Consider the following 72,089-nt stretch of genomic DNA (forward strand, 5'->3'; position numbering starts at 1 on the left):
GAGAGTAAAATAAAATTGCCCCAGCCTAATAAAGAGCGCGAGAACTGACTGTATTTTTACCCTCATCACTTATAAAAATATGCTAAGTGATTTATGAGGCGAGAAGCTCGTTTCTGTTTATGCACATTGCCTAAGCAGGCTGTTCGCAAGCTGTGGAGAAAACCAGCCGGAAAATGCGCCAGTGAGTGAGGCGCGCTTCGCCACTAAGCCACCTCCATCGCCAGCGTTTGGCGACATGTACACGCACCAAAGCCAGAGTGGCGCGCTCCAGCTCTGTAGGAGACGACGCGAAGCGCCTCGCCTAGGTGCGTGTGCGCCTGCGCCGCTTCGCTTTGATGCGCCGCCACGCCGGACGCACTGTTGCCCCGCGGAGCGCGGCCACGGTGAGCCGTGTTCACTGGCCCTGTACATAGCTGATGTTCGAAAGAAGCTAATATAATTTCCTTTTGTGTAAGAAGGGCAGTTTCAGTAGATCGGCCTCTCGTAAATCGTAACTACATGTTTGTTATTAATTTATGCTTAGTTGCAAGGGATGTAATGCGCTAACCCTCATAAATTCCACGGAGCATGTTCAACTCTGTATTTGCTGACGAAGTGAAGGTGGGGAACAAATAGTGTAGCCTCGCATCTCTGACCGACACGATAAACTGGGCCTATATAAAGTGACCAATTGGGCTAACAAAACAGGCTTAAGATTAACCGTCAGAAAACTTGGTACGTTTTTTTTACAAGGAAGAGAGCCCTGGTCCAACAGCTCAATGTCAAGCATGACGAACTGCACTTACCTCTGAACGCGGAACACAAATTTTTATGCACCATCCTGGACTCGAAACTATCCTTCGTTACCCCTATCAAGTACCTCAAGGCTAAATGCTTGAAAACAATGCACATACTAAACCTTTTATTTCACACATGGGGCAATGTCATGAAATGCCTACGGCCTCTCTGCCTTGCACAATGCTTGTGCAATCGCGCTTTGATTACGTCTCTGTGCTGTGCCACTCTGAAACACCGAGCGCGTTAAGGGTGCCTGATTGTGTCCACCACTAATAAATCCACGTGGCCAGATATGCATTAAGGAGAAGTCTTGTACGAAGCTTCTACGTAGAATGAAACAAGTGGTCAGCCAATTTACAGAGGTATATTCTAGCTTCACATATTTTCTTGAAGCACATTGAAATCTTTAACACGCTGTTAAAGAATCGTAAATGGCAGGACGTGTGTCTCACTGTCTCTTAGTTGATCCACCGTGAGAGAGCCCTTCTCGCTTGGTGTGAGCACGCTCAGTGAAAAAAAAAACGGTATCTCTCCTCTCGAACATATTCTATTGCTCTCAGCGGAGCTCTTACTAGTGTGGCAGGAGCAGACGACGGAATGTGACATATCGTTTATGCAGGTCACTAAGCCCACGCCATACGCACATATTAGGATGAACTTTCTAGAACTACAGGCAAAATGCTTGTCGCCGCAGTATTACAGTGACATATTAAGATCACGTGCCGTTATGTGTTATAATCCGATGTTCTGCTCTGTTGTGAGTACCATCACGCACAACATCTTTAGGCCCTAAGATTTATGGCCAATTAGTGCAAAATGCAAACAACAAGGTAGAAGAAACAAGGTGAGCGCTTTTCAGGCTAGCACCTTGTCTTCTCCCCTTTTTTTTCTATTTTGTGCTAAGTGGCGATAAATCATGGAGTGTGTAGTTGTTCGGTATGAACCGAATAGCCCAGGAACACGTTATACCGGGTATTTTTACAACAGCCGGGTATCTCCCGGCTGTTGCGCTCAAGGGCTCGGCTGACGCATTAGTGCTACTTGCATAGCCTGAAATTTTCCTCGTATGGTCTATTCACAACATATGTTTTATGACCATAGTACACCTCATTTGTTATTGTGATATTATAAAAACATAGATATTTTACTCACTTATAGAGCGACTCATTTCAGGCCCCTTCTCAGTCATGTTACACCGTTGTCTCCGTGAACTAACGTCAAGTCATCAAACGATGAGTTTGGCGTTTTGGGAAAAACTGGCCCTTACGCCATTAAAATTCGTTAATCAGTCAAATCAGTCAGCTTTCATATTCCACATTTTATTCAAGCATTCGAGGACCATACGTATGCGGTGCCGCTGTGTGGTTCAATTTTACGAAGTTCTATTTTTGCATGCACCATTTTGACATGTTCCGTAGAGTTGGCAAGTTGGCAGATTGAACGACGGACTCTTGTAAGAACCTGGGCACTTCACCTAGTGTGCAAAAGAAATAAATTATGCGGTTTTATATACGTTGAGGGGAAAGCGCATTAGCAATGAACAAGTGCTTGCATAATTTCTCGAGCAGCGTAATATAAAGGCTTCTATATTACCAATCGTTTTGATGTTTCTATACAGTGCTGTTTGGTCCGCGACCAATATTCCGGATTATTTTTGGCTTAGACTCTTCAGGAGTTTCACAAGCCCACTGAAACCAATGGGCGGTGGATATTTTCACAAAGTTTCAAACCAGTGCTTGCCGATAATTTTCTTCCTTCAGTTGAACTACTACCGGTAAATTTCATCTCTCAGGAATGTATGTGATTCATCCTAATGTACTGTTTTCCAACGCAGTGTACACTGGGCGTGTGTCATGTAGCAGGCTTCAAAATTTGTACTTAGATTCGTAAAAACTCGTGGCAAGTATGGAACCTACAGACATTTGTTAATTACATAGAGTACGTAGGTCAATGATGCGATCTGTAATGGAACATTCTGTTCTGTCATACGTAAATGAAATTACGCGCCTCAGAATGTCCCTATTAGAGAGTCGATACGATTAGTTATACCGTCAAGCGTGTTTCTAGGCAGAACTTTTAAATGTATGCCCGTTACTCTGCAGGTCTTTGGTGTAGTATGATGGTGGACGATCCCACAGTTTGGGAGATGTGCGTTGGTTACCAACCAGCTCGTTCATGCCAAAGTATCTGCATGGCCGAAGGAACCATTTGATGGCCTTACGAATAGGCTTTCTTAAAATATGCAAGACGCATTCTTCGTGAAGCCGGTGGTGTCGTGCGCCAAGAACTGGGTCCTGCAATGGGCTTATGTTACGGAAGCATTTCAACGGCTATAGATGTTCACATGGGAAGCTTGCATAATGTAAAATACTTTGAGCGATCTCGATTTTAAATACTTTTTCAAATGTTCTTCAGGCCATCATATAACCTTATCTGTGTGAACTTGTCATGCAAACAATAAGGCAAAACGCCATTGCTGTCATTTTTATCTTCTTATAAAAAAGCAGTTCATTTTATTCTTTGCTGTACATGGCTGAATTTATCACGTCATGTAGTTCCGTAACCCCTGCTCACCAGCAAGCATGGGAAAGCCGTGTGTGCATAAACATTTGATGTAAATTAATGAAGCTTCTTCCATAAAATTTTATTATACGGGCACAACAATGTACAAATAGATGCACCGTGAAATAGCGATGAAAATTATAATATCGTGTATTATAATGCGCACACTATATTGACAACCGTTAAGATTCCATCTAAACAAAAGCTTAAAAAAAGTGCCTGCTTACGGCAAAACCAGCTAGCATACCTGTACGATGGAAACCGCGCTATAGATGAGTCTGTTTGCTAGTAAAACGAAATACTAATTATCAACACAACAGTGCCCTGAAATCAGTTCGATCGAGTATAAATCGAGTCTCAACGCCACTTTTCATCGTTTGCTCCATAACGCAAGACACCTAGCCAAGGCGTACTGAGCATTTTTTCTTCTATTGCTTTATTCGAAGTTCGCTACCTTACTGCGAATTAGCCGGCTTAGTCAGAAAAGAGTGTGCAATTGACCGCACAGCCGCGCAAAACTTGTGAAGCCACCTGATTATCACGCAATCTCCTCGAGCGAGTATTAGCCATTGTTCGCAAGGACACGATGAGTGTTTTGTCACTGTGAATATAAACGCCAATCTGTAAACACATATTGTGTTCCAACGCAGTGATCACGACTATTTTCATCTAATGTTGAGACGCATCACATACGGAAAAAAGTAATCACAAGAATTTCGACAGGGATGCGAGTGCGTCGGAAAGCCAGCGGAGACGATCACGGAAAACATATCGGAACAACCTTCGACACAATTAGTCTGAGTACGTTGCCTGGTGACCAGACGTTACAGCAATGGTCCAAGTAGGATACCGTTCAATAGGGTCTAAGCTGATCAAAAAATTGGTGGATCGCACGCCTGATTGGAATTGGTTTAGGCAAAGCTTTCGTTAGTGATTGCATCGATTCCTTAGCTATTGTGTTGACATAGCAGAGTATGTGCACAGGACCACTGATCAAGCAACGCAATCCAAGTTCGAGTGCACACGCAAGAAAGAATGCAATGACATAACACTAAACAAAGTGTGCGCAATATCCATTTAAAGGAACAAAACTTCTACACAAGCCCTGCTGCATCTTATAAAGGCACTGTTTCTACCGCTACAAAAGGATATCAGTCGGCGTGTGCTCTGTTCTCGTGGACTCATTTAAAGCGTTGTGAACGATATCTCTTGGCCACGAAGAGTTGAAGAGCTCGAGAACATCATGAATTTGTCGACGGCATAGTATGAACTGCAACTACAGCTAAGCGGAACTGGTAATCGTGATAGCCCGGTACAGCGATCACGTTGCCTGGCTATCTGCACCAGCTGCCCAGCTGGAGTGCAGCATGTTCATGTGCATGAGTCTGTAGCGCTCACCAACGCCGCAACGCGTCAAATGCTGAGGCTGGTGTCGACTGTGAAAACAAGGAACAGAAAGATGACCAGCGCGTGCTTGAAGCGCAAGGACGACACGAGCGGCTGTGTTCTAGAAGCCTGTTACGCTGGCGCTCTTGTTCAGCCGCTCCGCTGCGACCCCTCGGTTCCCGACAGTGGTCATTCGGGCTCAGAAGTTGACCAACCGCAGCATTCTACTGCCCTCAGGCAACCTTCCGCCTGTCGCTACCTGGCACCCATAGGACGTCGCAGCTCTCCGCCTCCAACTGCCGACGTTCTGGTTCCAGAGCCTGCAAGTTTGATTCGCCCAGGTCGAAGCCATCTTCGATGTGCACCACATCACCTCAGCGACTTGTCGGTTGCGCCACCTACTTTGCAACCTGCCTACCAAGTTCGCGGGCGTCATCGCTGTACTTTTGCCATGTACACGTTCTAGCAACCTAAGTAGAGCATTCTAGATCTCACCGCGGTGTCTCAGAGCACACGCTTCCAGCACCTGCTTACCTCCGAGGAGATTGGAGATCGCCGTCCCTCCCAGCTGCTCGACAGAATGCGGCGGCTTCTGGGCACGTGGACAAGGACTTTGCCCTGTTGAGGGAGATATTCCTGCAGCGCTTGCTGCAATCAGTCCACCTGGCCATGGCCGCGGCAGCGAACTTGACCCTCGACCACCTCCACCAGCTCGCTGATGGAGTCCACAAGGCGACTTCTCTTTCAATCGCCGCCTTCTCAACAGCAGAGTTCTCACTCAGGTCCCGCTTTGAGTTTCAGCTCGCCGTTTCCTTTTGATGCCCAATGGACGTCCTCTTATGATCGGCGCGAACCCTCCTCATATCCTAGCCGCCGTTCGTCTTCCACAAGCGGTCCCCTATCACGCAGTCCTCGAAACTCGCATATTTGCTAGTACCATCGCACTGTCCAGCACCCCGCCCTCCGGTGAAAGTCGCCATGCAACTGGTTGGGAACTGCGCCAGACATAACTGAGGATGGCATGTGTCCTCGCCTTAGAACCTGGCCATCTCTTCTTTGTCACGGATCCCATTTCCGGCCTTTCGCTTCCTCGTAGAACTGTTGCCGAGGTAAGCGCACTGCTGTCCTAAAGAGGTGACCGCTGCTCCAACGCACCTGGACCTACACTCCATGCGACCAAATCTGCCTTCATCTTCATGTATGGTCTGCGGTACATCGCTCTCGATCTTCGCCTGCAACGCACGTTCCGGTGGGTGGGTTAGCTGACGAGAATAAGTACACCTTCATCTCTGAATTCCTGACCCATTTCAACTTATACGTCGCAATACACCGCCATCTTCTAATTGAGAGCAACACACACCTCTCCATCTCTGGCGTTCTGTCGGCTTTCACTCCTACTGACATCCACACGCTGATCCAACCATGCCTGTACGCTAGAATCTTCCAAGGCTTTCCTGAATCCACCAGGCCCTGTGATTTAAATTAGCCGCCCACGCACAGCGCAACCCACTAATTTGTCACACATGATCCACCTGTCGAATCTCGTCCGCGCCGCCTTTTCGGTGAGCGTCTAGCCATTGCTACACGGGAATTCAATCACATGCTCCAGCTGAACATTATTCGTCCTAGCTCCAGCACTTTCGCCTTCCCACTCCTTGTGGTGCCTTCGAATGAACCGGATTGACTGGAGTCCACGTGGCGACTACCCGCCTCTGAACGCTCAAACGGTCCGCGATTCCTACCCCTACCACACATCCAAGATTTCACAGGCTACTTGGAAGGAAAAACAATATTTAACAAAGTGGACCTTGTCATGGCGCGTCATTGAATCCCCGTTGAGTCTGACACTATCCCAAACGTGGTCATTACTGCACCCTTCAACCTGTGTGAGTATGTGCGCATGCCGTTTGGGCACTCAACGCAGCTGAAACATTTCAGTGTTTCATTGCCGAGGTAACGCGTGGCCTCTATGCTAGATTTGCCTGCATCCACGACATCCTCATCGCGACTTTGTCTCCAAAATATCCTGAGCGTCACCTCCAGGAACTATTTGAATGCCTTCATGAATTTGCCGTCACATCAAGCCTTCAAGAAAGACTCGATGTGACGCTCCCTTGAGTTTTGTCCACGCTGACACCAGTGACACGAATTCCACAGGACGAAGCACCGCTGTTATTGTTGGCGGAGCGAAAGCGCGAGAACAAAAGCGTAGTGCTGCGGCGTGACGGGCTGTGCAACGACGATGCCAACGATATGGACTATGGTGTTGGGCTGCTGGGCACGAGGTCACGAGATCGGATCCCGGCGAAAATGCGAAAACACCCGTGTACTTAGATATCGGTGCACGTTAAAGAACCCCAGGTGGTCGAAATTTCCGGAGTCCCGCACTACGGAGTGCCTCATAATCAGAAAGTGTTTTTGGGCACGTAAAACCCCATGATTTAAAAAAAACGATATGTAGTCAATGTAGCGTGTGCCGTGTATATGGAAACAAAGGGCTGCATGAGCAGAGGTCTGTCAGCGGCGGTTGCTGTGAATCGCACCCACGCATTATCAACGCACTCCCTTTCGCGATCTTCCAATTAGCGAGGCAGACGCGCACACTTTGCTCCATTTGGAACGTGCCGCACGAGACATTGTCCGCGCAAGCCAATATATCTCGAAATAAAAACAGTTAAGCGCTTCCCTCAAGTTTCGCATTAGCGAGTATCGTAATCGTTGGTGAATTTTGTTGCGCTCAGAAATCAACGGCACAAATGCATGCTCCACGCGAATTCTACCGCCGCCATCGCCTTGAGATTCTGTGTAAAGTTCAAGGCCGATAAGTCGCAGACGCACGCCCTTAAACACGCACGCAGAGTGCAGCTCAATCTCGCGCACACCACAACAGAAACGGCGAGGAAGCGCGCAACCTTCCATGGCGCACAAGTTTTTCGGGGGGAGGGTAGGGAGCGCGGCGCGTTCTTCTCCGGGGGCCCGGGCAGCCGCGCGTGCCAGGCGCTGCCGCTACATCTTCAACGCCATCAGCTGCAAAGATAGAGTCCTCGCTGCACTGTGTTTTCGAGACTTAGTCATATGACTTGGCGTTGATGCGAGCGGTGGCACGAAGGTCAATTCGCTTGCTGCTGCTGCAACACTACCTCGCTGCAGCGTTTTGACAGAGAGTTCCCGCGGTCATGGAGAAAGATTTGTTCATGTTTGCTTCTGCGTGCGTGACACTATGCTTGTTAGTTTAATTAGTATGCCTATGCTTTCTAGTTTATACGGCCGATAAAACAACTATCCTTACTACGTATAGCTTTCCACTTATTTGCTTTGAGGAGAAACTGCGACTTTTTTTTCTATTACGAGACGCTGTAAAGACACCCTTACACCCCCCTACGATGGGCCGTACCCTGTCCTCCACAAGACCCCGAAGTCTGCCGCCATCCTATTGCCTGGTCGTGAAGAAGTCGTCTGGTTAAACCAGTTAGACTGCCTCAAACCGGCCTACCTCAAGGCGCCTTTCACGGAGCTCCAGGCGGATGACGCCGGTATACCCACCGACCTGTGGTTCACCAAGATAGCTCCATCTCTACCTCGTCGACACGTACATTTCGCTCGATCATTTGCTCGAAATGATGGATAGAACTATCATTTCTGTACTATAATGCTGCTATCTTGGCCCTCGTGTTGTGGAGCTCCACTGCGACCCCTCGGTTCCCGAAAATTCTTGGCTATGGTGGCCGTTACAGCGGCGTGCCTCACCTGGCTCCCTGGACTGGTTGCCAACCTTGATCATTATACTGATCACTATAGTGGCTTGATTGTAATACTGGCTGCCCAGCAGCTGCGGAGGCTCTTCATGGCACGAGAACAATATGACAACGCAGTATGTGGTTGTCTGGGCTGGATGCCAAGTAAGAAGGGGCTGGCTTTGAGCGCGAAGTAGCACAAATGCAGGCGCGCGCCACGCGCCACAAATGCGTGCACACTACGTCGTAATGTCCGCACGGCGAACATCAATGGAGATGAGAGCAAACATTGGCAAGTTTAGAGCTCAGGACCAAGTTGGACACATTTTCATCGCGAAACGCCTTGCTTAACATATACTTAGGCGCTTATACATGCAGATCCAATAATAATTATAAGAATCACAATAATAATAATAATAATAATAATAATAATAATAATAATAGTAATAGTGGTTTGTTGCTTGCTGTATTGAAAATGCATTACGTTCATGAAGCCTGTCACTGAGATTGTGCTTGACTGTGAAAAACTTACCGGAAGCATAAAGCTTCATACATGGAAAATACCTATAGTGATACATATTTAAAAAAAAACAAATGCACATGTATCTTCATGTAGAGAGCAAAATGAATATAATGCACCTTTAAAGAGATGTACATATTGACACGTGAATCGTTTATCTTTTACGGGTGAGTGCTTTTACTGCCTAAGAAATGTTATCGCTCAGCGCAAGACGCGCATGCATATATCGGGTGTTTCTAGAATGTTATCGATGCTTCTATCCGCTGTCTGTTGTCGCCGAAACTTGTGCAATCTGATTGCGTGTATGCGCAACACGAATGGTGTAGAACTTTCTGGAAGACACGCGGGCACCAGCGATTACTCTGGACCGTTCCATGGTTCATGTATAAACGCTGACGCACTTGACCCGCTGATCAGATTTCGACGATCGCCGACTGCGTTCGCCGCTGTCGCCATTCTTAGAGCGTAGACTGTTTTTGTTGGCACAGGTGCGCCCAATAAAAGTTAGTTTCGTCTTTCACAATATTGATACTGTGTTCTTTACGGTCACTACCACGAGACATCTGGTCGAGGTGCTTTGCGTTCGTGTACCGCACTCCCCCACAAAGCCGTGATGCAAGCCTGAACGCGGAAGACAACGCAAAAGTCGCGAAGTACTAGCGAGGTAGCCGCAGGCTGCAAGTACTGCCCCCCGAGCACAGACTTTTGCCTGAGACGACCAGGAAAATCGTCGCCAAGTCATTCCCAATGGCAGCCCCACGTCCGCCATCGTCCTATAGCAGCCCAGCGAACCTCCGACCTTCCGCGGTTCAAAATTCGAAGATCCGGAAAGCTGGCTTGAGACGTGTGAGAGGCTCGCTACGCTTAACAACTGGAACAGCGTCGACAAGCTACGCCATGTCTATTTCGCATAGGAAGATGCCGCCAGGACGTGGTTCGAGAATCGAGAAGCCACTTTAACGACGCGGGAGCTGTTCAGCAGCGGCTTCCTGCAGACATTTGCAAGCGTCGTGCGAAAAGGGCGAGCCCAAGCTCTACTAGACAACCGAGTGCAGCTACCTAATGAGAACGTTGCCATCTTTACGGAAGAAATGAGCCGTCTGTTCCTCCACGCCGATCCGGAAATGCCCGAGGAGAACAAAGTCCGCATACTCATGCGTGGTGTGAAAGAGGAACTTTACGCCGGAATGGTAAGAAGCCCGCCGAAGACCGTCGACGAGTTTCCTCGGCAGGCGACCAGCATCGAGAAGACACTGTAAATGCGGAACCGGCAATTAAACCGCCGCACGATTATAACAATCTACGCCGCAGTTCACTCACTGGCTACCGACGACCTGCGCTAGACTATCAGAGCGGTCGTGCGGGAGGAGCTTCAGAAGCTGTTCCCTTCGTCGCAGACTGAAGTGGCTTGGATTGCCGACGTCGTACGCGAGGTGCTCCAACAATCACTCGGAGTAGCCCCTCAATCGACGTACGCCGCTGTAGCCAGCCGTCACGTTCCCCATCCGCGCCCACGGCAGGGCCCAGTGACGCCACAATTCCGTCGTCCACCACCGTCCACGCCAGTATGCCAACCCATCGCGCCGAGGAGTATTCCAAGGAATATAGACGTCTGGAGCGCTCCTGACCACGGACCGCTGTGTTACCACTGCGTAGAAGCGGGTCACATCTACCGCCGATGCCCTTCCGGTAGATTGGGCTGGGAGGGTTCTCCGTAAACGCGCCGCGAACACAGCTTGGCGAACGACCTCGCGCTATCGCCGACTACTTCATCGCCACTAAGTGGAGCCCTCGACGACTGCCCCGTTCTCTGTCACCATGCCGCTACTTGTCGCCACAGCGCCGTCCTTACACTGGCCCAGCCCGGGGCCGGTCTGTGAGTCCATATCCGGAAAACAAAGCATCAACCGATGGAGGTGCAGTTGCATTTCGTCGAACGGACGAAGATCCTCCACCGCCTACGCAGACTCCGAAGAGACTGCATCGACGACATAACAGCGACACGCCACCGTGCTGACGAAGTCTGGAAGCAAAGAATACGCCGACGAAAGACCACCTGACGATGTCATGTACCAGCCACAGGTCAACGTGACGCAGCCGTGATCTGACACCAAGACCTAACTGTAACGCAAGACACCGCTTTAGTAGACACAGGAGCCAATTACTCCGTCATGAGTGGAACCATCGCCGCCCAGTTGAAGAAAGCTAAGGATGCATGGGAAGGCTCGCAAATTCGGACCGCTGGAGGCCACCTCAGAACGCCGAGTTGAATCTACACGGCAAGAATTATCATTCATGATCGGACTTACCATGCCACATTCCTTATCATTCAACAGTGTTCACGAGACGTCATTCGCGGCATGGACTTCCTGAACCAACACGGCGCAATCATCGACGTGAAATTGAAGTCAATAATGCTGTCGGAAGATCAAGCGATACCGCCGGAGAACCCTCGCAGTCACCACGCCTTGAGTGTGCTCGAAAATCAAGTGAGCATCCCGCCTCGCTCCAGCATTTTTATTTCTGTCGGCATCGAAACACCCGATTACGTAGAAGGTGTCATCGAAGGCGACCAACGTCTACTGCTCGACCGTGAAATTTGCGTCGTAAGAAATATCGCTCGACTCCACGTAGGCAAAGCCGAAATGATGCTCACCAACTTCAGCCAGGAGTTGAAGCACATCAACAAGGGCACGACAGTCACGTACATCGAGCAAATTGTGGAAACCAGTAATGTGTTTGTCCTCTTGGATTCTGGCGCATCAACCGCGATGACCATAGTTCCCGAACTACACTTCGACATCAATCCAAGTCTCCCCATGAGCAAGCAGCAACAGCTCAGAACTCTTCTCCGACGATACAGTCTGCTGTTCGACGTCATCGACTATTCGACAAACACCAGTTGCAAAGCATCGCATAATAACTGAAGAATACGATCGACCACTCCGCCAGAGCCCTTGGGGAGTTTCGCCGCGAGAACGTGAAACTATAAGGCAACAAGTCGACGAAATGCTGCGCGATGAAATCATCCAGCCGTGGAAAATCCCGTGGGCATCTCTTGTAGTCTTGGTGACGGAAAAGGACGGAACCCTACGTTTCTGCGTCGATTATTGTCGACTGAACAAGATCTCGAAGAAAGATGCATCCCACGGATAGACGACGCATTGGTTGGCACTGCAACGCTAAATACATCTCGTCGATGGACCTCAAGTCTGGCTACTAGCCAATAGAAGTCGACACAAGAGATTACGAAAAGACCGCCTTCATCCCGCCAGACGGCGTCTATGAGTTCAAGGTTATGCCAATGGGGCAGTGCTCGGCGCCTGCAGCGTTCCAGCGCGTGATGGACACGGTTTTAGCAGGATTGCAGTGGCCGACCTGCCTTGTTTACTTAGAAGACGTCGTCGTCTTCGCCGGAAATTTCGACGATCACCTTAAGCGGCTTGCGGCAGTGCTAGAGGCCATCATGTCATCAGGGATCACTCTGAAGTCGGAAAAGCACCGCTTTGCTTACGAGGAGCTTCTGTTTCTAGGCCACGTCTTCAGCAAATGTGGTTTCCTACCCGACGCGCAAAAGGACTTTTCACGTCTCGCTGAGCTGCTGACACATCTAAGTGTGATGTCGAGGTCAAGTGGGAAACGCCGCCGGCCGACGCATTAAAGAATTCAAAAGACGCAGGCAGTCGCCTCCGGTACTTTCGCACTTCGACCAGGAAGCGGCACCAAAATCCACACTGACGCCACTAGCCTAGGCATTGGTGCCGTCCTAGTCCAGAGGAAGGACGGGCTTGAACGTGTTATAGCTTACGCTAGCCGGTCGCAGTCAAAAGCGGGAGGCAATTATTCTACGGCTGAAAAGGAATGCCTTGCCTTCATTTGGGCTACAGCAAAATTCCGCTCTTATCTATATGGCAAGCCATTCAAAGTCGTCAGCGACCATCACACGTTGTGTTGGCTAGCTAATTTAAAGAACCCTTCAGGACGGCTGGCGCGGTGGAGCCTCAGACTGCAAGAATTTGACATTACTGTAATCTACAAGTCCGGACGAAAACACTCTGATGCCGATTGCCTATCACGCGTCCCCATTGACCCGCGGCCGCAAGACGACGAGGATGATGATGCCCTCTTTGGAATAATAAGCGCGGAAAACTTCGTTGAACAGCAACGAACAGACGTGGAGCTAAAAGGCCTCGCCGAGTATTTAGAAGGGAATACCGACGTTTTCCCCATGTCAATTAAGAGCGGATTGTCCTTGTTCACGATTAAAAGAAGCCTACTCATGAAGAAATTCCCACCATTCCGCGCCAGCTACCTTGTTGTTGTTTCATCGGCGCTGCGTCCAGAAGTACTGCACGCCTTACATGACCATCCGACCGCCGGGCCCCCCGGATTCTCCCGGACGCTATCGAGGATACAGGAAAGCTATTGCTGGACGCGCCTGACGCCCGACGTCGCCCGTTATGTCAAGACATGCCGAGACTGTCACCAACGCAAGCGGGATTACTACAGCCGATCAAGCCTCCTTACCGACCTATTCAGCTGAACGGGATGAATATTTTTGGGGCGGTTTCCGACCTCAACATCCGGAAATAAGTGGATCATCATGGCGACAGACTACTTCACCCGCTTCGCTGAAACTAATGCTATGCCGAAATGTAACACAGCCCAAGTGGCGAAATTTCTCGTTGAGAACACCCTGCTGCGACATGGTGCCCCAGAAGTCCTCATCACCGACCGAGGAACGGCCTTTACAGCAGAGCTAACCCAAGATATTCTGCAGTACAGCCAGACAAGCCACAGGAGGACAACTGCCTACCACCCGGAGACGAATGGTCTCACGGAGCGCCGGAATCAGACCCTCGCCGACACGCTAGCAGTGTACATCGACGTTGAGCAGAAGACCTGGGATGTCGTCTTGCTGTACCCAACCTTCGCTTACAACACGGCGGTGCAAGAAAGAACACAGATCACGTCGTTTAAGCTGGTTTACGCAGTAATCCGACGACTACTCTCGACGCCATGCTGCCGCACGTCTGCGACGAAGAGAGCCTTGACGTCGCCATCTACCTTCAGCGCGCTGAAAAATCCCGACAGCTCGCCCGCCTGCGGGTCAAGAACCAGCAGAGGACCGACAGCCGACACTACAACCTTCAACGACGCTACGTCGAGTACCAGGCTGGCGACCGTGTTTGGTTTTGGACCCCTATACGCCGACTAGGACTTAGCGAGAAGCTTTTACGCCGCTATTTTGAACCATACAAGATCATCCGACGCATTGGCGCACTGGACTATGAGGTCGTGCCAGACAGCGTTTTGCTATCACAGTGGCGCCGCTCACCACCTGAAGTTCTTCATGTTGTGCGACTGAAGCCGTTCCACCAGCGCTAATGAACTTTGGGGACATCGCATAGCTTAACCTCGGACTTATTTTTTGAATGTGTCACCTTGGACTTTATTACTTTTTTGTTTTGTTACTTTGTTTATTAAGTGTCTTTTTGTGTTTGACTAGCCTGTTGTGTTTGTAGCACCGGGATGATACCTCTTGAGAGGCTGGTAACTACACGTCAACTCGTTTGTCTTTACGGTTGAGCACTTTTACCGTCTAAGAAATGTTATCGCTCAGCGAAGGACGCGCCTACATGTATCGGAAGTTCGTAGAATCTTATCGATACTTCCATCCGCTGTTTGTTGTAGCTGAACCTTGTGTACTCTGATTGCATGTATGCACGACGCGAATGATGTAGAACTTTCTGGAAAACACGCCGACACCAGCAATTACTCTGGAAGGTTCGATGGTTCATGTATAAACATAAAGCAATAAATATAACAAGAGGGGACACTCGGCGAAAAGAGGCAACAGGAAATACGTCACGCTTTAGTATTGGCTCCAACGGTTTGCTGCGGCGAGCATCGAAAAAAGAAAAATGTGAAATGAGATTAACAGAGATTGTTTTATTTTTTTTAAATCATTCCAGGCAAAAGTAAAAGAATATCTGCGTATAGATTAAGTTAAGCATTGCGGCTTACTTCCATTGCCTAGCAACAGGCGAACCGGCGAATGACGAGCCAGATGCATGCGTCATTCGTCAGACACACCGCCGAAGCGAGAGAGACCGGCCGTGCATCTGGGCATTGGCTTGTTGGGTCTCCCGTCTGCCTGTTTTCCTATTTTTGGGTTTAGCCTGGTTTGGTGGGCTCCCGGCGAATTCTTGCGTTCCTTCTGAACTTCGACATGGCACCCGGCCTGGGAAACTCCACGGCTTCGGTGGCAGAGGTAATTGGCGCCATCTATGAGGAAGGCGGAGCTGAAAATCCGTTTCATTTGCATTACCTCGTAGATCGTCGCGCGCTCGCACGTCGATTCTGGCGGCCGAGCCCTTCCCCTCCCCAACTCCTCTTCCTTCCTTCGTCACTCCCTCACCTTGGACTGTCTCCGGGCCCGCCCGGTCGCACGCCGCCAGCTTAGCCCACTGCATGACGTTTCATGTTTTGTTATCTGCTGTTATTGGGAAGCGTGCGCTGCTGTGCGTTTACCGGCGTGGGTAGGTTCGTCAGTTTCGTGGTCCTCGATAGCTCTGTGCTTGTGCTCCGCGATGTTTCACCCGTTTCACGACTCGTACCGCTCGTGCATCATGCAGTGGTGCACAAATACCTCAAAAACAAGCCCTGCCAGGTTGTTCCGGGGGCCTAAAGACAACAGGTGAACGCGCAGACCCAAGGACTGCAGAAGGCGCATGCAAGTATGTGAACGCAGCGTTGCCCTGTGTGGGCTCCATGAGCCTCCGGACGTCGTTGCGCCTTGATTGTGCTACACTTCCCTGTTACGGGTAGAGAAAGCTGACAAATACATGCTCCTCCTGATTGTCACATGGTCTATGATTTGTGTTTTTCTGTGCGAAGTCTCATTCTGCAACTTCAGTAACTTAGCTTTTCATTCCACCATCAGTGCTTTTTCTGCGTGTCACGTTCTACAAACGTTCTAACAGCTGAAATATGACTGTTCGTGTTTGCGTATTATCTCAGTAATCGCCAATGGAAAAACCACGCGAACAACCTTCATGTGTAGGCATGATGTAGGCATGTGAAGCATTGCATTCAGTGTGAAAGAAAAGCCATGTTGTTGACTTATTTTACGTAGTAGTCTTTGAGAAATAGGAATTTCTGCGAATACTTTCTATGTGCTGCTGCAAAAGCCGACTCCTTCTGTTCCCCCTAGCCACCGTTAGTCAAGTTGTGGCCATGTGCACAATAATGTGATAATGTGTATTTCAGTTATTAGTACAATGTTATTTTTTGTTCTGCCACGTCTTTTTCATTTTGTTCTGTAGTAATGAACATGTCACGCATTTCGTATATTTTCGTGCAGGTTTATAAGTAAGCACTCGCTTTTCTTTGTATGGCTGTCAATCAATCTTCATTTTATTCTAATTTTAGGTGTCTTGCGTGTCATTGTTTTTGCCATTACCAGTAAGTTTTCCCTTTCTTTAGTTGTCATGACTATGTCATACACGTCGTCAAGTGTTGTGCAACATCTTAGTGCATATATGAGAAGTGCGTGCACATTTTGGTCGTGAGGGTGTTGTATAAAATATTGTTTTTTATGTGTGTACATGAAACAGCCTTCGCGTTTTCTAGCGTTTCTTCTTTGTTATTTCATTGTCTGTAAACTTTTGTGTTTAGTTATCATGTATAGGTCATGCACCTTTCAATTCTGTTCAATTTTTGAGCGTGTATAACAAAAATCTTTTTTTTTCGGTAACGAAGTCAATAAAGCAAGACCAAAGATCTGTTGTCTTTGAAGTGGAATTTTTTTATGTCCCGGCACATGCTGGTGTAAGTATGTGCCGGGACATAAGAGGACATATGGTAAGACTGCGTCCGTGACATCGAATAGCCCACGGCGCACCACGCGCCAGCTCGCAAGCAATGCCAATGCGCCCACTACGCCGCGCATTGTCATTGCTTGCGAGCTGGATCGTGGTGCGCGGTAGCGCGCGTGCACGCGATAACAAAACAAACAAAACCAGAACACGCCGCTTACAGGCAGAAAGAAAAGTTAGAAACCAAAGAAATAAAGGGAAAGGGAGCGGGGAGGGTCGGCATAATAAAGACAAAAAGAAAAAAAAAACACTAGGGGGAGGAGGCGCCACGCGGCTGTTGTTCCTGTTCCCACGACAACGTAAGCGATCGTGTGCGCCGCTATGTTGCTAGAGCATCGCCCTACTGTTAGGGCCGTAACTGAAGGGACATTCGGACATGCGGACATTCACCCCTGGGATGACACCACTGCACTCCGGCAAAATGAGAAACTTTGTTCGACAGTCTGCGACGCTTTTCAGGCATTTGGGCTTACGGCACGCCACCTAGGCTGGACTTGTGACGCAGTTAACGAAAAGCAGCGCGGCCGTCGCGGCGCAGGTAATCTGAAATAATTAATCATTCTGGAAGATATTTGCGACGCTTTCTATGAGCCCGAATATTATTTTAACTCATTTCGGTAGATTTGGGGCACGCTAGTCACACAGGGTGCTGTGACGCAGTTTCCCGTGCACTGAATCTTAGTGGGACAAGTTCTGCCGCTTTCTCTAACCCCGAACAATATCGTAACTAATTTCGTTACTTTTTGGGGTACTGTTCAAGTGCAGTGGGCGCGCCTGGCGCTTTGACGCGGTTAGGGAAAAGCAGCTCGGCCGTGGTGCGCAGTTAAATTTCGCGCTTTAATGCACCGACAAGTTCATGGCGCTTTCTCTGACGCCCAACGCTGTTGAAGATTATTTTCGGTACTTCTTTTTTGTTGCTTATGAGGCACGCGCACCGCGCCAGGCGTGACGCAGCAAAGAGCAGCACGGCCGTGGTGACAGTTGGTTTGGCGCGTACTGATTCTTGCTGCGACAAGTTTGTCGCAATTTTTATGGCCCCGCAACAATTTGTCTTCTTTCGGTGCTCACGCTTGTTGAAAACGCGACGAGCGATTGCGAAGAGTGATAACACGGAAGCGTGTTGCTTGCGCCGGCAGAACAAGCAAAAGATAACGCCAAGGAGCTCAAACGCCAGGAACTAGTAACTCGAAAATTTCGTCTTCTGTGCGGCACCCATGTATTTGTCTTGAGTGCGAGTAGAAGGAATTCTGCGAGCGTCCAGCATGATCTGCTTGAGAGCCTGTGTTGTGGCCACGACTGTGTGTTCGTACGTTCTATCGCGTCGGTTGTAGCCAAGTTCTGGAAATGCGCAGTAACTCCTGTATTCCTGCTATTAAAGTGCAGGAAATAAGGCCCTGGAAGAGGGGAATGCTTGGAAACAGTATGTTTTCGTCGTATGTACGGTATAGTTTGGGATGAGTCAGGCATTTTCTACGCCGTGTGTGTAAAAGCGAATTGCTGTTGTTTGTAATCCCACCCATTCACCACATTCGTACGCTTCACCTCTACACGCATTATTCTTGCATGTTAATGCAAAAATCACAGGTGCGTGTAATTTAATTTTCTTAGCTGACGTTGTCTGGTGGAGCTTCCTAAGGGAAGTACTGCTGCTTTCTGATGCACAGAAAGCCCGCAACGAGCGCTTATAAAGAACACAATAGAAATTTCCTCATTTCAGAAGGCGTCTTGCGTCTTTATGAAATTGCACTTGGCACATACTCGATGCACGGTTGTGAAGATCATTCGCAATCAGTTTTACTTAATAAACGATTTCGCACGAATAACGCGCGCAGTCGCGCTGTAGAACCAGAAAAAAAGAAAGACGCAGCCGGCGTGACGCGTACCAGCTAGCATTCAAAACGCGCGCGCAGAAAACGGAAACCTGAAGCCTGGTTCAGGTATCAACGCCGGCGGCTCAGTGCGCTGCAGTCAATTGGGCCGCTGGGCTCTCAGGGAGTGTCCGCTCTTGTTGTATTCATTTCTATATGTATGAAAGCTGACGCGCCTAACCCGCTGATCAGATTTCGCCGATCGCCGACTGCGTTCGCCGCTGTCGCCGTTCTTTGAGCTTATCCTGTTTTTGTGGGCACATGTTCGCCCACATGTTTCAAAAGTATTGCTACTGTGTTCTTTACGGTCACTACCACGTGACAATATATATACACGCATTCAAAAATTTACTGTGCTGTGCTGTGCAAAGCACATTTGCTTGTTCCAATTTTCATGGCACAATAAAAGTAAATACATTATCATCATATACAAAGAACCAAGTTTAAGAACTGATCATGCATCATAGAAAAGACTTGAAAAACGACAGAAACAAAACAAACGATAAAGAATAGGAAGAAAAATAATCCAAAGCCCTTCCATTTTTTCAAGGTGGAGGGCCAGCGCGGCTGCATATATGGTGATAATTTTTTTACTTATTTATGTCAAATACTACTAAACCAAATAAGAGGGGTTGTGGCATAGTGGTACAAACAGCATACGGAATACATCAGAAACAAATAATTCTAACTTGTCACATCATATATATATATATATATATATATATATATATATATATATATATATATATATATATATATCCCCACTTATGTATATGAATAAGACACCACGCGCGGCAAGAAAACAATATAATATAAATAATAACGCAAACAAAAAAAAAGTGGTGCGCAAAAATGCACCTCATAGTTCCAAAAGATGCCAAGAATTATCCGATTTATTTTGTTCGCTTATATGAGCCATACAGCCATTAATGTTGATAATAAATATGTACATTGAAAATAATAGACACACACATGAATATTCGCGATTTTTGGTTGATTTAATTAATCGCATACTCGTTGCTTTCTTGATTTTTACGCTTCTTTTGTTTGATTTTTTTGATTTATTATTTATATCGCTTTATGATCGCTTTGATATACGGCCAGTGGCTCTCTAGCGACACTGGAAAGGTTGTTGGCCAGTGTGAGGTGTATACCTGACCAATGGCACGTCGTGGGCACACTGATGCTTATGTAACATTGAATGCGGAACCTTTCCAAGAGAAACGCTACAAACCACATTCCGTTGCCTGAGAAACGTCTATGTATAAATCACCCACAATTACGGTAAAAGTGGAGTCGGTAAAGATGATCCAACCAAACGTGCACACGCTTGCCGTTTACGAGACGATCTTCGTCGGTGTCACGTACCCCCCGCCGTCGCTGCGCTCATTCCCGCTTCTGTAAACGACGGTGTTCTCTTTATAGGCGCGCTGTTCATCCGCAGTGTTCACCGTACGCAGCCAACCCTTTAAACGCGCGAAAGGGAACTGAGAAAAGGTTAGGTGGGTCGCCTGTAGTGCCCGTGAGGTCAAACCGCAATCCATACTAAACAGTGTCTATTCCTGTCTCAGATACCCTGTGTTTGGCGCAGGATAACCTTAGTTGATCATGCGCCACTAAACCCAATACAATACAACACAATATTCCTGTCGCACCTTTTTTTGCCACATTTTTTATGACAATACGTTGTAACACTTATATCGATTACACGCAGCTGAAGCATGCCCGGTAATACGATTTTGCCTTATGCGTTAGCTCTTGTAGCTCTGGGCCCGCCACCACCTTTTCTGCCAACGCACACAAACCGCCGGAACCTAGCGCATAACAGCCCCGCTGCAAAATTCACCGACGATTGCGATACTGCCTAATTCGAAATTTAATTGTAGATCTATGCGTGTTTTTATTTCGCGGACAATCTGCCGGCACGTTGCAAATGGGGTGAAGCGTTGCAAAAAAACTCAAGCATGAGGATAGCGGTGAGCAGAGCCGGTGATCGTCGAAATCTGATCTGCGTATCAAGTGTCTTGGCTTTTATACCTGACTCGTTGAAGGTTCCATGGTATTCGTTGGGGCCCGCGTCGGTTGCAGAAAGTACATTTCGCCTCGCGCTTACAATGAGATTACAAATACCATGGCGCCATCTCGTATACTCGTGCGGGACTCTACTTTTTCTGCTCTTTTTCGCCACATTTTCTCCTCCGCTCTCCTCCTCGCGCTTTCTTCGCTATACCGTCTTTCATATCCCGCTGCGTTCCGCGTTCCGTTTCATCTTTCGCAGTGCTCGTTACCTATATTATGAGTGACAATGGAGACACTCAAAGTTGTAAATACTGCGCAGCTCTAAAACGAGCAATACTTACAGAACCAAGCTTTGTACTCACAGCTGTTTTAACAGAACCACTCTGTAGGCTTAATACACGAAAAGATAAGTATGATCTAATTCTCCATGTACCGTAGCTGCTCCAATCCGCAAGTTTTAGTGCTTAATTCTACGCTAAAATAACGACAACGGAGCAACCGCGACAGCAGGATGGCGACTGTATGATGACGACGCCATGAGGACAGAAAACACTGACTGCGTGATGACGACAGATAACGGCGATACGATGACGATGCCGGAATGATCACGACTACGGCGTGGCGACAACATCATGACAAAAACAAGTTGATGAAGCTGAAATGACGGCAACAGAAAGACGACAATGACATCACGACGACGGCTTGAGAAGTAAATGATGACGACAGCATAATTATAACTGTGTTACGATGACGGCTTGGGGACGACGGAATGATGACCACGCATTGATAAAGACAGCGTGAAGTCTTCACAATGAATTAACAAAGCACTCAAGACGACACCCTAAAGGTGGTGGAGCGATGACGACGGCAAGTAGGAACGTAACAAAATGAAGCCGATGAAATGGTGACAAACAGAATGATGACGACGGCGCGTTTGAATTGAAGCTAGCCTATGGGCTTGCGTGCATTACGTGCCGCCCCTGCCCCTCTCGATGCCATTGTTTGGCTACTATAGGATCAATCATGATTGCTGTATTTATCTGATCTTCATGTTTGTGGCTTCACACGTTTTTGTGGCTTTGCTTACTACGCTTTCTCTGATTTTAATAATCAAAATGTCGAAACAATTCTCTTTTTTTTTTCTGAACGCCAGATGCGATATGAATATGGAGACAGGTACATTACCTGACAATTGTGGTATTTTTAAACAATGTTTTTTTTCATCTCATCAGTTCGCTAATACTTAAAGCCGTTAGAAGTCATAAGAACCTAGTTTACGCAAATCCATGTTCTAAACGTCATTCTAATGCAGGCTCCGCCACCCTACTCACGGCTCTTGTATGCGCTAGCTCCACAGTTCCCTCTACTAAGTTTCCTAGGAAACTACGGAGTCAGTAGCAGGCAGCAGCAAGCCGTTAGGCAGCTGCTGCAGACACGCGGTAAAGCGGTTGGGTAAGCAAATAGAAGTTTTGCTTTAAAACAGTACAAACATCAAACGTGTGTCTAAAGAATGGTGCGAGAGGATATCACAGTGCTCTGTTGAATTCAGATCAGCTGCCTAACATCATGTGATCCTGTCATGAATTATCGAAACATGGGGTATGCCAAGGAAACGTCAAGCATTTGTGAGGCTCATATCTTTCCTTTGTCTACTGCACACCGCATTACGCTGTAGTGCGAATCGAGTAAAAAACTACACTTGTGAGCGCCGTTTTAACGCATCATCGCAGGAACAGGATTTTTCGTGGCTTAACTAACACGTAGAGATGGTACCAAAGGTTCGGGCCGTCATGGTTACTCTGCATTCTATTATAAACCACAGGTCTATAACGCCCAGCTTTCAGAAACCGTGGCGCCAGATTCGCATAAATATTGAAGACAGTAATGCATTGAGATTTTAATTGTACCGGGAAATTCATTCAGAGGGAAACCGCTCTCGGGAAGCAGAGGAATGTAGTGCCAAAAATGCATTGTTAAATCGTACAGGTGCCTTTCCTGCTTGAAGGCACTCCGCAAGACCACCTGACCTGTAGACAGGGTGACACGGCAAAAATAGTAATATAGTTAGTTAGAGGGGACATGGCAACCAAGCCGTGACGATGTCACCTAATGTACCCCTACTTGTGCAGGTTTTGACGGGATGCCTTGCTTTGTCGACCGGCTCTTCGGCGTTTTGTACGGACCAGTTTGAACACCTACGTGACACCGTTGCTACATCGCTTAAGCTCGGCATGGGCATCGACGGTGGCGATATCTTCAATACGCCGGTATCACCGTTCCTGCATAACGAGAACCATCTCTGCTGCGCACAACTACGTGGCATGACGACATCATCAATTCACCCCGTCAGCGCCACACCAGTGTCTATAAATGGGACGCTTATTGCTTCGAGCGGCAGTGGACACGGCAACGAAGCCGTGACGATGTCACCTAATGTACCGCCACTTGTGCAGGTTGGTGGATGGAAATTTGGTTATCATAGTGACGATCCTTGCCTAACTGTGTCGCCGTGTCCACACACTATTATTTACTGCATAAGTGAGTGTTTTGGGCTAACAGGTCTGTTACTTTCATTGTCAGGGGATGTCGAGGTAAACACTGGGCCTATTACGGATTCAATGTTTCAGGAACTATTAGAAACGCAAAAACAATTCTCTCTTAAATTTCGCAAATGCAAGAGAAACAGGCCTCATCCGAGTCCACTATGATTCAAGTAAAGAACAGATTACTGACCATTGAGAAGAAATTAGAGTCCCTAGATAAAATGGATAGCAGGCAGCAAAAACTTGAGATTGCAATTGATAGGAGCGATATTGAAGTGAGTGCTCTGTGTAGACAGGTTGACGACTTAGAAAACCGCTGGAGACGAAATAACATTATTATTAGAGGGGTAAAAGAAGAAGGCACCGAGAATGAAGGCGACCTACTGAGAAAAGTAAATGACATATTTGGGTCCATTATTAATCCGAAACTGAATTCTATAGAAAGGATGCATAGACTGGGAAAGAAATTTCCTGGCAAGGATCGCCCTGTAATCATTCGAGCTTCAGATTACCGGGCAAAGTTCCAAGCTTCTCGAGCATATTGTCTCCAAACATGTTTTGGCATATGGATATGTTCACAACATAACATACTCTCAGCAACATAGATTTCGAAAAGGCCTATCCACGACTACTCATCTCGTTGAGCTTGTTCATGATCTCGCCTCTGAAATAAACTCCCGTGGTCAGGTTGACATAATATTTTTGGATTTCGCGAAACCTTTCGATAAGGTGACCCATGCTAAACTGTTGTTAAAAATAAATGCTATCTCTAATAACCCCAACATAACGCAATGGTTTTCCTCCTATTTCTGCAATCGCAAGCAGCACGTTCAAGTCAACACTAAAAACTCTACATTTACTAACGGTATTTCTGGAGTTCCCCAAGGTAGTGTCTTGGGTCCAATGCTGTTTTTGATTTTTATCATTGATTTAGCTATACATATTACTGTCCCTATAAGGTTTTTTGCAGATGATTGCGTAATTTATAATCCAGTTAAATCTTTTTCTGATCAACCAGAACTAAATCTAAACCTCCAGAAAATAACTGGTGCATTACTTGGCAGATGCATCTAAACGCGGCAAAATCCGTTGCAATGAGCGTTTCCAGGAAGAAAAGCATCCTAGAATGGCCCTTCTCGATAGGTGACCACGAGCTTGCCCGAGTCGAACAACACAAACACTTGGGTTTATGGATAACTTCAGATCTGCGATGGACTTTACATATCGACTCCGTTTGTGCTAAGGCCAACAAAGCGCTGTGGAGACTGCGAAGAAATCAGCCTAATTCCAGCCCAAAAATCAAATATTTCGCTTACAAGGCACTCGTACAGCCAATCAGGGAGTACGCAAAGGTGGTGTGGGATCCGTATACAAAAAGTAATTGCAATAAGCTAGATAGAATGCAAAGACTGGCTTCACGTTTCATATTTAACAAATACCAGCGTTTGCACTCGCCAACACAACTTCGTAAACTAGCTCACCTTCCAGCTCTAGAACAAATGACAGAATATGAAAGGCTTAAATTACTCTTTCTAATAATTAATGATCAAGTAAAAATTGACAGATCAAAGTACATAGAAATAAAAACTGGGGAAACATAAGGACACCGGAATAACATGTACATTCCTCCTCCGAGGCACCACAACGATTGCTTTAAGTACAGTATTTTTGCCCGGGCGATCAATGAGTGCAACAGGCTGCCAAACTCCACTGTTTCATCTGAATGTGTACCTTCGTTCGTTAAAAAACTAAATGACTTAGTGTTTAAAGATGTATATTGTGCTTTATGCATTGTTTGCTGTGTTTCAGAGTAAAGAGCTTTGGCTATCCCTTGTCAATCATTGTTATATGGTTATAATTGTTTGTATAAGGAGTGCTTATTTTTGAGTATATATATATATTCCTGTCCACCCATGTTATAGCCCAAATGAGGCTGACAGAATTATAAAATGAAAATGAAATGCTTCGGTATAAATTGATGTGCCTCGCATGGAAGGCGCACATGAAGTTTCACCTCAATAAATTTATGGCGTAGTGAGAGCCAAAATATAATTTGCAGGAATGCGACTGAGAAAGGGGCCATCCCAATCACAACAGCATCATGATGCGTTTACCAAGGATATAGAAAACATCACCGCAGTAGTCAAGGTGACGGGACATCTATGAGACCCTCTGACAGAGAAGATGATGGTCGCGTCAAAGCCAAGATTATGAAATAACAAGAAACTGTGGAAGAGATCCCCTGTGAAATTAGTGTTACGGGTGTTCTTTACACTCGTAGTATTTGCGCCCTTGAACATTGCGGCGGGTATACTGTATCAGGAATTTTACCAACGTAAATTTGAACAGGGATAAAATTTGGCTACGTGTCTTGAAACTACGAGTCAAAGCTGGCGTCAGGTGACTATATCTACAACCAGGTACAATATGACTATTATCCCACGTGGGAAATAATGATCTTTCGCCTCTGTAGTATTTCTTGCTAGATGCATAACACCTAACTTCAATGGTTACACGCACCTGAATAAGCTTATGTTTAATTACTATAACAATAAGCTTCAGTGCATAAATAAAAGAACTTACTTCAAGCTGCTCGGTTTAGCAGTACAATGTTTGCGTCTTAAGCTTTTATTTTTTAGAAACTGTGCTAAAGTTTCACAGGCCAAGTTTAATTGTGAACTTACGTGGCAAGGCGTTGTGTCAGGCAATGAAGGCTGCCCGTCGCAAGTTTGGTTACATGGGACCAATATCTACGAAATGAATGGCATCATTGTTTGGTGAGCTTAATTCATTTTTTCATTGCTTCAGTTTCTCTTTTTCAAGAATCTATAAACAATACAGTACAGTACAATATGTTTATTCAACATCTTTCGGATGTTGCGTGCGCCGGAAAGAAAGCCAATGACAAGGCTTCACGAGGCCGACGCACCATACATAGTCTTGGCAGTGGTACACGAAAACATACAAAGATACAGCGTGAAAACATTTTCAGTTAACAAACTCAAGATAATAAACGCAAGATAATAAGAACACAAAATAACGAATACATGATAACAAAGTTGACATTGTTTATCTAGCTTATTCAGGAGTACAGAGTGTGAATTGTACCTAATTCAAGGTTGCCTTACAGTTTTCCAGCCCTCGTTTATATTTGGCACTATGTAAGCTTTCTGTTTAGATGGAATGAAATGAACAATAGAATCGGTTTCGTGCAAATGCGGGCTTTCCACTTTCTGAGTATATTGATGTAAAAATTATATTGTAGACGAATTTATGTCCCGATGTTGCAGTATAATTTAGCACAACATAATTTAATAAGCAAATATAGAAGGGCATGCTTGAGGCACAGTCACAGGGATGGTATTCTTGTTTTCATTAATTTGTTATTTAAAGGGCCCCTGAAACGGTTAGGGCAAATTTTGTAGAATCGTAGGGTACAGCTTAAGTAGAACATTCGCACTACAATTTAAGTGAAGCATTACGTATTAATGGAGCTACAAGCGATTAGAAGTTAGCCTCCTTCCTAGCCATGCTTTTCCTCCTCAACTCGTTCGCTGAGCGGTCGGGGCTAAGCTCCGCCTTCACTGATTTTGCGTCACGATGCGACGTCACATCGTCCACTTCCGCTTGTTTTGGAGCCCGCCCGCGCGAAACTTCTCCGCTAGCCGCTTGGCCGTCGACCTCAAGCGAGAGCTATCGAAGCAGCGCGCGTTGCGAGCATTCTGTCGTACCGCCGAACGTGTCTGGTATTCCAGTCACCACAGGCAAGCTATTCATTTCGGCATATGGCTGGAGCCATAAACTCAAGCTGATGAAGAAACTTTAGCGTAGACGTACGTGAGTGGGCCTGATCGGTCTGCACGGTCCAGCCACTTGTTGGCGCAGCACTTAACCAGCCACACAAAGCACTAATATTGCTCTAACCAAGTGTAAAACATTTTAAACGTTTATAAAAACAACGTGTTGATGATTACACTCTTGCTAATAATACACACCAGCAGTAAAGAAGAATACACTTCGTTACTGCTGCTGTGTATGGTTGAGCTCTGTGCCACCAGGGGGCTGCACCGTGCAGACCATACACATTTGCGCTTCTGCTCATCCCGTTACGGCATAGTCAAGCGGCCAGAGCCCTGTCCCCTTGCGCTTGCGTTTGCCCTAATGCCGGACTCGCGAGACGCTATTGCGTTCGTAATCTTCCGGTGTAAAGTGACGGACAAACGCGCAAATCCTGGCGCCGATCGGACAGCGGCAGCCCGATGCGCTGAGTATCGCAAGTTTCCGCCGAGCAGTTCGCTCGTATGCTGCCTTGCAGAGGGACATGATGTCGCAGCTTTACATATTACCAGTCGCTACGTTTGCAGTCCACAAGGTAACAAAGTCGAATCATAGTGCTCGCGAAAAGACTGAGACCGACTCTGAGCGCGGAGCTCTCGTCAAAATGGAGTACGTTGTAACACAAGCAGACGACACTTGTTGTGTGCCGGAAGTGCTTAAGTGTACTGAAAAATTGTTCTTGTGCATTCTCTTTATGTTACTTTCTTTTTACAAAAACAAATGAACTGCCATTCCAACTATTACGAATATCATTTGTTTACCATAAACTTGGAAAAATAATCTTATCACGCGCCCTGGTCAGCCAATCGGATAGCTCGCCCCATTGTTATCAGCATAGAACAGTTTACACCCTTTGGAGTGCCCCTTCTGACAACGCGCGTGCCGTTCGTTACTGGAAAGTTCCGGGCTCGCAGAGTTAAAGAAAGGAAACGCATCAAGGCAGATAACGATTATTGTTGTGTGGCAGAAGGGGCAAGCCAAATGGTGTAACTTTGCCTAAGAGTGTATGGGTGATTTCCGTTATATGGGTAGGGGGCGGCTTAAAATTTCGCCGATCAGTGTGCTGCGATCGGCAGCGATGTGCATTTTTAAAACCTTATAATTACACGCTTTACGCGCAGCACTTAGGTGTGTCAATTAATGATCAGAAGGACGTACTCTAATGACTCAGTAAGTTTGTAGAAAATCGTCAAAATTGTTTCAGGGTCCCTTTAATGTAAGTAAACGTTCCATAAAGCGAAAGCTAGGATACTTTTTTTTGCTACTTCCTATATGTTTATCTTCGGATCACTTCTCAACTGACATTTTATGGCCATACGTCACCTAACTTTATGCGTTTTTATGGCGACTGATTTTAGGTCCCTGCACAGTGATGTTACGTCTCTGATTCCATGTAACGTGAATTTTTTTGTAAACTTGTTGCACCATTTGTTTGGTGCTCTTTGGCCAGAAATGGTAAATGCTCCATTAAGACCCAATAATCATCATTCATAAACCGAAACCTAGGATATTTTTCTTTGTAAATGGAAAATGTTCAGGCAGGACACACATAACTGGTTGAGAATTTTGTACCGGTTTAATCGTGGCGCAGTAGTAGAGAAAATACGCGTTCTGTTTTACTTCATTTAGGAGGCGTTCAGCATATATATTCCATTTATAGCAAGAAATAGTCTTTGAAAAAAAAACTTTCTTTAAGGGTGGTTTTTAAACTTTAATATGCTTTAGAACGCTGACATTTATTTCAACGTGTTTTGGCGCAGTCAACCAGTGCAATATATGCTGAAATTGTGCTACGCGCGCATGATAAGCTTGGAATGTGATGGCTCTGTCACGCCTTAAAAGTCACGCACTAATGTATGAGGTTTCAATAACCTACCAAAATCGCCAATGGGTCTAGTTTTTTTTTTTTCGTGTCCCCTATAATTTTTCTGCGAGAAAGTAGTGGCGGCTTTATAAAAGAAAAAAAAATTTAAAACCAGCTACAAGATGCTAGATCCCGCGTCCTGCGGTGTTTTCTAAGGACGCTGCGCCATGCAGCCGTCAACTTTTCATGATGACCAGAGCGTCTCGGGTAAAGCAATACTCCCCTTTCGGCATTTTTAGTGCGTTAAAATTTCGCTAATTGCAGGAAAGGTGACGGCAACCATCTGGGCATAAACTATAGGGCGAAGACAGGACACTTGACTAACACAAACTCAAATGTTTAAGAGATATTTTGTGGCGAAAAGGGTTATTTTCATACACAGATGACGTATGACATGCATCCCGTTGGTGAAAACGTAAAAAGCGGAAAACAAAAAAGAAAACTTTAGGCATTCAAAAGTCATTTGGATGTGGCTACACGTGTGGAACGGACCAAGGACGTATCGATTTGCAAGGCGTCCCTGAAAATGGTCATTCTTTAGCCGTGCATCTTTCCTTAGATAATACAGGGTTAAGCTGTTTCTTTTGCCGTGGCACAAGCTGATATATATATGCAAGGTAGACAAATACATTGATGAAATAGATGAGACATGCGCAACAAAGCAGTTTGTGGCATGCGCGGAGACGTATGTCTACACGATCCCATTTTCAGGTGGCAATAGGTACATAGGCCTAACAGGAAGGTGCATAAACGATAGACTTCGCGAACACAACTGTGTATACAGAACCACGCTAGGACACATGGAAGTGCCATGCTGGGATTGATGTTGTAAGGTGGTTTTCGAAGATTGTAAATTGGTCGACAAGCGCAATCATTCAGGCGGCAAATAATAATAGCCTGGGGGCAAAATGTGGCAGTGAAGGGGTTCAATAAGGTTTTCACAAAAAGATCTCGATTACTTGTGACAGGACCAACGGTTAAAGAACTAACAATTTTAGGTACACGTTGCGCATTAGTACGTCTTTATGTCCGTGCCGCACATGTTTACAATACACTTGTTTCTTTCAATTTTGTCTTGTGACAATGTTGTCTTGTTTTCGGGTTTCTACCAACTGAATGTACCTTAAACATTGTCTATGTATAAAACTTGGCCTTTTTCACCACTAAAATTCAGCTGAGAGTTTGCGCTTGTTTTTTTTTCAATTCTCCTGTCTCTGTTCTCTAGCTTGTCGCAAAAGCCGACTGTCATGGAATGCAACGAAACCACACAAATGATTACTCAACCGAAAACGTGTTGAAGACATTTCTGTGACTCCTTATGAGAATGTACGTGTAATACTATAGTAACGATTGTGTCTGTCACATTCTCTTGGGTTATAATGCACTGAAATTTACGCTTGGTACGCTTAAACCTTAAAGCTCTGCGCAGATTTTGACGCAGGCACTCCTTATAAAAGCGAGTTCTCTATTGCCATTCCACTCTAGCTATTTCGCAGACAGGGATTCCACGGTTTCGCGTTGGAGGTTGGCCTCCAAACATGGACTGGGCTCATCGTCTGAAAAATAGTAAGAGCACAGAGGTGTAGGGGTTAACCGTGCCAGGACCCTCACTAAGGAATGCTCGCGCATCTTCCATACTACAACCGAGTGCCGGTGCAAGTACTTGTTGTCCTTTCTACGGGCCATCGTTCACAGCAGGAAGCCTACAACAGCCAATCTCTTTCACGCCGTTGAGCGTCTGCTCCTCCCTAGTAATATGATACACGTCCTCAGCCAAGGACCCAAGTTCGTCGTGTAGCCGAAGGCGTCAACGCAGGAGCCTTTACTGTTGGTGCGTAAGGTAGGAGATGCTTCTGAGGACTTCGACGAAGAGTGGTGCATATCAGAAGGTGTGGATGTCTTGCGGGGGACCAAGCTGCCCAACTGTAGCCTTCATGCAAGTCAAGCTTTGTCTTACTCGCGCCGGAATGAATTTTTAGTAGTTCAAGCGCATGAGGAGGCCAGTTATGCTGCTCTGCATTTTAGCTAGTATAAGTCTACTGCTACCAATGCCGTCAAAACCGTGTTTTCTAGGCGAGATGACGTTAAGCTATCCCGTGTTAAAAAAGAGGCCCTGCGTCCTACTGAGAGCATGAAACTCGACACGCCAGTGTGCGCTATTGTAACTTAAGAAAATGTAAGCCTGAAAGTCTCTTTTTCAGCAACAACCCACAAGGTAGGGCTCCATTTCGTGGTATCATTTCCTGGAATGAAGCATCGCAAAACACCCTTAGGTTCTCGCAACAGAAACTGAAGTTTCTAACAGTTAACCATCCTTGTTTAAAATCCGCAAGAACCGGTAATTATATGCGATCAAAACGCTACTGACAACCCCTGTGTAGAGGGCACTCACAACCCTAGTGGGTTGTGAGTACATTTTTATCTGGTGTCAATGTTCGTTACAAGGCAAGAATGCATTTTCATACGACAAACATGGGATCTGCGCCCCTTCATTCATCGCGTCCCTCTTAAGTGGCATTTATATTGACTTCTACTATCGCGTTTTGAGTGAGCGCTTAGAGGTAGTGACAGTGAAACGCGTTTTCAGACACGCGTGCGACTACTTATCATTTTAAAACGCGAAGCGGTTGACTTCCAAATGACGCTATCGCATGGTTTGGCACTTTTAACGCGACAGCGTTAAGGAGCTCGTGTCGCAGAAAAGCCCGTGTTGTCGGTGTCGGCGTCGTTGACCGTGAGCGATAAAAATCGCGGAAGGCAATTCATAAATAAAAACAACTTGCACGATGGGCTGGGTAGGAATCGGACCAGGGTCTCCGGAGTGTGAGACGGAGACGTTACCTCTCAGCCATGAATTCGATGGTTCAAACGGGACACAACCGCCTCTTGTGAATGCGGAGTTGCCTTAGAAACGTGCCATAGAAAATTATACTGCGGTGTATATCGGTAATTATGAGCATGGAAATTACAGAAGTCGCAGTTAAACAAGTAGCGAAGTACGTTTCTGCTACATTTCTTCTGCGCTTGGCGCACACGCAGAGCCATCGTGCGGCAAACACTGAAGACCCCCTCCTCGCAATGTACGGCGCTGCCCCGACAGGTGGAGCGCCACTCGCCTGCTTCTCCCCTTCGTCTCGTTTGAGCGCAATGGGGCCATGCGGGGACCAGTGCGAGGATGCCCCAACATCCTTGCGTTCATGCCGAGCGAATGAGTGGGTGGTGGCAACGGGGTGCGATAACGCTATCGCGTTCCACTCTTGAAGGCGAAGCTTAAGCGTCGTCCAGTTATTTAGCTAGTGTCGGGACCCACTGCACTTACCTCACGAAGTTTCGGTGGATAGCTCGCTGAAGTTTCTTGACTTGAGTTTTCACTTTACTAAAGAACATGCTTGCTGGCTGTTTGAAACCAGGGCCAGTAAACTGCTGCTCCCACACACCTCCAAGCACAGAGAGCTTGTCAAAAGAGGCATTATGTTATGTTGTCTTTGTTTCAGAAATTATTTTCTCAAATAATTTTTTTCTTTGGCAAGAGCAGATTTTTCGCTCAGACTTCTCGCCTGGTGTCAGCTGCCTACCCGCTTCATCAGCTTAAATTAGTGGCTCGTGGCTCGCTCAAATAATGAAAGCATGGTTACCAGGACAGACTGTTGGTAAAGAAGAAGAAATAAACATTCGGCATGGTGCCCTACTTTCACAGAACCTCAAAGAATCTTAGGAAACTAGGCATGCGTGCTAGTGTGCCTATTATATTCTTTGCCCCCAACAAGCCTTCAAAAAATTTTTTCTATAGTGGATCCGCATGAAAGATAGCAGGATTCTAAATAAATTATAGGCAGTAATTCGTTAATCGTGAGGAAAGTGTTTTTTGCTCTCTCCCGGTGGGGTGCGATAAAAGGTGTATGAACCAGTCGGGTAGGTGTTTGAACGACAAGCTCAGGAGCACAAGAATCTGGTTGGGAAGACTGCCGTATTGGGCCACCTGTCATTACACTGTAGAAGCTGTGCTTCTAAACCGTTCTACGGAAACTGTACAGTGTTTAAGAAAGAGAGATGGAGAAACTGACACTTGAAGTGATCGGATCATCTGAAATATATCCTGATAAATATAATTCTGTAAGTACGCCTTCAGTGGCACTCTGGAAAATCGAACATCTAAATGACGCTTTGTAAAAGGTAGAGGGCGATAGGATGAGATCCCGTTCATTTTTTTATCTTTGGATTTGTTAACCTTCTCACTGGTTGTGTCAACCTATATATGTGTAGCTACTACCAATAAAGCATAAGTTGTAGTTTAGGGATGTGTCCTGTTGTTCTTCACTCTGGCGCCGTGTTTGCGCCCTGTTAACCCTTTGACTCATAACCAAACCGTTGTTTTGGCATGTGAAACATCAAATGCACTTTTTACGAGTCCCATTTAGAAAAAGAACACTCTACTTGGTTCTCCCATTATGACCGATATGCTTGAGTTTTATTTCGGCTGTTTCCCGGATGTTTTGTCTACAATCATATAAATTAAATGGTATACTAACTTCTGTCAGGTTGACAATCTTGCCTCTCACATCGCATGGAACACCAATGAAACTTCCGGCTTCTGAAAGTAGATTTTGTAATAGGAAATACAATTCAGAACGATTGAATTAATCATTCCAATATTTACAGGTCGTGGATGTGAACTTAGATATTTGCTTCCACTCCCGTTTAGGCAGAATGAAAACTATTTGAAGTGTCATGGTCAAAGAAACTGAGCCTGCTAAGTAGATGTCTGGTATAAAACAGGTACTCCCTCTTCGGAGGGACTACTGATAAGTAGTTAAATGGCTTGAGAGGGAGCGCTTCCAATACCAATTTCATAGGCCACCCCTTCACAATACATGTCTGCATATGTTCATCTGAAAATGAGAACCTCAAGGGAGCAATCATATAGCAAATGAATGAATAGTAGAGAGGCCAATTTGTCGTTCACAAATGGCATCTCATTATTTATTGTTATTGGCCGAGTAGGTATAAAATGGCAAGTAATAGTTACGTCTCTGTTCATGACTTGATTGCTTGAACCCTTCGTTAACTCGCATTAAATGATTGCTTGTTTCTTCACGGTATGAAAAGCAAAACTGCTCCTGAAAACCACTTGCAGAGGAACCTCTCTTGAGCATATTTATGGAGCAGAAAACAGGGCATGTTTAGAACATGGCCCTTGAAATTACGTGTAAAGTAGAGCGTCACTGAAAAGTAATGATTTCAGCTGCAATTTATTTATTTATTTTTATTTATGTTACCCGTAGGGTACAGAGCACATTTCAGAGGGGAAGGGCAATTGACAACAATAAAAAATAACACAAAGCACGTTTCATACAAGAATGCAAAGCAATAGAGGAACACAGATGAAAAATCCTAACAATTGTCTTGGAACGTTATAAAACAAATGAAGAACAATAATATTAGGAGGAGAACCAGAACAGGATACTTATATCAGTTAATGGACAAAACACAAAAGCGGTAATTACGTAATCAGAGTTGTAAGGACATCTATAAATTGAACGCTATCAGTGATGCTTGTCAGTGATGCGAGTAGAAAATTCCATTATTTAGAAGTTGTTGGAAAATATGATTGTGCACTTGTTACGGTGTTGCAATGGGGCACTGAGACTTTTTGTAGGTGGTTTGGGTGATGGGAAATAAAGAGTGATGGTTGAATCCATCGGGAGCAAATATTACGTTTATGGTAGAAAATCTTATGAAACAGACAAATGCGGGTTTGCTTTCGGCGGTTAGCTGGTGGGATGAGGTTTAAAGACACTTTCATTTGGGTGACACTAGCCGAACCATGATAGCCAAGATTATACGAGCTGAACGATTCTGCACAGTTTCGAACATGAGTGCTAGTGTCACCTGTCCAGAGTCCCATACAAATGAAGCATGTTCCATTTGTGTTCGCACATAGGTGGTGTATAATAATGTTTTTAGTGATAGTGCAAGAAAAAAGCTGCGTCCAAGGTAAGCCAGGGTTTTGTTTGCTTTTGATGCTATATGGTCTGTATGTAATTTCCAGGCAGAGTGTTAGTTATATGGACGCCGAAATACCAGTAAAATGTTACGATTTCAAGCGGATTACTGTGAAGAAAATTAATTGGACAAGTTATATTCGAACGGGAAATCCTCATAGACTTTGACTTTTTAATGTTTATTTCTTTTTTTCAAATATGACACCAATCAAGTATGCTATTGAGATCGACCTGGTGCGAGTGAATAAGGGAATCGTTTGTTATTTTACGGTGTTTTCACACAGTCATCAGCAAGTAAACAAACTCTGGAGGTAATAGCGGTAGGTAAGTCATTTATATTATTAGGAATAGTAGGGGGCCAAATACAGATACCTGAGGAACCCCAGAGCCAACTAGTGCAGTAGAGAAAGTAGCGTCATTAGTGCTGACGAATTGAACATGAGAAGATAGAAATGCATGAATACAGTTAAGAACTACAGGGTTACTTTTTAGAGCTCTTAGCTCATATAAAATCATTGAGTGATCAACTTTATCGAACGCTTTATCAAAGTCAAGAAATGTGCAGTCAGTTGAACAAGCACTGTGCAAATAAAGCTGCAAGTCATTAGTGAACGAAAGAGGTTGAGTATCACTAGAGTAAAATTTTCCGAAGCCATGCTAATTTAAAGAGAAGAAAGTGTTATCCGCCAGAAAATTAACAACATATGTAAATATTGTGTTACATTATTTTGCATGGTGCCCATTATTTTGCCTCTTGTGCCCGACGTCTCGTCTGCCCATCAGCCTATGGATTGAAGTCGTGCTTCCTCAAGAGGTCACTAATTTGGGACTCTCCTCTGTCTGCACCGTGCGCGTTCCTCCAATTAAAGCAGTCACACTATCGGTTCCACCAGTCTCACCGAGCGACGAGCCCTTTTACTCGCGATACCGTAATCCAGTTGCATGTATCTTGCCCGTAATAAGATCATGTTGTCACCCCAGGTACAAAACCTGCAGGCACCTTCAAAGTGACATTAAAATTAAAAGCGCCGGAAATATTTATACACATCAAGTCAAATCTAGCTTCACATGCACAAGATCGGATTTAATTATTATGCTTTAATGTTACTTCTGTAAGAAACAAGACACTGGTGAAACGGGACAATCAATGAACGGCAGATTAAATGGACATCGCGGGTACACAGCTAAAACGCTTCCCAGAGCCGTCGCCGAGCATTTCAACCAACCAGGTCCTAACTGTGCTCTACCTAAAAGGACCCTGAAACAATTTTGTTGATCTTGTACAAAAGTACTGAGTCGTTAGAGCAGGTCCTTCTGATCATTACTTGACGCATCTAAGTGCTCCGCTTAAGGAGTGTAACTTATTATAAGGTTTTAAAAATGTGCATCGCTGCCGATCGCAGCACACTGCTCGCCGGAATTTTCAGCCTCTCCTACTCATATGACATAAATCACCCAATCGACGTCATGTGAACGAGCTATCGGACTGGCTGCCCAGGGCGCGTCATCTTTAATTTTTGCACCTTTATGGGGAACAAATGATGTTCGTAATAGTTGGAATGTTAGTTAATCTTTTTCTATAAAAAGAAAGTAACAGAATGAAAATGCACAAGAGCAATTTCTCACCACACTTAAAGCACTTCCTGCACACAGCAAGCGTCGTTTGCTTGTGTTACAATGTGCTCAATTTTGACGAGAGATCCGCGGTCATAATCGCACTCAGTCTTTTCGCAAGCACTATGATTCAACTTTGTTGCGTTATGGACTGCAAACTTAGCGACTGGCAATATGTCAAGCTGCGACATCGGGTCCTTCTGCAAGACAACAGAGGAGCCGACTAGCTGCAGCGCCACGGACTGCCACTCTGCGATCGGCGCCAGGATTTGCGCGTTTGCGACCGTCACTTTGCACCGGAAGATTACTAATACAATAGAGTTTCGTGAGTACGTTGTTAGGGTACATGTGCACCCAAGCGCAAGGGGACAGGGCCTGGCCGTGTCCCCTTGCGTGTCGCTTCACGGGATGAGCAGAAGCGCAAATGATAATGGTCTGCACGGTGCAACCACCTGGCGGCACAGAGCTCCACTACACAAACTAGCAGTAACAAAATGTTTTCTTCTTCGCTGAAGCGTAATCGTGAACACGTTGTTTTGTAAATGTTTAAAATATTTTACACTTGGTTAGAGCAATATTAGTTCTTTGCCTGGCTCGTTAAGCTTTGCGTCAACGGGTGGCTGGACCGTGGAGACCGATCAGGCATCTCACGTACGTCTACGCTAAAGTTCCTTCATCACCTTGAGTTAATGCCTCCCCCGTTCCGTCGAAACGCCCAGTTAGCCTGTGGTTACCGGAATACCAGACACGTTCGGCGCTGCGACTGAATACTCGCAATGCACGCTGCTTCGATAGCTCTCGCTTGGAGTCGACTGCCAAGCAGCTAGCAGAGAGTTTGGAGAGGCTTCGCGTGCTCGCTCCTTGAGAACCGGAAGTCGAGGACCCGACGTGCCATCATGACGCAGAGCCAGTGAAGGCGGAGCTTAGCCCCGATCAGCCGGCGAATGAGTTGAGGAGAAAATTCGACTATGGAGGGGGGTAGATCCGTAGCTCTCTTAATATGTGCCGTTTCACACAAATTGTGGTGCGAATGATTAACTTCAGCTGTATCCTACGCGTCTACAAACTTCATCCGAACCGTTCCAGGGGCCCTTTAAACTGGACATCTTACAGTCGAAATTCATATCTGAACGAGAAAGAAAATACAGAGAATCACACATTATTCATAAGTTCAAGACATTGCAATCAATAGACATAAATGTTTTAAAGGGAGCTTTAGAAACTATTCGCTAAGCTAACTTGCAAGGTATAGGCAACAACGCTTAGTTTTGGTTTCATAGCGCTCTTTTTTCTTTTCCTTCCGGTTTCCTTCTCCTTTCTTTTCCTTTTCCGGTTTTCCCAGTTTATTGATTCAATAATTTATTCCATTTCTGTTTTTGTTCACGAGCACCTGTTTCTACGGCTCCTTCGATTATTTATGTCAGAGACACCATAGCCAGGACCACCAGCGAAACAGGTAATAAAAGGCTGCTGTGCACTTCGTTGAGACGTCGGTTGACACAGGGGCGTTGACACGCGGTTGACAGACAGCCGTGTCCCTGTCCTTGTGCACAGCGCTGGTTTATTCTTAATTCGACACCTCGCCGCTAACACACCTTCGCTCGTTGCCACACCCACCCTCTGTGCGCCCTCTCCCCTTTAGTAGATCCCCACCTATATAAACTGCGTGAGGAAAGAATATGTCGCCTTGAAGAAGACAAGTCCTCTTGTCGAAATTTTGGCTTCTGCTTTCACCGTCTTCTCGTTTTGCTCATTGTCTTGAATTTCCATTTCCCGCCTTCCGCGTGTTTTGACGTGACATATGAGATTGCACCAGCAATGCTAATGTTGCCTTCTATGCTGATCCTGACTTATGTATTTCACGTTGCTCGGATAAAGCTGTATAACCCATCCGTTGATGCTGCACTGTTGGCTGCCGGGATGGTGCGAGTGTTTTCTCCCGGGTTGTAATGCCGCGATATAGAAGACGTCTGTAGCATTAGGCTGGCATCGTTGAAGAAGAGTTAGAAGTTTTCCTCGCCATCTTGGCTGCTGGGGCTCCTCTGCAATCACCTTATTTGTAAATATTTGTAAACATGCGTTTCTTGTGAAACAATTTTGTGTAATTTCTTGACACGTGACCATATGCTCGCGTGTGACCAGCAATTTGCCTCTATCTCCTCCTCATCCGTTCCGGCCTCTTTGGGGCCGTGGGGTCTGCAAGCCAAACCTCAAGCCTCTTGGTAGGAGACCATATTGCCGGGGTGTTAGCTAGGGCCCATTAGGACAATGCGATGTTTAGCGTTTCATTTGCCAAACTGATTAGATATTGCGCAGATGCGTCCTTTAGTATACTTACGAATAAGGGATTTAGAAGCTCTCATATTGTACTTGTTGGGTGCGTTGACTGAGGACAAGGCGGTAGCTCTGCTGTGGGTTAGTGGTTTTAATTCAGCCTTCCGATATAGTTTGCTCGGCGTAGTTGACCACCGTACGCTGCTTTGCTATCAGTGGCAAAGCGGGTGTGCAGAGCCTTGGCCTAGTCCATCCGTCTCACTGTGGCAGGTGGGGTACATGTTACGAGGAATGAGGAGAATTCTTAGCTGTTCTCTCTGAACGCGATATATATTTCTTTTGGGGGTTCAGGTATTGGTGTAATCCATGACGGCCTCTGCAAAAGTATAGCGAGTTTTTAACTTCCTTGTGCTTCTTTAACCGCACTTCATGCGAAAGAACCATGATCGGGGACCGTGGCGAATTCAGGGGCCGTGGTTATAGGCATCGGCTTCACAGTGCGTCAGCATCACTGGCGGTGGCACATGAAAAGGAAGCGCCGTCATCCCTGATAAGCAATAAGCTCGACGCATGGCTGAGAGCGCTGCAGTGTCATAGCGCACGAGCGCAGTCATGTCGTTGTGTTTCATATTTTGCGTGCCTCCTTTAAACACCGCAATAAATTGCCACACAGCATGTACGCTGCCACAAAAAATTGGATCTGTCGTTTCCGATTCCCCTCTACAGCACAATGAAATACACTTGGTCCTAAACAAAATAGTAAATGTTTTGCTTAATTCATCTTAGTTAATGAACTCATTAAGCGTAATATAAGAAGACTCTAAGGAGCACCACATGGCGGCAAACCATGTGCCGTTGGTTTCCTTCAGCTGCGGCCATTTACTTGTTTTAAATCCTTGGCTCCATTCAATAAAATTGTATATATGTGTGTGTGTGTGTCGCGAATGGGAGGTTGCGGACGGAGACAAATATGGTCGCACGAACGCTGCGTTTATTCTTCGTCTTCCTCTCCTTTCGCACAGCGGCCTGCTGTCTTCCGTTACACATTCCCCCTCCCCCAAAAGAGCGCGCGCAGCAAGCAACACAAGAGGGAGCAATGGGTGGCAAAAATCCAAAGGTGCAGTCGTTCCAATGTCCCTATTTATCTCTGTATACTAATTTAAGCTAAGAATAAATTATCGCAGTCCGGTGACATTCAGCATAACTCTGGGGGACGGTGATGTCTGTTGCGCTCCGGACGACATCTACATGCGCCGAAGCACATGAGCCTTGATCGTGGTACATGTTGAGCTCTCGATACGTTTGAGTAAGCTTGAAGTGCCTTGCAGGAGAGGGAACTATGATTGCACTTGAAGCTAGTGCATGTGGAAGGAAGAACGTGTGGATTTTGGTTGATTGCTATCATTGGAGAGCTGCCGTTGACATGAAGTCGGCTTGCTTCTGGTGGTTGGACATGTACGTCGTCTGAAACTAGTGCACGCTGCGCGAAGTTTTTGATGGGGCGTTTGTGTTGCTTTAGTGCGCCAGAAAATTGGCAGCTGTCCCATTCGTCGTTGCTTGCGCTCTTGTTGCATTCGCCGTATGAGGCCAGGTCTTGATTGGTGGGGTTGAAAAAGTCATTTGTAGGAAAACGACCTAATTGTTGAGCTATTCTTCGGTTCAGTTGATTTGTGCGTACATGTATTCTTTTGTATTGCGTCTTCCCTTTCGATGGCGCTATTTTTCGACATTGCCATCGTCTGTGTCAGACTCGCCCTTGCATTAACCGTACTTGTTCTTAGACTTGCTGGGACAACGCTTCCTACTGTGGCTTTTCTGATGGTGAAGTCCATTGCGAGGTTCTTCAAAAGCCACATGTAAGGCTGCTATCCATGTGCCGTCGTGCTGAGAGGACACTTCTGTTAGTTGGCAATATGTGATATCCGGTGCCCTCGATTCGTCTGCAATGTCAGCAATTTCTTGGCATCTGGTGTGAGCAAAAGCGTTCGAAATATGCAAAGCAGCTAGAACGCCTTGTGTCAGCTGTTCGATGCTGATCGATGTAAATGCTCTAGGATGCGAAATGAACTTACGAAGTTGGTGGTTTGATTGTGGTGTCCCATTGGAAAATCATCATCATCATCGTCGTCGTCAACATCATCATCGTCATCATCAGCCTGGTTACGCCCACTGTAGGACACATGCTTTTTTCATACTTCTCCAACTACCCCGGTCATGTGCTAATTGTGGCCATGTTGTCCCTGCAAACTTCTCAATCTCATCCGCCCACCTAACTTTCTGTCGCACCCTGCTACGCTTGCCTTCCCTTGGAATCCAGTCCGTAACCCTTAATGACCATCGGTTATCTTCCCTCTTCATTACATGTCCTGTCCATGCCCCATTTCTTTTTCTTAATTTCAACTAATATGTCACTAACTCGCTTTTGTTACCTCACCCAATCTGCTCTTTTCTTATCCCTTAACGTTACACCCGTCATTCTCCTTTCCATATCTCGTTGCATCGTCCTCAATTTATCTAGAACCCTTTTCGTAAGCCTTCATGTTTCTGCCCCGTAAATGAGCACTGGTAAAACACAGCTGTTCTACACTTTTCTCTTGAGGGATAATGTCAGCCAGCTGCTCATGATCTGAGAATGCCTGGCAAACGCACCCCAGCCCATTGTTATTCTTCTGATTATTTCAGTCTCATGATCCGGATCGACGGTCAATACTTGCCATAAGTAAATGTATTCCCTTACCACTTCCAGTGCTTCGCTACCTATCGTAAACTGCTGCTCTCTTCCGAGACTGTTAAACAGTACTTTAGTTTTCTGCAGATTCATCAGCGAATCGCAAGTTACTAAGGCATTCTCCATTAATTCTTATCCCAAATTCTTCCCAATCCAGGTCTGTGAGTACCTCCTGTAAACACGCTCTGAATAGCATTGGAAAAATCGTATCTCCCTGCCTGACGCCTTTCTTTATTGGTATTTTGTTGCTTTCTTTATGGAGGACTACGGTGGCTGTGGAGCCGATATACGTGTCCTAGTATTTTTACATACGGCTGGTCTACACCCTGATTCTGTAATGCGTGCGTGACTGCTGAGGCTTCGTCTGAATCAAACTTTTCTCGTAAACAATGAAAGCGACATATAAGGGTTGGTTATATTCCACATATTTCTCTATGGAGGACTACGGTGGCTGTGGAGCCGATATACGTGTCTTAGTATTTTTACATACGGCTGGTCTACACCCTGATTCTGTAATGCGTGCGTGACTGCTGAGGTTTCGTCTCAATCAAACTTTTCTCGTAAACAATGAAAGCGACATATAAGGGTTGGTTATATTCCACACATTTCTCTATCACCCAAATGATAGTTGAGTAGCCTTTACGGAATCCTGCCTGGTCGTTTGCTTGACAGAAGTCTAAGGCGTTTCTGATTCTATTTGCGATTACCTTAGTAAATAGTTTGTAGGCAATGGACAGTAAGCTGATCGGTCTATAATTTTTCAAGTCCTTGGCATCCCCTTTCTTAGGAATTAGGATTATGTTAGTGTTTTTCCAAGATTCCGGTACGCTCGAGGTCACCAGGCATTGCTTATACAGGGTGGCCAGCTTTTTTAGAACAATTAATCCATCATCCTCAAACAAATCTGCTGTTACCTGATCCTCCCCAGCTGCCTTCCTCGTTTGCATAGCCCCCAAGGCTTTCTTTACTTCTTCCGGCATTACTTGTGAAATTTCAAATTCCTGTAGACTATTCTCTCATCCATTGTCGTTGTGAATGTCACTGGTACTGTATAAATCTCTATAGAACTCCTCAGCCACTTGAACTATCTCATCCATATTAGTAATAATATCGCCTGCTTTGGTCTCTTAAGGCATACTTCTGATTCTTGCCTATTCCTAGTTTCTTTCTCACTGCTTTTAGGCGTCCTCCGTTCCTGAGAGCTTCCCCAATTCTATCCATATTATACTTCCTTATGTCAGCTGTCTTAGGCTTCTTGATTAACTTGGAAAGTTCTGCCAGTTCTATTCTAGCTATAGGGTTAGAGGCTTTCATACATTGGCGTTTCTTGATCAGATCTTTCATCTCCTGTGATACCTTACTGGTATCCTGTCTAACGGAGTTACCACCGACTTCTGCTGCGCACTCTTTAATGATGCTCATAAGATTGTCGTTCATTGCTTCAACACTAAAGGCCTCTTCCTGAGTTAAAGCCGAATACCTGTTTTGTAGCCTGATCCGGAATTCCTCTATTTTCCTTCTTACCGCTAACTCATTGATCGCCTTCTTATGTACCAGTTTCTTCAGTTGCCTCCTCAAGTCTAGATTAATTCGAGTTCTTACCATCCTATGGCCACTGCAGCGCACCTTGCCGAGCACGTCCACATATTGTATGATACCTGGGTTAGCGCAGAGTATAAGGTCTATTTCATTTCTAGTCTCGCCAATCGGGCTCCTCCACGTCCACTTTTGGCTATCCCGCTTGCGGAAGAACGTATTCATTATCCGCTTATTATTCTGTTCTGTAACCTATACTAATAAATCTGCCCTGCTATTCCTAGAACCTATGCCATATTCCCCCACTAAATTGTCTCCAGCCTGCTTCTTGCCTACCCCGGCATCGAAGTCACCCATCAGTATAGTGTAATTTGTTTTGTCTTTACCCAAAGCCGATTCCACGTCTTCGTAGAAGCTTTCGACTTTCTGGTCATCATTACTGGATGTTGGGGCGTAGACCTGTACGACCTTCAATTTGTAACTCTTATCAAGTTTCACAATAAGACCTGCCAACCTCTCGTCAGTGCTATATAATTCCTGCATGTTACCAGCTGTATCCTTATTAATTAGGAATCCGACTCCTAGTTCTCGTCTTTCCGCTAAGCCCCGGTAGCACTGGACACTCCCGCTTTTTAGCACGTAGCCATCTTATTTTCCAGTGGAAAAAGAAATGGCCTAACTTGACTTGTCGTATTGATTCCATTCATGCAACCAGGTCGATTATTGGACGAAGTCGCTGTGGATGTGACTGCACCAAGTGCTTATAGGGATACGTCTGCCTCTATACAAGTGGAGGTTTCATTTGGGAACACTGCACGGAACACGGAAATGCACGGAACAAAACGATTCTGTGAAGAACCTGCTGCGGAATCAGCTTCATAGAAGTGTCCCGTGGCTTGAAATCAGTTGAGGCGCACCTACAAGACGCAGTGAACGCATCCGATTTATTAACGATGGCAAGGGTACGATGACGGGATGAGGACGCACATTTTAGTAATTTTTGCACGGAAGTGAAACCTGATGGAAGGTTTGGCCCTGAAGGAAAGTGACTTGGATATCGCTCAGAGAGCGGAGGATTTGCTTTATCCATTGTGCCTGGTGAAATAATAGTAGGAGTGCGATTTTGTTTCGTCTTTTTGGTAGGATCACTACAAGAGATAGTTTTGAATGGTCCAGTAATACGTCACTTTAGTTGCCTCGGATCAATATAACTATGTGGAGACTGTGGATGACTGCAGCGATCGAGTTGATATGTTTTCAGCTGGTGCATATTAGAGGGATCTGCAACGTATACTTGAAATCGACTGATCATCTCTTTGATTTTCTCCCACGATTCGTTGTTTCAAAGATGTACGTGAGGTAGAACCAAAATGCCTCGCCGGTGAGGTAGTCATTGAAGTTGGCGACCGTATCCCGTTCTGACCATGATGCAGCAGATGCGTGGAGCTCGAAGAGAAACCAGTCTTGCACGGGAAAATCGTCCGCTGATCTGGTGTACTCGGGTATGACCAAGGCTTGCCTTGATGGGGTCACGATGTTGGTCGGTGTCGGTGGTGGAGCAATGCGCTCCAGGTTCATGCTGTGGAGTCATGTGAGGCCGATGAGGTGGCTGTCAGGTCTTTATCGCGTCAACTTGTGTGAAGTAAGTAGGAGGTTGCGGACGGAATCAAACATGGTCACCCGAACACTGACTTTATTCTTCGTCTTCCTGTCCTCTCAGACAGCGGCTTGCTGTCTTCCGTTATATATATATACACACACTCACACACACACACACACACACACACATATATATATATATATATATATATATATATATATATATGCGTGTGTGTGCGTGTGTGTGCATATAAATAATCAGAAAATTTAACAGTCGCGGACATCAAATAGTGAACAAGAAGTTAAAGAGACAGTCCACAGGAAAGGGGAAAGTAGTAGCAATGGAGCAGCACCAATGGAAGCAAGCCGTAATGAGATACTACATAGTACAGCGTTTTGGTGTCCACTGAAAGTGAACTGATCAGATTCTGGGTTTTACGTGCCAAAAACAAGATATGAATATGAGGAGCGCAGCATCGTGGGTCTCCGCATTAATTTCAGCCACCTGTGCTTTTTAACGTGCGCGAAATGCACGGTACACGGGCGTTTCTCGTTCTTCGCCCGCTGAAAATGCTGACGCCATACACAGAAGCCATTCTGTTAAGACCTCAGTCACACAGTCACATAAGCCCTTGACTGTAAGTACATTCGTAAACTGTGGGCGTGATAAACAGGACTGAAAAAGATTTGAGCGTAATATTCACCTTTTTCGATAATGGCTCATGACGGGCGTCCTATAATGTATACCTCAGCTGCAGAGAACTGAGGCGACCTGTCATTGTTACTCCTTTTGAAGGCCATTCTAAGTCTATCCATTTGAGCAATCAGAAAGGATAAAAATCGTAAACTAGGCAGGCACGTACACAAGTGCGAAAATGTATTGTTTGTGTATGTTTTTTCCTTAATTCTTTCTACTTCCCAGTTAGCGTTTCTTTACTCGCCTATGGATTAGCATTGTGCCCAGACAACCGGGCTTTCGCTTTTACCGCTTGATTTCCCATGATAAAAAACCTGTGTTTAGTTTAAACCTGATCCTGTTGGTCTTCTTGCTTGTGCACGTTGAGTTTTTCGCTGCTTTCCACTTTATAGTTGCTTACTAACTGTCTCCGCTTTCGGCACTATTGTGTCAAATATATTTTGTTTATAATAATATTAGAAGACATATAGATGTGCCAAAGTGTCATCACGAGTAGGAAGAATTCAATATCAAATGAACGAAAGATTTAGCCTGCTATATTGTATCATTTACGTTTTATCTTACGATGAAACAAAAAGGCACCCTAATGAATCTTTCCTGATTGATTTCTGCCGCACCACCAGCACTATTCAGGCGTTACTCCGTCAAATCGTAGTAGTTTAAGGTAAAGCAGTGCAATGAGAGGTCAACACTGGTACTGTTGCATATTTCGCGAAGTTCAGCAATTCGCAATAAATATGCCTTACACAAATACTCACCACACAGCACGAACAGCGCTAAAGCGCCGAAGATCATCAATATAGCGCGACGCATTCCTGTAAGATATAAAGACAGCCAAATGAAGGTACCAAAGAGTGTTATACTTGTCAATAAGCGATATTTTTCACCTTCGTGTGTGTTGAAATAAACTCATAGAACGTTAGGTGTTGAATGCTTCCTTTTATTTTATTTTTGCCTGTGCGTATCCACAAGAACAAACGAACGCCTAACTAAAGTAATAAAAGTGCACCGACATCCCATTGTGAATGTGCTCATTTTGCGATACTGATCCTACTGTACAGTTTACACGTGTAGTAAGAAATGCTGATATTCGGTTAGTTATTGGGCTGAAATAAAGCTGGTTGTGAGAGCACGGTCAGTCCCCAATAAATATAGGCACTGTGTCGTAAAAACCAACCGGTTACACGATAAAAGGACACTGGTACACATTGGTACACACGGTTACACATTGGTAGTTTGGAAGGCATTCCGAGTGACTCCATAGTTCCTGATAATATAAAATTCATAAAGAAGCTGCGCTCACAAAACTACCTTGTATCTCATTGTGCGTTTCTGCATTTTAAACGATGCAGTTTCCGACAGACACCAATATTTCTCAACAACATAAAATAAAATACATGCATATTGCGTGTTTCTTGCGGCCGATGCGCGTGGGCGCCCCGACGAAGACCACGAACACTCTCTGACTCTCGAGCTGTCGGCTGAAATGGCCAGCGCTACAATTACCTTTTAGCGCGACAGCATTAAGGAGCTCGTGTCGCAGAAAAGCCGGTGTCGTCGGCGTCCGCAGCGTTGGCCGTGAGCGAAAAATCCCGGCAGGCATAAATAAAAACAACTTGCAACATGGGCTGCGTGGGAATCGAACCACGGTCTCCGGAGTGTGAGGCGGAGACACTACCACTCCGCCACGAGTTCGATGCATCAAAGCGTACAAAAGCGCCTCTAGTGAATGCGGTGTAGTCTTAGAAACGTGCCGTAGAAAGTTATACTGCGGTGTATATCGGTAATTATGAGCATGTAACTTACAGAAGTTGCAGTTACACGATAGCGAAGTACGTTTCCGCTACATTTCTTCTGCGCTTTCCGCACACGCAGAGCCATCTTGCGACAAGCACAGAAGACCCCCTCCTCTCAATGTACGGCGCTGCCCTGACAGGTGGCGCGCCACGCGCGCATTGGGGCTGTGCGGGGATCGGTGCGAGGCGCGTCGCGGCCCCGACTCCCTCTCCCCTGACGACGCTTCGACGTGCTCTCTCACGGGTTGCAGAATCAAGCGTCCTTCCTTTCTTTAGATCACTATCTATATATCTCTCTGCCCGTGCCGATAACGACGTTTGGCTGGCGTAGATCGTTTCCCCCTCCGAGACACCGAGTTCTTTGGTTCGTTGCGCTTGCTCAGGCGCACGTTTCGTTGCCGCGCCGAACGCTGCGTTGCTCGACGCTCACCGCGTGATTGGTGGGTGCAAAGCCCGATGCAGGGTGCCTCGTAAGTGATCGCTGCGCCGTAGCGCATTGTCTTACACCCCTTGGCGGGCCGATGGGAACGCTGTCGCGTTTCACTCTTGAAGGCGAAGCTTAAGCGTCCTCCAATTTTTTTAAATATACTTTGTAGATAGTCTCCAGTCTTAATCCTTTGTTCACGTAACATTTTGGTGGAGGGTGCCGTTCCCCGTCCTCGCCACGGAGCTCCGCAGCGGCCGCACCGTCCGGCTTTTCCCCATGGCTCCCGGTGACGACACCTCTTCTCCTTCTACTCCTGCGACCGCGACAACAACGTACGTTACCGTTTCCAATCCCCGCGATCCTGGCATATTCTCCGGCCAAGATAATGTCGACATTGAGGACTGGCTCAGCCTGTATACGAGTGTAAGCCAAAACAACCGCTGGGATCCTATCATTATGCTAGCCAATGTCTTATTCTACTTGGGAGGAACTCATCGTGTCTGGTTTTGGACACACGAGGAGGAGATCTCCAGCTGGCTGCTAGAAAAGAGCTTGTTACCCGAGTTCAGACACACTGAATTGTATGTCTAGTAGATAGAAGACGTGCTCGCTCTTTGCCGGAAAGTCGACGAAGAAATGGCCGAGGTTGACAAAGCCGGCCACGTACTCAAAGGGATCGCGGACGACGCCTTCAACTTGTTGTTCTTCAAAAATGTGTCCACCATCGACATCATGGTTAAGCAATGCCGCCGCTTTGAGCTCGCGAAAAGCAACCGCGTGATTCAACATTTTTCCCGGCTCCCTCACACGGCTGCGACATCGTCTTGCGTTGACCTTACCGCACCACCACCCTTTAATGAGCACGTCAAACGTATTGTTCGCCGGGAGCTCGAGGCTACAAGTCCTGTGCCATTCCATTCACGCCCACTTACACCAGCATTGATGAACCAGCCCATCGATCTCTCTCATTCAGGCAGTTGTACGGCAAGAACTTGCTAACCTAGGTTTTCCTGCTGCCTGCTCCGTCTCCCGACCTGACGCCCGACGAGTGCCGACTGCTTCACCTCACGGTGATCTGTATTCCCCACCGAGATACCGCAACCCTACCGAGTGGAGAATCCGGACGACAAGCCCATTTGCTTCCGTTGCCTCCGCACTGGCCACGTCGTTCGCCACTGCCGCACCTCCTGCACATCGCCGTATTGGAGATCTTTTCCCCGTCTCCTCGCCCATATGCCGACCCGCACCGTTACTCGCCTCGCCGTGTGCCTCTGACATATCCTCTGACGTATCCGTCCATGTCAGTCGTTGTGCTCTCTCGCCGTAATTTCAGCGCCGTCGGTCCCCGTCACCCCAGCCACGCCGCTATTCATCGCCGACCAATTATGGACCATCCCGGACGGAAAACTAGACCGTGCAGCTCCTGGAGGTAGCGCTGCATTATCTTCGTCGTGTCGAAATTGTCGTGGAACGCTCCCAACGAACCAAAACTTACTTGATGGTCCCGTCGACGGTGTCTCTTTGACGGCGTTAATAGATACTGGAGCCCAGGTGTCCATAATGAGTTGTAACCTTCCTCGTCGACTGAGCAAAGTTCTCACGTCTCCTACAACTCGAGCCGTACGCGTCGCCGATGGCAGCACTGTTGGCGTCACAGGACTGTGTACTTCCCATATAAGTATCGCCGGCCGCCACGTCCCTGTTCTTTTTACAGTGTTCTTTTTACATTGCTGACTAATTATCCCGATGACCTAACCCTCGGACTCTACTTTCTTGCGGCGCATTCAGCTTTGATCGACAGTTCTGCCGGTACACTTTGCCTTGAACTTCCTCTACTCGCGCATATTCGTGCCGAACATACGAACAACTTTAGTGCAACCGCCTTCGTTCGCCTGCCGCCTAAAGGTTTGACTTTCGTCAAATTGGTATCATGTTTTCCTGTGCCCGATGGTGATTACGTCGCAACACCTGTTCCTGATGTCCTTTTGATGCGCAATATCACTGTGCCCATCTCCGTCGTCACCTTCGCCGATAACCGGACGTGACGCCCTGTGGTTAATTTCGGCCGGACAAAGGAAGTTCTCCCTGAAGGCATATCGGTTGCAACGCTCCGTGCTATTGGATATGAGCACGTCACGACGTATTCCTGCAGGCATAGCTGCTACTTGCACCCTTGTTCGGCGGTGTCCTACCGCTATTGTTCGTTGCAATAAACGCAGAAAAAGATATGTGGTAAAGAAGCTAGTGATTATGTTTCAGCAATGCGCAAAACAAATGAACAACTAAGAATAGATCTCCTTGCTAAACAATAGCGAACGCAGATATTTCATCCCCTCGCATCAGGCTTAGCAGAGCCACGCCATGTCGTCTAAACCACCGCGGCATTACTTTTTTTTTGATAAGCTATCCTTTACAGTAGTCATGATACATTGGCTTCTGAGCATATACTTCATAGTTATATGTGGGTGTGGTCCATTGAACACTTATTTACATTCTGCAGCAGTTGGCATACGTGGCCACACGTTGTACGCGTCGTCTGTACGGTACTAGTATGTTATGTCATACAAACTCCTCCTGTGATGTATACACAGAACAGGCACAGCTAGGAAGACAGCTTGGTTCATGACTTACCGTTAACTTCACTGCAGATATAGGAGTAGATTAATCGAAAAAGAAAAAAAAATGAACCTGATGCAAGACTTTCGCATCGACTGCACAGTGGGATATGAGCCAGAAACCGTAGAAGTGGCTCAATAGGCACAACAAGTGTCACCGCTCACATGTGGTCAGTACAAATTTGTCATTGTGTTTTCTTTCTTTATTCGCATTAACACGTTGTCCTAGGAGGAGAAACTTGTCGTAAGCCATGAATCACTTGCATGCGAAACGGAACAATGGTGCACTTTTGCATTGCCTGACTACAAACACTTACCTAGTTCCGTGCAATATTTCCACATATAAAACACAAATCTTCAGTAGACAACAATAATCTGTGTAACATCTGCAGTTTCGCTGACGGTATTTTAAGCACACTTGAAATCGAACATCATATGATGAACAGTGTACAATAAGAATCTTATTATTGTACCAAGAGCAACGCTTTCTGAATTGACCTAACTCTTGTGCTGTTCGTAAACTGAAGTAAAATGTATTGCGTATGAGCCCCGTCTACGGCGTGTTTTAAACGCATTCAAGGCTTTTAATAGAGCAGGAAAAGGAGAGGGGTGTTCTAACCTTCCCATAAAATTTTAGTCGAACGTCACGCTTTCCACTTCTCCTCACCCGTCGTCTAAGCCGTTACTTAGGCCTGACCTATACATTTTCTTTGAGTATTTCCTCTATGTAAGCAAAAGGCAGGACCATATGAAGAAGTCGAAACAGTTGTCTATTTTCTAATCTGATCTCTCAGGCTGCAAATGTTGTCCGCAAACAGTCTTGGCTGTGAAGGGTTTTCTGTTCGATCACTGAGGGTCCGTACGTTGTATGCAATCCTTAGTCCGAGCACAAACGCAGTTGCGTTGGTAGAGCAGTGCGGCTACATTGTTATTTTTTTCTGTTTAGAACGTTGGATGATTGTGCCATTTGAAAATGCACACCGTATAATTGATGTAATTTTTTAAACCTTTTTTGGTGGTGTATGTCTACAAAGGCTCATCGCCATCAACCCAAGGCTTCTGACTTTTCTTAAGATGAAGGGATGAACCCTCAAACATAACTGGTAACAAATTTTAATACATACCGTTTCTTTAAAGCGAAATGAACCAGTGGAACGAACCTATGGCTAAGTAAAACAGATAGCATCAGTAGCTAATATGGGCTTATTGATAAATTTTTTGAATAATACAATTCGTTATTTTTTGCCCACGTAAAAAAACGCACGTGCATTTACCGAACGATGTGTTTATACATGGGAGCTCTCGGTTAGCCACACTTAGATTTAAATGCTAAAGGTTAGCCCAAACACTCTGTGGACATGGCATGGAGGCTGGGGAACGTTGTGTAAATAACAGAATGTGGGAGGGGTAGGCAAATGAAATATGTTTGTTTAGGTTAGGTGTGTTATCTACAAGGGGTCCGAGTAGGAGAGTGCGATGGAAAGCAATTAATAAAGCGTTTGACGCACTTACTAAAGTAAGTAGTTCGTTTCATACGATTTCGGCACGCCATTATAATTTACATATTATATAGGGTGCCTAACATTGCGACAGTGTGGAGCGTCGAAGCGGGAAAACATTATTGTTATGGCGCAACCAAGAGTGCCGCCAGTTAGAAGAAGACGATTTTGGAGTGTAGATGTGGAATGAGTCTCGACAGCTATCTTGTTTATGCATTGTTGTCTCTCTTGTAAGTACTCTAAATACATCTTGATATGTGACGTTTGCAACGTAACAAATTGTTGAGAGCTGCGGGGTACCGATGAGAACAGCGAAGCTCCGCAGAAGTCGTCACCTCGGACTTGACAACATGACAGACAAAACAGGACCCGACGTGTCACAGCCCACATTAACGCCCACATAATTCCGACGGTTGTGCTGGCTTAGCCGTGGGATCCAGGAACGTTCTACGGCACCGACCAAATTGACGTGGAAGTTCCGTATGAGCGTCTAGGAAATGCTCACTCTGTGCGGTAAAGCGAACGACGATATGGCTGAGTCAGACAAAGTTCGGCATGTACTGAAGGGAATCGCTGACGATGATTTCAGCCTGTTCAGGTGCAATAATTGTGAAGCAGTACAACACGTCATAAATGAGTTCCAACGTTTTGAGCAGGCCAAGAGCTGGCGCATTGCGACGCCGTTCGCACGTGCGCCGAACACAGCTGCGACATCCTCTTGTGACGACAGGCTACGAGGGCAGCGACCATAATCGTAAGATGACTTGACATGGACAGTGCAGCAAGAACATGAAGAAATGGCTTCTGCAGTCCTTTTTCCCCTTCCAAGTGAACCGACAAACTTGTCTAAAGCACCGTTTGTGCAGGCAATAGTGTGCCAAGAACTCGCTAATCTTGGTGTTTATTATGCATGTGCCCTTGCCGCTTCGCGGCTGTCTCATGCCCTAGGTCCATCGACTGATCCGCGGTATCCTGCACGCTACTGAAATCCAGCCGAGTGGCGAACCGTAAAAGATCGGCCAATCTGTTTTGAATGCCCGCACATTGGTCACGTTGCTCGCCCTTGTAACAAAGGTACTGTCTCCTCACCTCTACGACTGCGATTCTCCCGTTATTATTGCCCCGAAAAGAGTAAGCGTCGTTATCAGCCTCCTTTGGCACCGTAACAGCCAAACAATGATGCTAGTGCCCCTTGGAACGGTCCCTCGTCGTCATTCCGACGCCACCACTTCTGTTCGCCAAGAGCACGCCAACCATCGTCCCTATCGCGTGGGCTCGTCGCCCACCGGCCCCGATACAGCCCCCACGCCCGCCTCCGGAATACTAAGCGATGCAGCTTCCGGAGGTGACGCTGCATTGACAACTCCACAGCAGAACTCTCTGATCACTTTGCCGACCAGGCAGGAATTGATGGACGTTTTAGTCAATGGCGGCAGTGTTCCAGCGCTCATCGACACTGGCACGCACGCATCTGTGATGAGTGCCCGATTGCGCCGACGCCTGAACAAATTTCTCACACCCGTTGCATAACGCACCCTCCGCGTCGCCGACGGAGTAGCGCCCACCGTGCTTGATATGTGCACGGCTCGCAGTGGAATCGCGGGGCGCCTAACGACTGTTTTATTTGCCGTTAGTAAATAATGTCTGTACGACGTTATTTATTTATTTATTTATTTATTTATTTATTTAATAAGTACTGCTAGCCCGAATTCCAGGCCTTAAGCAGGAGTGGGTTACACTTCGGTACAAATGTACCTGAACAACAAAAAGAGCACACATACAAACAAATGGAACTGGAGAACAGCGACTGGTGTGTCAAGTACGGCACTGAATTATATAATTTCAAATGGCAAAATGTTATATATATGAACACACATCATATCGCAATAGTAGATATATGAACACACATCAAGGCATATTAGACAAGTGCGTTGCTCAAAAATTGACAATCTGAAGAAAACAAGAGAAAAAAAGTATTTAGTTCAATGCGTTCTACATGTCAATACGATGCACAATATAAAGAAAACATAACTGTAAAAACATCAAAATAAAGAAAAGCAGGATATAAATGCGACGCTTTCATGAAACGTTGCTAGACCATTGGTGATAAGACACTATCATTTCACATTTTGAAGTGCGGCAGTGAAAGCGGCAACAGAAGTGCGCCCGATTACTTCTCAGGGCAAACGATTCCAATCACGGATGGTACGGGGAAAGAAAGAATTCATGTATGTGTTGGTTCTACAATAAATTTCGCTAACTTTTTTAATGGAAAGAACGAGTGGGACGCTACGTAAGAGGTTTCAAGTACGTGTTTTTGTCGATTCCAAGGTTACCATTGTATATCATGTAGAATGTTTTTAGCCTTTCGCGGTGCCGTCTTGTTTGTAGGAATTCTAGATTTTCAGAAATTAATAGAGCAGTTGGCGATGTTTTACTGCTGTTCGAATTAAAAATGAATCTAGCTGCCTTTCGCTGAACGCTTTCTAGTTTCCTTATATTTGTATTTGTGTGCAGATCCCACACTGCCGCAGCGTATTCGAGTGTTGGCCTTATATACGTATTATAGGCCAAACGTTTTACATCGCTTGAAGCTTTGGAAAGTGTTCGCCGTAAGTAACCTAGTTGTCTCATGGCTTTCTTTTGTATGTATGAGATGTGATAATTCCATCGAAGATCATATGTTATAGTTGCCCCTAAGTATTTGTAACTTGAAAGTACAGACGGATTGTTACCGCTGATGCTATAAGTGAAAGTGAGTGGATTCATCTTACGCGTAAGTCTCATTGCTACCGTTTTGCTGTGGTTTATTTGCATCTGCCACAAAGTACACCAATTTGTAATCGTGGCTAAAGATTTGTTAAAAGAAACCCGGTCGTCAGAACTGTGGATTTCGTTATATAGGATGCAATCGTCCGCAAATAAGCGGATTTTTACCGGTATGTCTATTGAGGGTGGTAGGAGGTAGTAAATTTATGCTGAATGGAGCAGGCCCGCATGATGTCGTCAATGACTTTCGCTAAAAACGTACGGCCACAGTCTGTTAGCAATTGACGCGGAGCACCATGCATCAAAATGATATCATGTAAAAGGAAGTCCGCAACGTCAGTTGCGCAACTGGTCGGAAGAGCGCGGGTTCCGGCGTAGCGGGTCGCGTAGTCAGCCGCGACTGCAACCCACTTGTTTCCTGATGTAGATTCCGGAAATGGGCCGAGAAGGTCTAAGCCAACATGATGGAAGGGCTCGGCAGGGATGTCGAGCGGCTGCAGGTAACCAGCGGGGGGCTGGGAAGGCTTCTTGCGTCGTTGGCAAAGTTCACAAGCGGCGACGTGACGTCGTACGGAACGGGCAAGGCCCGCCCAGAAAAAACGGCGACGTACACGGTCATAGGTTCGAGATACGACGAGGTGTCCTGCCGTTGGTGCGTCGTGGAGCTCTTCTAGAACGGTTGAGCGGAGGTGTTTAGGTATGACAAGGAGGAACTCAGAGCCGTCCGGATGAAGGTTACGAAGGTACAGAGTACCGTCGCGGAGGACGAAGAGGTGTAGAGTGGCGTTGGTCGGAGAGTGTTCAAAGCGGTCGATGACTGCTCTGATGTTGGCGTCACGACGTTGCTCGTCGGCGAAATGAAGCAGCTGCGACACAGAGAATACGCAAGCAGCACTGGTAATATTGGAGCAGTCAGGGTCGTCAGCAGGGTAACGCGACAAGCTGTCAGCGTCTTGGTGCAGGCGGCCAGACTTGTACACCACGGAATATGAAAATTCTTGTAGTCTCAAAGCCCATCGACCAAGCCGGCCTGTAGGATCTTTTAGGGATGAGAGCCAGCAGAGAGCATGATGGTCAGTGACTACGGAAAAAGAGCGACCGTAGAGGTAAGGACGGAACTTCGCAACTGCCCAGACTACAGCAAGGCACTCTCGCTCCGTAATGGAATAGTTGCGCTCCGATGGTGTGAGTAGGCGGCTCGCATAAGCAATAACGCGATTCTGGCCATGCTGACGCTGGGCTAAGAGGGCACCTACGCCATGACCGCTGGTATCTGTACGCAATTCTGTAGGGGCATCAGGGTCGAAGTGGGCGAGAATTGGTGGTGAGGAGAGAAGAGTGACGAGACGTGAGAAAGCGGCGGCTTCTGCAGTACCCCACGAGAATTGTACGCCTTTCTTCAAAAGATTACTGAGGGGTCTAGGAATTGCCGCAAAATCTTGAACATAGCGACGAATGTACGAGCATAGCCCGACAAAACTTAGAACGTCTGCGGCTGTCTTCGGAACCGGAAAGTCTCGGACAGCGCGAGTGTTGTCGGGATCAGGCTGTACTCGGAAGCATCAACGAGGTGGCCCAGAACAGTAATTTAGCGCTGGCCGAAACGACATTTCGACGAGTTAAGTTGCAGCTTCGCCTTTTTAAATACATCAAATATAGCTGTTAGACGCTCAAGGTGAGTGTCGAACGTGGGCGAGAAGAAGATGACGTCGTCGTGGTAGCAGAGACATGTGGGCCATTTGAAACCACGGAGCAAGGAGTCCATCATACGCTCAAAGGTGGCAGGGGCGTTGCCTAATCCAAACGGCATTACTTTAAATTGGTATAGGCCATCAGGTGTGATGAACGCGGTTTTTTCTCTGTCCATATCGTCAACAGCAATCTGCCAGTATCCAGAACGAAGGTCGATAGAAGAGAAATAGCTGGATCCGTGGAGGCAGTCAAGGGCGTCGTCTATACGTGGGAGCGGGTAGACGTCCTTCTTAGTAATGTTGCTCAGATGGCGATAGTCTACACAGAAGCGCCACGTGCCATCCTTCTTCTTAACCAACACTACAGGTGACGCCCAGGGACTCGAAGAAGGCTCAATGATGTTTTTGTCTAGCATTTTGTTGACTTCGCTTTGAATTACTCGGCGTTCCGGCGCAGAAACTTGATACGGTCGTCGGTGAGTAGGAGTGGCATCGCCAGTAAGAATCCGATGCTTGACCGCGAGCGTCTGGCCTAAAGGGTGATCTTCGAAGTCGAAAATGTCTCTGCAGAACGACAATACTTGGTAAAGGTCTTCAGCCTGCGCAGAAGACAGATCCGTCGCAACCATTTTCTGTATCTTGGCATCGCCGGCCGAGGCTGGCACGATGGGCCTGCTAAGCTCGCAAGAAGCATCGGTTGATAACGCTGCCACGTGAGGGTCGCCGAGACAATCAACGTTGGCAAGGCAAATACCTTGCGGTAGAATTTGCTTTGCCAATTCAAAGTTAAAGATAGGTATGCGAGTGCGGTTCGCAGTAATAGTAGGTATACTGTGAGGCACGGTAACGTCATACTTTAGTGGAATTGCGGGCAGAGGAGTGACGAGGTACTCGCCATCAGGGACTGGTGGGGAAGAGAAGAGTTCAATATAGGGGATTGATTTTGGCGGCAGGCGAATAAAGCCGGTGGGGCGTAGGCGGCACTGGGGTGCGTCAGAAGGTTCTGCGAGAATCGGCAACTCAAGGCGAAGGGTACTGGCAGAGCAGTCAAAAAGGGCAGAATGCGCGGAGAGAAGGTCGAGGCCGAGAATTAGGTCATGGGTGCAATGAGCAATCACGGTGAAGAGGACAGGGGTGTGGCGGCCGGCAATGCTGACTCGTGCCGTACACATGCCGATAATAGGCACGGTACCGCCATCCGCAACGCGGACGGCGCGTGCCGACGCTGGGGTGAGGAGCTTTTTGAGTCGTCGTTGGAAGGCAGCACTCATAATAGAAAGATGTGCGCCTGTATCGATGAGTGCAGTGACAGGATAGCCGTCAACGTCAAGAAGGTTTTGGTTCGTTGTTAACTTGAGCAGAGGATTTGAGGGCAGGGTCGACAACGCAGCTTCACCTCCAGAAGCTGCAGTGCCTAGTTTTCCGGGTGGGTCCGGGAGGCGACAGGCGGCGAAGAGAAGCGGCGGGGTTGGGGGAACGAGACTGATGGCATCGAGGTGAGGGCGAGCGGCTGTAGCGAAGGTTCGGAGCAGGGGCTTCAGTAACAGTGGGTTCATGGTGGGTGGCATAGGGAACAGAAGGTCCGAAAGTGCGGGCATAAGTGGCGGCGTATGTCCGAGGAGGTGGTGGCCATCGGTTGCGGCAGTGACAAGCGACGTGGCCGATGCGACAGCAGTGGAAGCTGATCGGCCTGTCATCAGGGGTACGCCATTCGGACGGATTGCGGCGAGAAGTGGCAGAAAAGGACTGCCGCGGACGAGGAGGGCCGGTAGAGAACTGGGTAACGTTGGGTTGAGATGTTGTACACACGGAGTTCAGACCCATGTTCTCAAATTCCTGTCTGACTACGGCCTGAATCATCGCAATCGTGGTTGCTGGCGGATCGGGAGGTGTCGCGGCGAAAGCTGGCGGACAGGCGGCTTCGAGCTCGCGGCGAACAATACGGGTGACGTCGTCACAGGTGGTAGCCTGACGTGGTCGACCCTCACATGTCGACGTAGCAGCAGTGTTGGGTAGCCGCGTGATGTGGTGTGTGATACGGCGGCTCTTAGCCTGTTCAAGGTGACAGCATTCATTATGATGGCGTCGATTGTCGAGACGTTGCCGAAAACATGCAAATTGAAAGCGTCGTCGGCGATGCCTTTTAGGACATGTGACACTTTATCAGCTTCAGACATAGCGTCGTCAGCTTTTCGGCATACAGTCAAGACGTCGAGGATGTATGAAACGTACGACTCTGTAGATCTCTGAACACGAGACGCAAGAGCTTTTCTCGCGGCAACCTTGCGGCCAATGGGGTCGCCAAAGAGTTCCCTGAGCTTTTCTTTGAAATCGTCCCAACTGGTTATCTCGTCGTCATGCGTCTGGTGCCACACGCGTGGTGTGCTGCCGAGATAAAAGATGACATTGGCGAGCATAATGGTTGGGTGCCACCTGTTATTAGCGCTGGCATGTTCATATAGCTTGATCCATTCGTCAACGTCCGGTCCCTCCAGGCCAGAGAACACACCAGGGTCGCCATGATGGGCAACCGTGACGACGGGAGCAGTCGGACAAGCCGAAGCCGTTGCAGAGGTGGTCTCGTCACCGGGAGGCATGGTGACAAGCTCGATGTACCGACCACTCCGGAGTTCCGTGGCGAGGACAGGGATCGCTCCCCTCCACCAGAATGTTACGCGTAGAAAGGCACAGACAGAAGAGCCTATTTACAAGCTATTTACATTCGACTGGAGCCAGAGCGCCAGGCCGACATTTTCTCGTGCCAAGGGCACAGACCCACTTCGTCATCGTTCTCGCGGAGGCTCGTCTCTCGGGTATCTACCGATAATATTGTAATAATATATTGCCGCATTCGACGCAATGAGAGGGATATGTTCGAAAGCTATCGTCCGAGAATGCATCCCTTGCTCACAGTATATCAGCCTAAGATCTTAATGCCATATGGAAGTGGAGTACCTACAATTTTTCATTTGTTAACTTCCCTGCCTTTCCTTTTTCCCTTCTCTCTGTCTCTTTACAATGTTTCATAATAAAATCCCTTAGGTTTGTTTGTGTTCGTAGTAAAAGAATCTGGCAATGTGATAACAGCTCATTCGAAACACATTCGAACACGACGGGTGGGCAAAGTACTTTATTGCACGTACTTTGATTAGTAGCAGAAGGTGCATCTTTGTCACATACTAATAATATTGCTTGCATCAGAGATGTTAGTCAGAGATAATATTGCGCGAACCTCAAGCTGCACATTTTCCGAACAGCTAAGTGTCCCGACCACAAGTCTATGAAATGCAAATCTGGCATTTGCTTTTTATTAGCCACGTTAAGAGGATGTTAGTGGCTGTTTATGTCAAACCGTATCAGGCAGGCATGAAATGGGTCATGTATTCCCACATGTCAAAAATAAAAAGCAGAACCACAAAACACAGTGTAAATAGATTGGTGAATAAATAGACAAAATTGCAGTCAAAGGCCATCGCACTTCGCCATCAATAAAAAAACATTGAAATTACATAACCATCAATTACTTCAACTGTAATACGATCAATGCACAATTACTGCAATGAAAAATTATTCGCAACAAATCTTTCACAACTTGTGTACTGGATGCTGAGAGAGCTTAACCTAGTAAAAAATCCTATGTGCACCGCAGTGGCAAAAAAAGACATTAGCGACTCATCCTGGTAACCAGTATCTGCCTACATACTACACAAAACTAAATTTGAAAGCAAAGAGAAAAATAACAAAGTAGTTTTTGTGCCAATGATGGTTAAGCGTAAGGCAACGCCTTGACATAGGTTGAAAGCTCACCTCGAAACATCGAAAATGTCAATGTCCCTACACTCAAGCAGGGTCTTTATATGACGAACATGTGGCACATCCTGGCATTCGCGCACGCAGTCAACAAATGAAAAACGATTTTGCAAAACGCTGACACCATAACGACGCATATCACACACGCGCGCACACACACACAGAACGCCAGGAGCTTCCGAAAGCGCTCGTGGCAGACTGTACGGACGTTCTTACGCGTTCGACGCATATCAGAACCGCAGGCAAACACATACGCACGCACACCCACACAGAACGCGAGAAGTTTCCGAAAGCGCTCGTGAAAGACGGTACAGGCGTTCTTACGCGTTCGCAATAAAGCACATTGAGCCGGCGTGGCAGCAGCACCCGATGCTGAGACGGGACAACTGATGCGTTGTACACATCCGCAGAACGGCAAACAAGCCGCAGCAATGTATGCCGATGACACCAGTCAACTCCAAATCGAAAACATAGACGCCACAACACGAACACCATGTAAGAATCACAATCCAAATGACGATGTGTAGCGAATTTCAAACAGATTTTACGCCCGTGACCTGTTGATACGGCTGCTCCGCAGATTGTTGTCGTCGCTCTTCAAAGCGGTGTCAGCAACGTTGTTGAAACAGGCTGCGGAACTCGCCTAACGTGGAAATACTACGCCTCTACTAACCATGCGATCACCGTTACCGGATACAGAGACGCCGATGTAAACAAGATAGCATACCTATCATGAGGAAACGAAGTTATTTCCCCTCTTCCTTTGTCAGTCAGTCAGTCAGTCCTTGAGCGTTGCATTGCGAACCAAGGTTTATAGATGCTTTTTGGGTTTCACAACTCTTGCTCTCGAACCGGGCGCGACTTGTTCCTAGGGGCTGTGAGGCCGCTGCGATCTAGCTTTGTGCCAAGTGGGCGGCGCTGCTCTGCTGACATGTGCAACGTGGTTTCGGGTGTTTTCGCTTCTTCCAGGGCTGTAGCCGATTTTATTTTCTCACTGTGTGTACCTTGTCACTGTCCTCGTGCACGTGGCCTGCGGTCGAGGCCTTTTGCATCCGGTCCAAGTTCTTCGCTAACGGAGATGCGAGTACCTGCGACAGGCGGTCACCGAGTGTTGATATTGCGCTCGTACTTTGGCTTGTGAGCCCACTTCTTTTCGTCCTCTGAGATCAAGCTTTCGTGGTGCTATATATTTTGTCACGTTATGGAACTTCACGACAACATGCCAACGTGATTCATGTCTGTTTCCAGCAGCAGGTGCAGGAATGCTTGTTCAAAGGGCCCATAATTCCCCCGCCATCAGATCCCCCTTTAGGCCTTTGGAAAGAGCCAATTCCTGCTTGAAGAAAGCTTTGAGGGAAATCATGCAAGGTATCTCATGTGCAGTTTTATGATGGTAACATGCTTAATTCACATGTTACGCGTCGTATAAGCGCCTAGGTCGTAGAAAGTCAACACGTGCATGATAATGCATAATGTACACAGTTCCTTGCTTGTTTCCAAGCGTTCCTGTCTGTTTTTGCTTCCACCGAAAACATCGAAGGTCTTCAAGACAAAGGGAACTTGCGCGTGAGTATGTAGCAGAACGATGTTTTGGCCTGGTCGGGAAATATCCGCAAGAGTCATCTCTTCTTTCGTACGTGCGCCTTCAGCTATGGTTCCTCTAGAATATTATACTTCGGCTTAACCAACAGCTGAAATAACGGTTGCTTTCTTCAGTGAGCAGCATGTAAATGCCGACCACTGCGGCAAACAACCATAACCGTGCCAGGCTACAGCAGACGACGCTCGTAAGCTTGGCGCCAAGGTCGACATCAGCGGGCCGATCGGTGCGTATAGGCGAGGCGTGGAGTTGGGGTGCTGAAAAAGTAACTGTAAACGTTGTTACGACAGACCGGACGGCCGATGTGAGTGTTAGATCATGTTGAAATAGGCAGAGGTATAAGGTTAAATGGGACCATGTTTACTCTGCAGAAGATATGGCCGGTACACCCAATAAGCCCGAACGTTAGGTTAGTCCCACGTGGTCTCGTTCGTCTTGTTGGTGATCGTCGTCTTTGTCCCTCTCATGGCACTGTGACATAACCCCCGACGGCGAAAGCGCCGACCCGGTGCCTTCTAGATGGCGGCCGCATGATATGGCTTGAGACGACCCACGTGGACGATATTAGTTGACGTGGACGACGGGGAAGCATCTGCTGGAGGGAGTTCATAAGTTACATCACCGAGCTGTCGAACGACGCGTTAAGGGCCAGAGTACCGGGAGAGCAGTTTTTCCGATTGGCCCACACGCCGTGAAGGAGGTCAAATGAGGACGAGGTCGCCGGCAGAGAACTGGAATTCACGATGACGCTTTTCATAAAGATAATTCTGTCTTGCCTGCGACTCCGAAAGGCGACGGCGGGCAATCTGGCGTGCCTGGGCAGCTGTAGCTATAGGGTCGCGACTGTACACAGGCGGGGACTCAAGAGCAGTTGGCATGAGCGTGTTGAAAGGCAATGTCGGGTGACGACCAAATAGGAGATAGAAGGGGCAGAAAAGAGCGGTGTCGGCGACGTGACGAACTGTACAGGAACGTCACAAGTGGAAGCGCGGCGTCCCAATCATGGTGATGCGAGGAGACATGCATCGAGAGCATATCTGTAAGTGTTCGGTTCATGCGTCTAGTGAGGCTGTTCGTTTGAGGGTGGTATGCTGCTGTGAACTTGTGTTTCGTTGCACAAGAGCAAAGTAGATCTTCAATAACTCGATATAAAAAGTAGTGGCCCCTGTCTTAGAGAAGCTGGCGAGAAGCTCCGTGGTTTAAGATGACGCCTTGGAGCAGGAAGTCTGCGACGTCGGTAGCACAACTGGTCTGGATGGCTCATGTGATGGCATAGCTGGTTGAATGATTCGTTGCAATGGCGATGTACTTATTTACAGCTCTGGAGGTATCAAATTGGCCAAGCAGGTCGAGGCCAACACGATAAAACGGTTCGGCGGGTATATAAGTTGGCTGGAAAGTTCCAGCCGGAAGCACATCAGGCTTGTTACGACGTTGGTATGGTTCAGAAGCAGCGACATAACGTTGCACGGAACGGTAGAGTCCAGCGCAGAAAAATCATCGCCGGGCACGGTCGTAGGTCCTGCAAACACCGAGGTCGCCGGCGGTGGGGACGTCATGGAGTTGCACGAGTACAGTTGCCAGGAGATGTGAAGGAACGAGTATCAGCAGTTCATGTCCTTATGTGCGCATATTTCAGCGGTATAAGATGGCGTCCAAAATGAGGAGCAAGGTAAGTGAGGGGTTTGGCTGGTCAGAACGGAGGCGGCTGATGAGGTCGCGCAAGATGTATCACGTGCTTGCTCTTTGCCGATCTGTTGGAAGGTGGAGAGCGTGAATATTCCAGCAGTGCATCACTGGAGTCACGACCGTCGACGGGATGTCGAGGCGAACAATCGGCATCCTGGTGTAGCCCACCGGACATGTACACCACTGTATATGCGAATTCTTGAAGGACGTAGTGCGCAGCAACGTAGACGACCCGTTGTATCCTTAGGTGTCGAGAACCAATAGAGAGCGTGATGGTCCGTGGTAATAGTGTAAGGTCGACTATACATGCACGACCGGAATTTTCTCACTGACCATACGAGTGCGAGGCACTCACGCTTTGTAATAGAGTAGTTGCGTTCAGCGTGTGAAAGCAGGTGGCTTGTGTATGCAATACGTTTGTAGCGTCCACGATGACACTGGGACAAAACCGCGCTAATTCTATAGCCACTAGTATCTGTAGGGACCTCTGTTGGGGCAGATAGGTCGAAGTGAGCAGGGTGATAAGGCGTTGAAAGGCAGCAGCTTGGTCAGAACCCCATTAAAAGGGGGCACCTTTTTTTAGATATTCATTCAGGGGCCGAGCAAAGTACGCAAAATTTCTGACAAATCGACGAAAATAGAATTACAAGCCTACAAAGCTGTGGACGTCTTTGGCACAGGTCGGCACAGGAAATACGAGAACAGCACGAACTTTTGCGGGATCGGGTGGGGGCCAGATGAGTCGATGAGATGACCGAGGATAGTAATTTGGCGGCTAACAAAGTGCCACTTCGACGAATTTAATTGAAGCCCAGCAGCACGGAATACGGAAAGAATAGACTAAAGGCGTTCGAGGTGTGTCGCGGAGGTTGGTGAGAACACAATGACGTCGTCGAGGGAACAAAGGCATATGGAGCAATTAAAGCTGTGCAAGAACGTGTCCATCATGCGTTCGAAGGTGGCTGAAGTTTTGCACAAGCCGAATGGCGTGACTTAAAACTGTTAAAGGCCATCCGGCGTAAAGAATGCGGCCTTCTCACAGTCCATGTTATCGACCGCAATCTGCCAGTAACAGGAGCGCCAGTCTATGGATGAAAAATACGTCGTCTATGCGTGGCAGAGGATAGACATTGCTCTTTGTTATCTTGTTTAGATGGCAGTAAACTATGCAGAATCACAAGGCGTTGTCCTCATTTTTTACCAAAACAAAAGGAGAAGCCTATGGGCTCGGCGATGGTTCAATAATGCCTTTGTTAACCATCGTATCAAACTCTTGTTGTATTACTCGGAGCTCGGCGTGTGACACGTGATAGGGCCGTCTGTGAATGGGCGGCGCACCGCCGGTATGTATGCGATGCTGAACTAGGGAGGTTAGTTTGATAGGCCGACTGTCAAGGTAAAAAATATTGGAATAAGATGGGAGCAGATGACGGAGATAGTCGGTTTGTGTGGGGGCAATGTCCAGGGCTATCATATTGGTAATGTCGTGCGCTGGAGGCAACGTGGCGGAATGAAAATTGCAGGCGGCGGAACAGTTGCAGGAAGACTGAAGAGGCGAGAGGGAAGAAAGGTCGTACTCGTGCGACGTCGACAGTGTCGCGAGAGACATCCCTTTGGGTAGTACCTCAGGGCATAATCCGAAATTCAGGAGCGGAAGGTAAGTTTGGTAGCCGATACAGACACTACGGGGCGAGGAAACAATACGCGTGCGAAATTAAGGCGCTGACACAGGGAGTGACGACATAGGCACCATCCGGTACACAGGGATTGGGCACAGCAGTGATAAAGATCAGTGCCTGCAGAGATACGCGAAGAAAGTCGGCGCAGAAGAGTCGCGGTCACGGTATGTCGGGTCATTTGGAGCATCATATGACTGGCGGTGGCTGTCATTGGGACGGTACTTGAACGTGGAGAGTGAAAACGAGGGCTGAAGATAACGGAAATAGCGAGAAATGGGCCCCCGCCGCTACAATGGAAGCATATGGGCTTGTCGTCTCGTGTTCGCCATTAGGCCGGATCTCAATAGCGGCGAAACGTCGGTGCAGGTCCATGAAGAGGGGCAGCGCTAACCGGAAAGCGTGTTGTGGAGCACGCAGCTTGAATTCCTGAGCTTGCCAGTTCTTCGCGGACAACTGCGTGGATGAGGGAGATCGCCTATTCCGTATCCACAGAAGAGCGCGCGCAAGAAGATGGCCATGCAGTCTCGATTTCGTTCCGCACAATTCGGACAACGCTATCTGGCATGGACGATTGAAGGGCCGAATGAGCTTCTTCGCACGACGACGTAGGGACGGTGTTAGGAAGCCGCAAATGCGACGGCTCAGTGCGTCTTCGACACGTCTGCAGTCACGGATAATCTCGTCTACCGTCGAGTGGTCTTTAAACACGAGCAAGTTAAACGCATCATCAGTGATACCTTTCAGAATGTGCCTCACTTTGCCAGCCTCGCGCATACTGGAGTCGACGTGGCGGCGGCAAAGAGCTAGGACATTAAAAATGCACCCAACGTACGACTCCGTAGCTGTCTGAGCCCGATAGGATAGGTCTTTCGCAGCGGCGCACTTGCGGCCAGCAAGCTTGCCGAAGAGGTCGGGAAGTTTTTGCTTGCATACGACCAAGCAGTTCAACTCTTCGTGTGTGTCATACCAGGTGCGTGCTGGTCCCTGGATGTAATGAGAAGATTTGCGAGCATCACTGTCGGGTTCCATGGGTCGTGTGCAGCGACGCGCTCGTATATGACAGGCCATTCTTCGATGTCGACTTTGTCGGTGCCGGTACCAGAGAAAGGTGCCGGGGTAGCGCGGATGGGTCGAGGCGACTGAACGTGGCGCTGTCGTTGATGCTGACGGCCCGGGTGCGCTGGGTGCTGACGCCGTGCTTATCCAAGCGGCCTGGTCGTCTGTCAGCATGGCATGACGGCCGGGGACAAGCCGCGGCGAAGTTCTGTCTTGTGCAATACACCGCACCTCCACCAAAAATGAAAGGGGCAGAGATAAACGGTTAAATGAGACTGTGTTTACTCTGTAGATGATATGGCTGGTATACCCAATATCACCGAACGTTAGGTTAGCCCCACTACGTCGTCTCTTTCGTCTTGGTGATGGTGGTCTTTGTTTATCTTGTGTCACCGTGACAATATTTACGTTACGGCGAGAAAAAAAATTTGCTCCTTATTTGTGTGCATTAACGATAATTAAGCCCTTGAGCCCCTGCAACGCTATGAACTCGCTGTATGTTTAGTGGGGTGCGCCGTTGTTGATCATCGTTGTTCTCTCCATTCGCACTTTATTTCTTCGCGGCTCATGAGAACCTCTGGTAGTCTCGCCGCTCTCACATCGGACCACAGTGCACGGAAGAATGTTTTGACAGTTGTGCTATCGCGTGCTGTAGTTCATCCGCAATTCGACAGTGTTTACGCCGGAAGGACCGTTAGTGCAGTCGATTCCGCGCGACCTGACACGAAGGTGCGTGACGAATATAATAAAAATGTTCTTGGTGTTCGTTCTTTATATCGTAGTGCAAATTTAGAGATAACTTTCATGACAATTGCATTGAACCGTAGTGATGTCGCCAAGAGCTTCACCTATTGTTTACTTGCTGTATGTTATGATCTATGCTAGCACCGGAGATCTCTTGGTCTGAACGGACACAAAAATTCAAGCACGGAATTTCAGTGCTTGTGTACGTAATTTCTCAACAAGGAATCGCATAGACATTCCTAGGAATAAGTTCATGTGTTGTTTTAACAGCTAATGCCTACTTCAGAAAGCATGCGATTGGTTTGTCTGACTCATAAACACACTTTAGCTTGTGTCGCAATTTTTCTTATTGTACAATGTCGTCAATGGCAACCTGTATGGTGTTTTGTGTTCTGTGTGTTTTCGTGCATTTGACACGTTAAATAACCACCTGTGCGGTAAGAATGATATATTTGGCCAAACGGATGCAGCTTCATGTAGCTGACTGTACGAGACCTCTCACAATTTAGCGCGATGTTGTTAAATCACAAGTTTGCAGTTTCAGCAATGATTACAATCAGCTGAGCATTTTTTATTCTTTATAGATGTCGCAATTTCCGAAGACAGAGGCATCTCTGCACTACATAGGAGCCTGCAGTACTAGCTTCTGGTAAAGCATCTCATCTGCTTGCTTTAAAAGGTGCGTACAAAACGGTCACAGATATTTATGAGTTCTAGGCTTTGTGGTATATTTCGTACCCACGAACATTCTTGATTCTCTCGTGAAATTTCCGAATTCTTGCTTATTCTACAATTTAAGCTACCAGAATGAAGTTTTATTGGTGAAGATTTTTCACAACTGTTGAGAGATGGGCTGGCATGATATTAAGAAAATGCAGGTAAAAAAATTGTCATAGCACTTGTTCTGCTTTCTTATTAGCGTTGTAAAACCCCTAACTGAAATACCAGAGAAGCACTTGCTTTAGGCAAGTTTATTATGAGACCTTCTTGAAGCAGTTGCCAGCAGCAAAAGCACTGAAAAACCTCACTCATATAAAAACAATGTTGGGAGTTTCTGCTGTTCCAAGTGTGCTGCTTGTGTGGTGCCGGTCAAGGTAAATAATGGTTAATAATGTGTCTATAGATAAATGTGGTGCTGAGACCTAGCTTTAGCTAAATGTATGCCGCCTTTCCAACACAGGAGTTCTTTCTAGGGTGTTTGTAAAATATGAAATGCACAGGCTGCTACCTTTCGCATAAAATTGGGCAACACTTTTGCTTTAGATTTCAATGTAGCCAGTTCATAATACATCCTTGGTACAGCTGAGCATCAAACTTGTAGCTGATCTCTGATGTCACATACATTGCATGTGATAACGTGCTAACTGATAACGTGATAACATCAGAACTTGTTAGGATTTTGAGGTAGTATCATAATATGAACCTCCACCCGACCATAATATATCTTTTCTTTTTTTCATTTAGGCCATGACGCCACGTTTCTCGTTTGCCGGTGCGGTTTCTTCACAAAAGGGGATTACCATTTATTTCCTGCTTTACAGTGACTACCGTTATTCAGATTCATGTTGCTTGGCACACAAAACAACTTTAAGCAAGCCCGAAGATAAGTCGTTTAAATGAGCACAAAATGATTTGGGAAATGCATCGCACTGAATAAACTTATGGATGTGGCTTCTAAGGTTCCCTAAAGAGAAACAATAAATTAGTTTAGACGAATCAAGCATTCTGTCTTCTTGTGATAACTTTCTGATGAGAGGTTATTTGTTGAAGAGTGTAAAGGTCAAAGATCCATTTTCTGTGAAATTTTGCGCCAGAACATCGCTTCTGGTGCATCAGGGGCACATCGTACATTCCAGAGTATTTTACTTATGTTTGGCTATTGCGGTAAAGTAAATTTGCTCACCAATTGGTAAGTACGGTATTTGGCTCTGTTAGAACGCTATCTAGTCAACATTTGCCAATGTGACGAAGAAGATCGGCGGGCTGGAAAGCTCTGTTGCCAATCCGTGGCGCGTACCCCAGTTAGCTCTCTGGCTGCGCCCTACCTGCTGGTGCTGCGTCTCTTGCTGCTGCTGTACGACCCAAATAAACCCCCTCTACACGAAAAACAAATTACTTATGCTTTAGCAGATGGGGAGTAGGAGCGGGAACTTTATTGTAGTTTCACCACTTTTATTTCGTCCTTGTGTCTGTTCTGACTTAGCAAGCCTCGTATTTTCGTAACTGCAGTCCTTTGCTGGTGCTGCGGAAGAGTAATTTAATAATGCTGCCCAGGTAAATATTCTTTTCTACAGTGTGCCCTTAACGTTTTCTCTGAATGATGCTGAGCTGACGTTGCCCGAAAGTCATTTTGCATGCCAGTGGCTTGCGATGCCATGTAATCACCAGTACTCTCCTTGAGGTGCTCAGTGATGTCACTGCACTTGCTCCTCATTTCCTGATTCCCTCAGAAGTCATAAAGAACCTTTGTTCGAAATGTCTTGCAGTAAATTATATACCGTTTTCACTGGAGCTCTGGCAAACGATTGCAGCAGAAACGCACTGTTTTCTTCAAAGCATGTATGATGTGTCAGGAATGTGTCGGCGATTCTTTTTATCAGAACATTCACAGAAACATTGATTTACCTTGTTGAATGTGCCACATTTATTTCAAGCCTTATCTCTGCAGTTGACTGTATCCTTGTTATTACTCAAAAATTGAGCTAGTTTCCAATGATGCCATCTTCTTACCATAATGCGGAACCACTAGTTTGGCGAAATAGAGGTAACTTTATGTTCTCAAAAGCAAATTGTTGTTTTGCATAGGAAATTGAGTAAGCTTTCTTTCAGTACAGTGGCAGGCTGAGGATGTTAATTGAAAATTGAGCCGCCTAATGATGTGCCGCATTGGAGGGAATGATTATTGCTCTTTGTATCCGTTGCAGCATCATCTGTTCATCGTTTTCCTCTCGATGGTATTCACAGTGCACACACAAAAAAGAGATAAGGGAGAGACGGATGGTGGAATGTGCAGCCTTCACATTCCATGAAAATGAGGGACACGTAGTGTAATAAAGAGAGTGCTTTATCCATCTGTCTGTTGCTTCTTTTTTTGGTGTGTGCGCACTATGAATACCATCAAAATGCATGGTTAGCATCTTGCGCAAGCTTCAGCTCTTGCGCTTGGTGTTATTCGTAACTAAAGGCCCCTGTGTTAGCAGTAGTGATGGTGATATTAGCGTGTATGAAAAGGGGAGCATTACTTGATTCTAGAAGAATTTGTTTTGTTTTACACAGGGTACTGAATTTGTCAGTGTTATATTAAACGTGCAATAGGGCAGGAAGCTATTGTGGTGTTTTTATGGTGCCCTGGTGCTTTCAGATTCTGTAGATGCTTCAAGCTCGTATTTTGTTTACAGAATCTGGGCAGGACCCATAGAAGGGTAGTTTTAAAAGTGCAATGGAAACTTAATCATACACATGCTGAGTTGCTCTGTGGTGGACCAATTGGGTAATGCAGTTAGGATTATGGGGGTGGTTTAACACTGTATGGCCTACAGGATCGCCAACATTACAAAACACATTAAAATGACTGTAAAGGTGCATCTCGTTATATGGCAAAAATTGACCCACGATGTGACCACCTTAGCTTACAATATGTGGCAGCCTGGTCCAGTTTACTTAACCTACCTGCCATCTATGAACGAGGACGAGGAGGAGGGATGACAAGGAAAGGATGGATCGCCCAAGAACTTTTTGCATCGATGGCACATACATTGTATTTTCTTTTCTTGCAGGCTTTGTTACTCGAAATGTAGTTTTCTATTGGCAGAATATCAGCATTTTACTTCTTGTTATACCTAATAAGAATTGCTTTGTACATTATAGTTTTGTGACAACAAGCTCACTTGCTTTTATGCAGGTGTGGCTGGGGCTGCAGAGAAAGTGTAAGCAAATGGATATGTTGCTGATCACTGCTGATCTCCAAATCTGAGTTGGCCTCACAATATCCAGGCACTCTAGTAGTCTGCTTGATTAGCAAGGTAACATGATATAGAGAGCTTGCGACTCAATATCATACTTGAGTTTGAGTTTTGAGAAATATGTTAATGAAGAAGACACAAGGGTGTACCTTGGTGATAAATACACTCATTTATTTCTTTTGCCTCTTTAAGATGTTCTTCTTGTAATGTTCCTCATCGACATGTTTTCAGAGGATGCGCACACTCCTTAATTGCAAAGTGCCCTGGAGCTGGTTGATGTCCTAATGTAGCGCTTTTGAACCAAGGAAATGCCTTACTTAATGCACATTTTCTAAGGTAGGGAACGAAGTGACAGGATATAACAAAACATACATCCAATTTTACTGTTTGCGCAGCAATATAAAGCGAGAGGCGAAATAGGGCGACGAGGTGTATCTGCAATGCATGTTGCTCGCACAGCTGCAAAAACGACACACGATATGGCTATCATGACACTAGTTTTACAATAATAAATGAGCATTCTTGTTATCTAATAATATTTAAGAGAGGGAGAAAGAGGGGGAGACATATGGAGAAAGCCTCACAAATCCCGCCAGCCCTACGGTCCTATACAATGCTACAGTCGCACAGTTTTCAAACAAAATTGTTCAAGTGAGCTGTGCGCAACAGGTGACCGCTACGTGACCTGACTATCAAGTTAACATGGTCGCAAACCCACTCTTTCAAACACTGACCTGTTGTGATGACCTTGCGTCTACTGGGCGATAGTAGTACTTCACATCCATCGATATCTCTGTGCACTACGTATTTTTTGCATGCTTTTTTTCACAGGTAGTGTAGCATGCCTCTTGATTATTTACGCACCTACACAGCAAAGCAAGCTTCTGCTTTGCCGAGTAAGAACGTAGGAAACGCGAAGTAAGGATAATTCTCTCAGGACTGCATGAGCCAGGTTTGATGGTTTGGGCTGCATTTGTTGCTTCGATGGGTTTTGGAGACCCCTACAATTTCTTTACAAGGTTGTGGGATGGGCTTCTGCAAATTATACAGCGCACTGAAAGTGCAGGTATGGGCCTCATCTTTGGAAGGAAGTGCACTGGCAGCACCATTCATGGCGCAGATGACTTTCATAGAGTGAGGCTAGGCCCCAGTTTTGACTCTTTGTTTCCTTGCCCAAAACAGCAGGTTTAGGTTGGGTGTAGTTGTGGGAAGACAAATTAAACCGAACCTCCTAGGTTTTAGTGGGTGCATTTGTCTTAGGGCGTGAAGTTTTTTCTTGGAACTGTCTTCAATCCTGCTTCCTTAGCACCGG

General features: G+C 46.6%; 1 long non-coding RNA gene across 1 annotated transcript; it reads right to left on the reverse strand.

Annotated features, from left to right (window-relative positions):
* Positions 1-2,075: 2,075 nt before the first annotated feature.
* Positions 2,076-50,431, reverse strand: LOC126524438 (uncharacterized). The gene is made up of 5 exons (XR_007597954.3): positions 50,295-50,431; positions 46,199-46,255; positions 33,520-33,581; positions 25,974-26,039; positions 2,076-2,251 (listed from the first exon to the last, which is right to left on the reverse strand). It is a non-coding gene; the product is annotated as an uncharacterized lncRNA (long non-coding RNA).
* Positions 50,432-72,089: the final 21,658 nt, after the last annotated feature.

This window comes from Dermacentor andersoni, chromosome 3 (assembly GCF_023375885.2).
Source record: "Dermacentor andersoni chromosome 3, qqDerAnde1_hic_scaffold, whole genome shotgun sequence".
NCBI lineage: Eukaryota > Metazoa > Arthropoda > Arachnida > Ixodida > Ixodidae > Dermacentor > Dermacentor andersoni.